The sequence below is a fragment of the Camellia sinensis genome, chromosome 14 (genome assembly GCF_055761805.1).
Source record: "Camellia sinensis isolate YWXY chromosome 14, ASM5576180v1, whole genome shotgun sequence".
Lineage (NCBI taxonomy): Eukaryota > Viridiplantae > Streptophyta > Magnoliopsida > Ericales > Theaceae > Camellia > Camellia sinensis.
In genome coordinates, this window is record NC_138974.1 from 56,962,021 (window position 1) to 57,034,109 (window position 72,089).

The 72,089-nt window shown below is 38.8% G+C and overlaps 3 protein-coding genes across 5 annotated transcripts; all 3 read right to left on the bottom strand.

The window, feature by feature from the left end:
- Window positions 1–22,998: 22,998 nt before the first annotated feature.
- Window positions 22,999–25,052, bottom strand: LOC145807770 (pyruvate decarboxylase 3-like). The gene is made up of 3 exons (XM_082906587.1): window positions 24,754–25,052; window positions 23,417–23,534; window positions 22,999–23,208 (listed from the first exon to the last, which is right to left on the bottom strand). Exons 1-3 carry the CDS (start codon window positions 24,765–24,767, stop codon window positions 23,023–23,025), a joined length of 318 nt encoding a protein of 105 aa, XP_082762713.1. The 5' UTR covers window positions 24,768–25,052; the 3' UTR covers window positions 22,999–23,022.
- Window positions 25,053–27,153: 2,101 nt separating this feature from the next.
- LOC114314196 (pleiotropic drug resistance protein 1-like) lies at window positions 27,154–29,949 on the bottom strand. 3 transcript variants are annotated; one of them, XR_014350798.1, is made up of 6 exons: window positions 29,529–29,586; window positions 29,300–29,367; window positions 28,904–29,132; window positions 28,692–28,812; window positions 28,446–28,534; window positions 27,154–27,709 (listed from the first exon to the last, which is right to left on the bottom strand). XR_014350798.1 is itself a non-coding variant. In XM_082906043.1 (6 exons), the coding sequence occupies exons 3-6, from the start codon at window positions 28,698–28,700 to the stop codon at window positions 27,353–27,355; spliced, it is 366 nt and encodes a 121-aa protein (XP_082762169.1). In that variant the 5' UTR covers window positions 28,701–28,812; window positions 28,904–29,132; window positions 29,300–29,949; the 3' UTR covers window positions 27,154–27,352. The 3 variants fall into 3 exon arrangements, 1 of the variants encoding a protein (XP_082762169.1); XR_003647406.2 differs by having other exon boundaries at window positions 29,501–29,586; XM_082906043.1 differs by having other exon boundaries at window positions 27,154–27,535; window positions 27,625–27,709; window positions 29,300–29,949.
- Window positions 29,950–38,517: 8,568 nt separating this feature from the next.
- On the bottom strand, window positions 38,518–41,624 carry LOC114272270 (phenylalanine N-monooxygenase CYP79D16). Its single transcript, XM_028213935.2, has 2 exons — window positions 40,529–41,624; window positions 38,518–39,313 (listed from the first exon to the last, which is right to left on the bottom strand). The coding sequence occupies exons 1-2, from the start codon at window positions 41,513–41,515 to the stop codon at window positions 38,681–38,683; spliced, it is 1,620 nt and encodes a 539-aa protein (XP_028069736.2). The 5' UTR covers window positions 41,516–41,624; the 3' UTR covers window positions 38,518–38,680.
- Window positions 41,625–72,089: the final 30,465 nt, after the last annotated feature.

The window sequence follows — 72,089 nt, forward strand, 5'->3', positions numbered from 1 at the left end:
CCAGCAACCAAGAATGATGGTCGGCAGCCCAAAGAGGTGGCCGACAGGCCACCAAAGGTTGCAGGCTTGAAGATCTCTAGGTCTGGTCTGAAAATGAGGCAACAGGTGTGCAAGGTTTGAAAGGCTCAAAGCTATGGCATTCTGTTAGGGACTTTGAACACTTGACAAGCATATAGACTCATCATTGGGTGTGCAAACGATGACGTTCAAGTCGTAAGGGCCGTCAAAAATGGGGTGTCTACAACCGTCTTCTCGACGGAATTGTTTTGCCTAACGTTGAATCCACAACGCTAATGTCGAATTCACGACGATGAGCCACTCTAAAATCCACTAAAGTTTCAAACCAAGTTTCTCGAAATCCACCGAAGAACACATCTCTCTTTTGTAAATGAAATAATAAAAACAAATCCCTTTATGATGTCAATACAAAACTCGTAGATCTATTAATGACTCTCAAATTATCAAGCAAACCAATATATAAACACCCTCCAATATGAAAAACCTTGGTAGCTCTCCTCTATGAGAATTTGGCCGGGTTAAACCCTAAAAATCACAAACAATGTGCTGTATACTAAATAGAGCCGCGATGACCGCTTGAGTGCACACTTTACTTCTTAAGTGGTGTGAGTAAAAGCGGTGCAAACATATAGGCCAACTGCTCAAGTGCAACATCTACCGTTAAAGCGGTAAAATATGTTTCCAAAAGTTCAGAATGTAGATAAAGATACTGAATGAACCACTTCATCGCTCGACCACACATAGTTAATGAAGTGGAAAACAAAAAATGTTTAAGGTACGGAATGTGAACACGAAGTCCTCTGCATAGGCATAATTCAAATTGGATTCTCATCTATATGTTATTTCCGAGTGGTTATGTGTGTGTGTAAACTAAATGTACAAATAAAATAAACAACAAAATAAAAATAAATAATTCAGAAAATAATTAAATAAATTAATTTCTAAATTAATTAATTACAGAAATTATAAGTCGATGCTTGTGTTAGACACAATTTCCTTAAAGTAGATTTTGCCCTAGCTCCGGTGCTTTGAGATTTACCGGCATCTACTTCCTAGGATGCAATGACTACTACTTGGTTTGCAACACTACAAACTCAAGTCTGGCGAACCAAAACTATGTTGTGACTCTCTTTTTTTCCTCTTAAAATTAAATGGTAGACAGATGTAGAAAACATGAAGATGGAAAAGGAAGAAGTAAGACGAAATGCTGAGGAAAAATTGGATAGATTGAATGCTGGAATGGCAAGCTATTTATAGGAGAACATGTGGCTTTTCAGAACAGGTTTCAATATATAAAAACCTAATTGGAATAGAGACAGATCTATTCGGGTGAAATTCAATAGGAATGAACCTGCTCGGGTGGAGTTTAACAGGTATGAACCTGTTCTGGTAGAGGAAAAAATCTAGACATATTTATTTTGAATTTTGAAACAAAAATTCAAATAAATAAATTACAAATGTTTTTGGCCCAAAAAGATAAGTATTGGGTCGGACAAGCCCAACCCAGCCCGCCTGACCCATTAGACGGCGGCAGCGATACGCGCGTTTGTTTTGTTTTGGATCCAATGGGTGTAGCCTACTTTACCCATAACCTCACACTTCCACAAAACTTGGGTACCCCTTTGGGCCCATCCAAAGTATGACAAGTTAGAGTTTATATACCCATATAAATCCTTAAACTTTTCCAATGTAGGACAAGCACATTTCACAAATGTGTAGGAAACCCACCTAAAGCGATTTCCACGAATCCAAAAATGCACGTTGAATTCTCATTCATCCGGAAATAATTTGAGCAACCAAATACACGATGTTATTCACTATGCAACATTAAACATGTACCCAATTAGAAACGTTAAAAATAACGCTTGGGTCCTATCTTAATTAATGTTCAAAGTTAGCAAAAAATAAGGTTTTTTCAAAGCCATTTTCCAATAATCCCCCACATGAATGGAATTCACGATAACGGACATGCAATAAAACGCAGACAAAGAAAGAGTACATTAAGAAGATACACCACATCGAGATAGGTAGTTTTTGGCTTTGAACCTCCTCTAGTGAAAGACAATCAGACTTACTGGCTAACTAGTAGACGCGATACCTTGAACTATTCAGCTGTTTGTGTAAGCCAAGACAATGGACTATACATAGTGTGTCCGCAGACACAGTTTGGTTCTTACGATTGTGTTCATTTTGGCCCTGAACAACACCTAGTAATTCATGAGTGTTATAGAGAATTTAGCCTTCTCAATTCTCACAGACCCGGTCCAGTTCAGACTCATATAAATGACTTTTTATTAAAAGTATCCTACTATACCCCATTTGGATGTCCAAACTATAAGAATCATTAAAAGGAAAGCTTATCCTACTAACACTGCATGTATCACTCTTCTTATGATAGAAATTGGTAGGAGAAAACCTTCTTAGTGACACGTGAAGTCATCTATAATTCGGTTGTCTCTTTGAACCTAGATCTTGGGATCTCCAGTTAACTAGGTTGGGTTGCTATTATGACGACTTTTAAGAAATAGGCTTTAATCCCATTCTCCTGGATAAATGGTACACTTACTCTCTGGCTAGCCCTTTAGTCAATAAATCCCTATATTCTATGGAAATTATTCCATGTGAGAGCAAATGTCGAACGGTATTATGTCTTCGATGAGTGTGTCGAGACTTACCGTTATATATATGATTCTATGCTCATCCTATTGTTGTTTCACTATCACAGTGAATGTATATAGTAGGCACAAGTTTAGGCCACATTGGAATGTCTTTCAAGAAATTACAAAGCCATTCTACTTATTCTCCTATTTTATTTAATGTGATAAACTTAGGTTCCATTGTCGACCTTGTTATGCAATTCTGCTTGGAGGATTTCCAAGAGACTGCAGCGCCTCCCAGGGTAAAGATGTGTCTACTAGAGGAGTTTGAGTCTTTAGTATTCAATATCCAATTTACATCGCTGTACCCTTCAAGTATTGCTGGATATTTGGTATAATGTAAGCCATAATTCTGGGTATGTCTTACATACCTCAGTACCCTAATTATTGTTTTCCGGTTGTGTACCTGCTCTATTTGCTTACAACATAGGCTATATTTGGCCTAGTGCAATTCATTAAGTACATCAAGCTTCTGATTATATGAGAGTACTCTAATTGTAATATGCCTGTACCTGTATTTTTTGACAAATGAAGACTAATGTCAACATGTGTTTTAGCAGGACGGTCGTCATACTTTCCAAATTTCTCCAAAATCTTCTCAACATAATAAGACTAAGATAAAGCATATCCTTCAGATGTTCTAGTAATTTTTATTCTTAGAATTACATCTGCTACTCCCAGATTTTTCATGTCAAACTTTTTGTTCAACATTTTCTTGGTGAATTTAATCATGTCATTATTGCTTCCAATAATGAGCATGTCATTCATATAAAGACAGTCTATGACATAGCCTTTGTCTGTGTGTTTAACATAGATGTATTTGTTACATTCGTTTTTCATGCCATTATTTCGGAGCTTGCTTTAATCCATAAAGGGATTTGACAAGCTTACAAACATTTTTCTCTTAGTTGGGAACTTGAACCCTTCCAGTTGTTCCATATAGATTTCCTCATCTAACTTGCCATTCAAAAAGGCTGTTTGAACATCCATTTGATGTATCTCCATATTATACAAAGTTGTAATCGCAATTACCATGCGGATAGATGTTATTCTTGTCACTGGTGAATAGGTGTCAAAATAATCAAGGCCTTACTTCAGTCTGTATCCCTTAACAACAAACCTAGCCTTGTATTTATCAATTGAACCATTTGCTTTTATTTTTCTCTTGAATATTGTCATGACCCAAACCCGCCCCTATAGGTTTAGCGTTGTAACCGACCAGTAATCCTCAAATTATCCAAGGCCTTTTAACAGAATATAATATATTTAGGGGCTACGGAAGCAAATATAAAAACATACATAGTCCATTGAGCTGTGGAGACATATATGGAACAGAAATTTTAAACCTTTACGCAAAAATACATGACGTCATATTGCAGTAGTCTTATGTCACATTCATTACGGATATAGCCAAATATACAGATAACAGAAAACTTGTTCATAATTCAAAAGAAAATGAAGTCCTTTATGTTCAAAAGCATTGCGACAGACATATGGAACCTCCTTGGGAGGCACAAAGGATGGCTGACAAAAACTCTCCAGGCGGTCATCATTAGGCCTGGACACGCACCTGATCACCTACATATATATATATATATATATAAATGGTGAGTGAAGCCCAGTGAATAATAACAAAGTAAAGAATTTAATGAATGATGTCCCATATCAGATTTCAAATCAGAAATAGATTCTTATTCACATACTCCCAAAAATCATCAGCACCTTGTGGTACATCCATTTAGCTATCAGGACATTTCAAATTTGCATAGTCGGTACCGACAATCACAAAGGTCCATATCTTGCGCATAAGTGGCCATGGTATTGTTACCCCCAGACGAGGGCCACGTGAATATAAACCTCAGTATTATTACCTCCGGGCAAGGGCATGTGAATATAAGCCATGGTATTGTTACCCCCGTGTGAGGGCCATGTGCATATCGGCCACAGTATTGTTACCCCCGGGCGAGGGCTACGTGAACTAAGGATGCCACAAATACATTTCAAAAAAATAGACATTCATTCATGACATAAAATAGCATTTTAGAAAATAGATCGTATCATATCAGTCAGAAAATATTTATAGTTAAACATAGTTTTACAGAGTTATTACTTACAAATGACTCCAAGTAAACAGACAAAGTAGATAGATCAGGTAACTTGCGGCGTGTGACCTACACAGATATAAAATGAATACATACAAAATTACATACCTAGAATCAATAATTTAGTTCCCTTTTGTTTTTGTGTGTTCTACTTCTATTCCTTATTATTCTGACTTAATTAGGGCTTAGAAATGCTTAGGATACAATGAGGATGCCAAAATGTAATTCAGAACACTTAGTCAAATTTGCTAAAAACAAGGGTCTCACTCGAGCGTACCTTTCTTCACTCGAGCGGACATGCAAAATATGAGTGGTCGCTTGAGCACACCTTCTCTCGCTTGAGTGGTCTGTAAAAGTACTGGTTTTGTAATTTTCACGCTCGACGGTCGCTTGAGCATGAGACTCAGGTCTTCATTCAAGCATAACTCTTGTCGCTCGAGTGGTCTGCAAAACATGTGAACTTCTGGGAGCATGCATTTTACACTCGAGCCAACTATTGGTTGCTCAAGCAGAGGTGCAAAACACAAAGTGATCACTCGAGCACAGGATATGTCGATCGAGTAGAGAAGCAGAATCTAGAATTTCTAGATTGCTCTGTCCAGTGCAAAACTCAATTTCAAAGATGCAAATCATGGTCTTTTGGGCCAAAAACTTGAGGAAACTTATATAAACTTGGAAAACATGGTGAATTAAAGATCATTTCACAAAATTAAGGCCCAAAAGGTTGCCAATTGTGCAAAATAATTCTTCATTTCTTTGAAAACATAACATGCATAACATGCAAGCTTTATCTTGACTTCAAAGTTTCCAAACCATGATCATTTGCTATAAAATGGTATCAAACAAAATGAATTCTCAAAATAATGGTAGGATGAACACATACATAAGGGAATTTCTTGAAATCAAACTCAAATTATGCTCAAATGGGCATGTATGCATGATATGATCTTCCTACCAACTCAATAGCTTAATTCTAGATTAACTCAACTTAACTCTTTTGAATTCATGGCTTAGGCATCAAAATTGTACATTCAAATGGTAGAATTCTTACCTAAACTTTCCAAGGTGAGAGCTAGAGGTTAAATTCCTGAGTCTCCAAGTCCAATCATTCTCCTTCCTAGCAATTCCCTTAGCTTGAAGTTAATTCCTCTCCAAAAATGGCTCTAAGCTCACTCTTCTCACTCTTCCTCACGTTTGAAGTTCAAGGAGGATGAAATGAAGGTGTAAAAATGATCTCAAGGAGTTAAATTAGCCTTATATAGGCTTGATTAGGGAATTTAATCAATTAAGCTTACCACTAATTAAATGGACACCATTCTATTCTAATTTAATCATTCCGAACTGGATTTTAATTAGACCTACCATAATTTTCTAAAAATCCTAAATAACACATAATTCAAGCCAATTTCGCAATCGGTTCCCGATAAGGCCTTCAAGTAGTAAATCGGAATAAAAACACAAACAGATATTTCTACATTAAACAGATATAAACACAAATAATGCAATGCACAATAAATTAACTCAGGATTTCATCTTAATTACTTATTAGGCTTATTTAATCATGGTTTAACATTAATCAGAGGTCGAGGTTGTTATATTCCACTTATATCCAAGAGGTTTACACCCTGGTGGAAGATCCATCAGTTCTCAAGTATGATTTTGCAAAATAGATTCAATCTCACTATTCACAGCCTCTTTCCATAATGGGGCTTCAGGACTTGACATTGCTTCCTTGAAGTTTTGAGGCTTATTTTCTAATAGGTATGTCAGAAAAGCTAAACCAAATGATTTAAAGATCCTAGCCCTCTTGCTACGTCTAGGTTCATCTGTTTTATTATCATTTTAGTCTTCACTACCACCTATAGCAATATCAAAAGTTCTTTTATTTGAACTTGTCTCTTCAGTTTCCTTGCAAGGAAAAATGTGTTCAAAAAACGATGCATTCCTTGACTCAATAATAGTGTTTACATACATATCAAGATTTTCAGATCTATGAACTAAAAAGCTGTATGCACTACTATTATTTGCATAACCATTGGACACACAATCAATGATTTTTGGTCATATCTTAGTGGTTTTAGGACTAGGGATTGACACTTTGGCCAAACACCCCCACACTTTGAGGTAATTGTAGGTAGGTCGTCGACTTTTCCATACTTCATAAGGTATTTGATTGATTTTCTTGTGGGGTACCCTATTAAGGATAAAGTTAGCAGACAAAATTGCCTCCCCCCCACAAGTTCTAGGATAACCCTAAACTAATCAACATGGCATTCATCATCTCTTTAAGAGTTCGATTCTTTCTCTCAATAACTCCATTAGACTGAGGAGAATAAGGTGCAGTGGCATGGTGAATAACACTATGTTCAGAACAAAATTCCTCAAATGGTACATCATACTGACCACCTCTGTCACTCCTCACTATTTTAATAGTTTTGCCAAGTTGATTTTTAACCTCAAGTTTATATTGCTTAAAAGCTTTTAAGGCTTCATCTTCACTTCTCAATAAGTAAACATAGTACTATCGAATGCAATCATCAATAAAAGTAATAAAATACTTTTTACCTGCTCTAGTTTGAACAAATTTTAAATCACAAATATCTGTGTGAATTAAACTTAAAGGTTCAGTACTTCTTTCAACTTTATTAAATGATGCCTTAGTGAGTTTTGCCTCAATACAAATCTCACATTTGTGATTAAGATCAAACTCTAAGTTTGGCAAACATTCTAAAGAAACAAGTATATACAAAGAATTAAAATTAACATATCCCAATCTACCATGCCATAGAAAAGGAGACTCAATAACATAAACAAAATATGTGTTCTTATTATTAAAAGCCAAATTTGGTACAACAGTTTAAACATTGAGCTTAAAAATTTCATCACTTATGTAACCTCGCCCCACATACATTCCACTCTTTGAGAGTACAACCTTGCCAGATTCAAAGACTAGTTTAAACCCATTTTTGATCAACAATAACCCAGAAATCAAATTCTTGCGAATCTCTAACACATGGAGTACATTGTTAAGAGTGAATTCTTATCCTGAGGTCATTTTCAACACGATCTTTCCTTGTCCTTCTACAGTTGATGTGGAAGAGTTTCCCATAAAGAGTTATTCTTCACTTTCCACCACTTTGTAGATTATGAACATCTTCTTATCTGCACAGATATGGCTGGTTGCTCCAGTATTCACCCACCACTCCTTGGGATTGCCCACCAAATTTGCCTCAGAGACTACTACAGTAAGATTAATGTCTGTCACTCCATCGGAAAGATAAAAATCCATGACTGTGTTAGCTTGTGTTAGCTTTTTGCTTGATCTCCCTCCGTCCTTGTGAATGTGACAATCCTTAGCACGATGTTCATCTTTGCCGCACACAGAGCAGTTGCCTTCGAACCTCTTGTTGAACCCGTTGTTGATCCCTTTGTTGATCTTACTAGTAGATCCTTGTTTGGGACCATTGCCACCGTATTTCCGTTTCTTGTTGTTAAATTTTGACCCTTGTCCATGTTCCACCACATTTGCTTTAGCTTGCATGACATGGTTTCCTGACTTCTTGTCGGAACCATGGTTGTCCTCCTCAATTCTGAGCTGCACTATCAGTTCCTCCAATTTCATTTCATTGCACTTATACTTCAGATAATTCTTGAATTTTTTCTAAGATGGTGGCAAATTTTCAATGATTGCCGATACTTGGAAAGATTCACTGAGAATCATCCCTTCTGCATATACGTCAGGGAGAATTAATTAGAGATCTTGAACTTGGCTAATAACCATTTTGGAATCCATCATTTTAAAATTTAGAAAACGGCCGACAACAAATTTTTTTGTACCGGCATCCTCTGTTTTATATTTCAGATCTAGAGATTCCCATAGTTCTTTTGCGGTGCTTTTGACACTATACACATTGTAAAGTGTATTGTCCAACCCATTAAGGATATAATTCTGACACAAAAAATCACCATGCTTCTATGCATCAACTGCAGTAACTACTTGCCGATCAGTTTTCTCCTCGTTCAGTGCTAGAGCTTTTTCATTAGTGAAGCTGACCAAATTCAATGTTGTAAGATAAAACATCATCTTTTGTTGCCATCTTTTAAAATCATTTCTATTGAATTTTTCTGACTTCTCCCCACGATTTACCAGTACTGCCGGAGTCATCACTGGCACAACGGGTGTGGGGGTCAAAGTACGAACAATATCAGTACTGTTTGTTTCAGTAATCATATTTCTGACGAAATAATTAATGCACCAATTACAAATTTATACATAATATAATATACATACAAAATATACAGAAAATTTTTTGTAACAAAATTCTATTGATAAACAGTATATGACTATTATGTTATCAAAGAAATCATTACATAGTATATTACTACTATTTAATTTCTCGAAACAAAATATTCATCTATCTAACACACAAATTTAAAAAAAAAAAACAGAAATTTACTTTAAGAATGTTATTTCCCAGTGGCTGTGTGTGTGTAAACTAAATATACAAATAAAATAAATAACAAAATAAAAATAAATAATCCAGAAAATAATTAAATAAATTAAATTATGAATTATTGCTTACAGAAATTATAATTCGAGACTTGTATTGGACACAATCTCCTTAAAGTAGATTTCGCCCTCATTTCGGTGCTTCGAAATTTACCGGCGTCTACTTCCTAGGATGCAACGACTACTACTTAGTTTGCAGCACTACAAACTCAAGTCTGGCAAACCAAAACTATCCTGTGACTCTCTATTTTTCCTCCTAAAATTAAATGGTAAACAGATGCAGAAAACATGAAGATGGAAAGAGAAAAAGTAAGACAAAATGCTGAGGAAAAATTGAATGGATTGAATGCTGGAATGGTAGGCTATTTATAGGAGAACATGTGGCTTTTTAGAACAGGGTTCAACAAATAGAAACTTGTTCGGAATAGAGACAGATCTGTTCAAGTGGAATTCAATAAAAAATCTAGACAGATTTATTTTGAATTTTGAAACCGAAATTTAAATAAATAAATTACAAACGTTTTTAGCACAAAAAGATAAGTATTGGGTCGGACAAGCCTAACCCAATCTCACTCTACTCGCATGCGTCCAAGCCCAGCCCGACCAAGGACGGAACGCGTATGTTTTGTTTTGAGTCCAATGGGTCTAACCCATTTTACCTGTAACCTCACTCTTCCACAAAACTTGGGTACCCTTTAGGGCTCATCCCAAGTATGGCAAACTAGAATTTATATACCCATATAAATCCTTAAGTTTTTTTAATGTAGGACAAGCACATTTCACAAATATGTAGGAAACCTACCTAAAACCATTTCCACAAATTCAAACATGCGCGTTTAATTCTTATTCATCCGAAAATAGTTTTGACCAACCAAATACATGATATTATTCACTAAGCGATATTAAACATGAACCCAATTAAAAACATTAAAAATAACGCTTAGATTCTACCTTAATTAATATTTAAAGTTAGCAAAATATAAGTTTTTTTTTTCAAAGCCATTTTCAAATACTATATACTCACATTCTCACTAAAACAAAAAATAAATAAAATTATAACTAAAAATTGTTTTATCAAATAAAATTATTAATTATAAAAACTTAACATGTATACTAAAATTTTCTTTTTTAGACGTCCAATCCAACCCATCATGTTTGTGTTGATGATGACTACTAGTGGTACATCTACCGTCCCGCGAATGAAAATTTAGGAAAAGATGCGGTTCTGCAAATGATGTGTCTATGATATTCAACATTCACTAGTGTTCATGTCTCATTTCTTTGACTATTTTCTCATTTCTTTTGACTATTTTTTTTTTTGGTACACATCCAACACGTCAAATGCATGAAGATTCTCTAAAACGTGGGCAAATTATACTTACCGTAATTGAGATTTGAATTTAATACATATTATCTTTTGATATTTAAAAAGTTGTATTAATCATTTTATTATTGTAATTATTTAGACAAAATAAAAATATTAAACTTATATACTCTTTTATTTTTAATGTAATTTCTTCTATTTTTTTACTAGGAATTGTTACTTTTTATATAAGTAAGAGAGTTTGTGAAATGAAACTACTAACCATACGGGTGGAAATATAATTTCCAAAACGTCAAGGGATGAATAGTAATTGGACCAAATCTCACGGGGTGTCAATGTAATGTACCCTTAAAAAAATATGGTAAATTACAAATAGAGAAGTTTGTAAGATATAAATTTTTTTTTTTATAGTTTGAAAAATTATAAATATTCTTTTATTAAAAAATTTTATTTAACAAAATTAATTAAAAAATTAAAATTTATAATTGCTCTCTTATATAATAATAAAATTACCTAAATTATTAATTGAAATATAGTTTTAACATCATTAAAAATAATTTATTGACTTCATAATTTATTAATAAAGAGTGATTTGTTATGAAATTAGAAATTTCAATGGGTGGAATCTAATTTTCAAAACCACAAACCACGATTCATATTTTAATCAAATCTTAATAAGTGTATTCGTGATTTACTAAAAAAAATATGTTGAGGGAGAGAATTGAACATGAAATCAATTGTATAAAAAAAAAAAAAAAGTCCTTTAATCACTAAATTATCAACATAATTATTGATAATATATTTTTTTTTGAAACAAACAAAAAGATCACTTTATCGATAACAATCAATCAAAATTGACATAGTGGGGCCTATAGGAGCTTTTGGCCCACCACTTAGAGTCCAATACATCATTCAAACACTAAAACCTAACATTGCTGGAGCCTAACGTTGCATTAAGGACCAATGACATCTAAACATGTCAAGAGAGGAACCAGCCACATAAGCAGACAAAGATCCTACAGAGTTATTGCACCACAAATCAGCCATTAATGAGGTCCCCTGCAGCATTTATTACGATAACCCCTTCACGTCGAAACAGGACAACCTCACCATGAACAAGGCAAGCTAGAGTATAGACTTTCGGCCAACATGACAGGTCGGAGTGGACAAGGAAATGATGAGTAAAGGATATAAGCAGGTTTCTAAGATAGAGAGAAGGTTAAGTTCTTGATCACAATCCTATCCCAATATTTCATTCATATTATTTCTCTAACTTGCTCGTTGGAGGGTTCACTGGGGGACTCTTGTTCCTTGCTGAACTCTTGTGCAGGTTTCTCAGTGGGCCCAACGATCGGATAACCGTGTGGGAGGCTTGGATCAGTCCAACCCGTTCTTCAGAGACAAGTAGTATCATCAGTTGGCGCTGTCTGTGGGAACCTTTCACTCCGTGTGGCAATTGTGCTCATTGTCGCTGGAGACCCATTCCCGATAATCCCTACCTACCACCCACCAAGGTGGATGGTCACAACTAGATCCATGGCTTCTCAACACAACGCTGCCGACCCCCAAGCTGACCCTCCTAACCCAAACGACCTACCGCCGTATTTCACAGAACTCACCAACAGCATTAACCGCCTAGCTGAGCAAAACCAAGCCCTGATTAATGCTTTGCTTCAGCGAGATCTCCTTGTGCCTCCTCCACCACCACAAGATATCCCACATAACCGAGAACGAACCCTGAGCCATCCCTTTCAACAAGCCCACCCTTCCAACTTGGAGGGTTTGTGACCCCCTCCTCAAGATATGAACTCGCCACCTCGGGGTCCACCTTCATCAGTCCAAGCGTCTGCTCCTAAGGGAGAGGCCAATAGTGTCCAGCCTCCATTGCATTCCAGTGGTGACAACGTTCCTATCTGGGATGTGGAGCTCCGAGCCATGAAACTTCAGCTTCAAGGAGTCATGCAGAACATACAAAACAAATCCTCCACAACAGCCAATTCGCCGTTTGTTGCCTTCATCAAGGACAAGCCCCTACCTCCTAAGTTCAAAATGCCCTCGATCGACTCCTTCAACTGTACAACAGACCCAGTCGACCACTTGGAGACCTATAGGACCCTGATGGTCCTCCATGCATTCCCCGATGAGATCATGTGTCAGGCTTTCCCTATGACGCTTAAGGGGTCGGCCCGACTGTGGTTTAGTCAGCTGCCGACGGACTTCGTCTCTACTTTCCAGCACCTAAGTGACTCCTTTCTTAGCCACTTCATTGGTGCTCAGCGCCAATGGCGTCCGGCGACCCAGCTCCTCAACATTTGCCTCTCGGAGGGGGAGTCACTGTGTAGTTTCGTCACCTGTTTCAACACCGAAGCCTTGCAGGTGGCGGAAAACGACGACAAGGTCATTCTCAAGGCTTTCATGGCTAGTTTATGATTATCCGATTTCCTTTTCTCCCTCTCTAAAAACCCATCAACCTCTATGGCAACTCTCTTTTCCAAAGCCCAAAAATACATGAATGCCAAAGATTCTCTGGCCGCCCGACAAGATTCCACTACCAAAAACCCAACGCTTAGAGAGAAGAGAAAGGAATCGTAAACCAGAACCATCCAAACACCCCAGTATACTGATCGAGCCGCTCGAGCCGACCGATCGACACCTACCCAACCGCTCGGGCGGTTCGAACGGTACACACCCCTCAACTCCCCCATGGAACAAGTCTTAAACCAGATCCAGCGAGATTACAACTTGAAATGGCCACAACCCTCACGATCTCCTTCCAACCGGCGAGACCAGTCCAAATACTGTCGTTTTCATTAGGACCACGATCACAACACCGAGGAATGTGTTAACCTTAGAGACCAGGTAGAAAGCTTGATATGCCAGGGGTGCCTCAGTCGGTTCACGGCAGCCCGCCCTCAGCAACGACCAAGGACCGAACCTGCTAGGGGTAATTGCCGACACACTCATTCCCGACAACCCGCATAACCTAACCAAGGCAATGATTGGCCCCCGCCATAACCCCGAGCACAAGGAAACCCTGCTCCCCCGGTTGGAGAGATTAGAGTCATTACTGGCAGACTTGTATGCGGAGGATCATCCCGTTCGGCCTAACGAGTCAAACTCAGAAAAATTAGACAGGGCTCTGACAAAGAAGTCGCGACTTTGGATCGCCCCCTCAAACACCCCAAGAAATGGATGAAGCCCATCACCTTTATGGAGGCCAATTGCATAGGCATCTGTTACCCTCACGACGACCCCCTCGTCATCTCTACTCTCCTATCCAACTACAAAGTCAGACGAGTGCTTGTCGACAACGACAGTTTTTCAGACATCATCTTCCTAAACACCTATCGCCAGCTCAAGGTCGGGGAAGAAAGTTTGTCCCCTCTCCAAACCCCACTGGTCGGCTTCACTGGGGATCAGGTAACCACTATAGGCTCCATCGATCTTCCCATCACTATCGGAGAGTATCCACAGCAGACCACCAAGTTGATCACTTTCCTCGTCGTCGACTGTCCCTCCGCTTATAACATCATCCTCGGCCGCACAACCCTTAACGCTTTTCAAGCTGTCACATCCACATACCATCTAGCCATGAAATTTCTTACCAACCTCAAGGTCGGCACCGTGAGGGGAGAGCAGATTGTGACTAGAGAATGCTACGTCACTTCACTCAAAGAGGTTAAGCTAAAGAAGGATATGATCATTGAAGGACTCGACGTCAGAGACGAAGACGAGTTAGTCAGAGGGGAACCAGTGGAAGAACTTGTTGAGGTCCCCATCGACCCCACCAACCCAACAAAAACAGCCAAGATCGGCAGCCAATTATCCTCCCAAACCAAGTCCGACCTTACAACCCTCCTAATCGAACACAATGATGTGTTTTCCTAGACCCATTCCGACATGCCAAGTATGGATCCCTTCTTCATCACTCATCGTCTCAGTATCGAGCCCCATTTTCGACCCTTTCGCCAGAAGTAGCGTATCTTTTACCCGGAACGCAATGCTTTTATTGCTTCTGAGGTCGATAAACTACTAGAGGCACGGTTTGTCAAGAACGTAGACTACCCCAGATGGCTGTCAATGTGGTCCTAGTCCGTAAAAACAACGGTAAATTGTGACTTTGCGTCGATTCCTCCGACCTTAATCGGGCTTGCCCCAAAGATAGTTATCCCCTCTCCCGTAAAGATCTTCTTGTCGACGCCACGACCGGACATCAGATGCTCAGTTTCATGGATGCCTTCTCTGGCTACAATCAAATTCTGATGCACCCGGCTGACCAGGAACACACCTTCTTCATCATAGACAGAGGAACTTACCACTATCGCGTTATGTCATTCAGATTGAAAAATGCCGGAGCCACTTACCAACAGTTGGTCAATGCCGTTTTTCACCATCAGATAGGTCGGAACATGGAAGTCTATGTTGATGACTTGCTTGTCAAAAGCAAACTCTTCTCTGATCATTTGGCAGACCTACGAGAGACTTTTGACACCTTACGTAAGTATCAAATGAAGCTGAATCCGGAGAAATGTGTATTCGGCGTAGGATCTGGGAAGTTCTTGGGTTTTATGGTCAATCAGTGGGATATCGAGGCCAACCCCGAAAAGATCAAGGCCCTGATAGAAATGCAGTCACCCAGAATGGTTAAAAAGGTTCAAAGGCTTACCAGCAGAGTCGCCGCCCTCAACCATTTTATTTCCCGCACAACAGACAAGTGTCTCCCCTTTTTCAAAGTCCTTCAGCAGGCCTTTGAGTGGACCATCGAATCTGAAGAGGTTTTTCAACAACTGAAACAGTGCATGGCCAATCCCCCCTACTCTCTCAGGCACTCTGTGGCGAGACCCTCTTTCTCTGCTTAGCCGTATCGAACACCGCAGTTAACGCGACCCTCATCAGAGAGGACAGTTCAGTACAGCGTCCGGTTTATTACATTAGCCGAGCTCTCAAGGAGGCAGAACAGAACTACCCTCTGCTGGAAAAAAATGGCACTTGCCTTGGTCATAGCCTCAAGACGACTCCGATCTTATTTCCAAGCTCACTCCATAGTGGTCCTCAATGACCAACCCTTGAAGAAGGTAATGCAACAACCAAAGTCATCTAGCAGGCTTATGCAGTGGTCTGTTAAGCTCAGCCAATTTGAAATCTCTTACCGACCACGAACGGCAATCAAAGGACAGGCTGTCGCCGATTTTATCTTGGAATTCACCAATCGCACTCCAACCACACCTCTTCAACCGAGGCAATTCAGCACTGAGATAGAAGATCCCTACTTCTGGACCCTCAATGTCGATGGATCATCCCATAAAGAAGGCAGTGGGGCTGGTCTCATCCTCAGCGCCCCCGAGGGCGGTTATTTCAAATGTGCTCTCCGCTTCCTGTTCGACGCAAGCAATAATGAAGCCGAGTATGAGGCCTTGATAGCAGGTCTTCGCCTAGCCAGAGACATTGGTGTGAGCCATATCCAAGTGTTCAGTGATTCCCAACTGATCGTCGGATAGATTACGGGGGAATTAGATGCCAAGGAAGACACAATGCGAGCCTACAGGGATATTGCACTCCTCCTTGTTCGCCTTTTCAACACTTTCCACATCAAACACATCCCTCGGTCAGAAAACTCCAAGGCAGATGAAATGGCTCAATTAGCGTTGGCTGACCAGTCAGACCTCAGCCACGGCGTCTGTCTTGAATACTTGGCCTACTCGGCCACTTCGCCAACCCAGCAGGAGGTCCACTTCCTCCAAAATGAACCTATCCCATGGGCGGCGGACATCATCATGTTTTTGACAAGTGAGGAGTTGCCAAACGACAAACAACAGCAAGCCGCCAAATTCAGAGCCCGGTCGTCCAATTACATCCTCATCAGTAGCCTACTATACAAACGCAGATTTTCACGCCCATACCTCAGGTGCCTCAGTCTTGCTCAAGCGACTTATGTGATGAAGGAAGTCCACGAGGGTGTATGTGGCAATCATTCGGGTGCCAGGTCGCTGGCCTATAAAATACTTCGCACTGGCTACTTCTGGCCTACTCTCAACCAAGATGCCACTAAATTGGTGCTTAAGTGTGATAAATGCCAGCGCTTCGCCAACATCCCCCATGCTTCACCTACAGAACTGATTACACTTAGCAGTCCTTACCCATTCGCCAAGTGGGGCATCGACTTAGTTGCTCCATTGCCCACCGGTAGGGTCCAAACCAAGTTCGTTGTGGTCACCATTGATTACTTCACCAAATGGGTGGAAACGGAACCCCTCGCCACAATCACTGAACTGAACACAACCAAATTTATCTAGCAGTCGATTGTATGCCGATTCGGAATCCCTTAAGCCATCGTCTCAGACAACGGCAAGCAATTCGACAATGCCAAGTTTAGGAAATTATGTACCGAGCTCCACATTCAATCATGTTTCTCTTCCCTAAGTCATCCCCAAGCCAATGGGTAAGTCGAGGTCACCAACCGCTCTCTCTTGAAGATCATCAAAACTAAGTTAGAAGTCGCTAAGGGACTCTGGGCTGAGGAATTACCAAACGTACTCTGGGCCTATCACACTACAACCCGAACCCCTACTAGAGAGACCCCATTTCACTTAACATATGGCGTTGAGGCAGTCATCCCAGTGGAAATTGGCCTGCCGTCCCCGAGAGTTCTGCATCCGGATCCAGAACTAACTGAAGAATTGCGTCGAGCTGACTTAGACCTGATTGAAGAGCTCCGAGAGACCACTACTGTCAGACAGGCCTCATATCAATAGAAAATGAGAACACACTACAACTGCAAAGTCCGACCGAGAGAGTTCGCAGTGGGGAACCTCGTCTTACGCGAAACGACTATTGCTACCAAAAATCCCGCCGAGGGAAAGCTAGCAGTCAAATAGGAAGGACCTTACGTCGTTAAAGCCAGACCTCGCCCAGGCACTTACCGACTCCAAGACATGAAGGGCAAAGACCTCCCCCATCCATGAGACACTAAGCACTTGAAGCGTTATTTCCAATAAAATGGCAACTCCTATTTTTGTATTGGTCAATTGTTGTATGTTCTTTTTGGTGATTTACACACTTGTTCATTTTTGTCCTTTTCATACATGGTGTAAACTTGTGATCAATAGGCTACGCCTTAAATGACAATGACTTTATATCGCCATCTACGTTGTGTTTCAATAACGACTTGTTAATTAGAGCTCAGCCATACTGAGTTAGTTAAAGCCTCAGCCAGACTGAGCACGATGAGCTCAGCCAGATTGAGTTAATTAAAGCCTCAGCCAGACTGAGCACGAAGAGCTTAACCAGACTGAGTTAATTAAAGTCTCAGCCAGCCTGAACATGAAGAGCTCAGCCAGATTGAGTCAGCTAAAGTCTCAGCCAGACTGAGTTAATTAAAGCCTCAGCCAGACTGAGCACGAAGAGCTCAGCCAGACTGAGTTAATTAAAGCCTCAGCTAGACTGAGTATGAAGAGCTTAGCCAGACTGAGTTAATTAAAGCCTCAGCGAGACTGAGCACGACGAGCTCAGCCAAATTGAGTCAGCTAAAGCCTCAACCAGACTGAGTTAGTTAAAACCTCAGCCAGACTGAGCACAAAGAGCTCAGCCAGACTGAGTCAGCTAAAGCCTCAGCTAGACTGAGTTAATTAAAGCCTCTGCCAGACTGAGCACGAAGAGCTCAGCCAGACTGAGTTAGTTAAAGCCTCAGCCAGACTGAGCACGACGAGCTTAGCCAGACTGAGTCAGCTAAAGCCTCAGCCAGACTGAGTTAGTTAAAGCCTCAGCCAGACTGAGCACGAAAAACTCAGCCAGACTGAGTTAGTTAAAACCTTAGCCACGCGGAGCTCAGCCAGACCAAGATAACTTAACCCTCAGTGCGGCAGAGTCCTCCAAGTCTTAGTTAGAACTCGAATGAAACATTCGGCTGGTCCATTTTCACAATTCAATATTACGACGTGGTTGCCATACTTAGTCAAAATCCAAGTTCATGACCATCCATTTTCATTAGTCATACAAGTTAGCCTATTTGCCGATTTTTAACATTTTTCCCATCACGGTTTCCTTACAAAATTTCATATTACTTAGCTGTTACAAACTTTTATATTACAACATGGTTTGCCTATTTTTAACATTTTTACTGATCATCCACATTTAACATGGTTTCACATTTTCACTTTTCACTGATTACCCATTTTGACCATTTTACATCATAATTTACTTATAAGTTTCACAATTTACGCACAAGTCTCATTTTTTACACCTATTTTTTGGTACATTCCGCTCAATCATTTTTACCATCTCAAATTTACAACTCAGAATAACGACAACAATAATATACAAGAAATTCGTTGTTTTATTCATAACCTTGCGCTTTCATACAAATCGTTGCACCAAATTACATACAAACAAAAACAAAAACAAAAAAACAAAACAAAACAAAACACACAAACAGGAAATTTTTACACAAAAGCACTCTTCCTCATTAGAGGCAAGATCTTCCTCTTCAATCCCCTCGTCCAAGGGGTTCTAGACGATGTCGTCTTCGCCTACTTTCACGAGGCTGAAGTCCACGTCTGGGAATAGCTCTTGCGCCTTATGTTTGAAGGTCATCCAGCCGCTATCCCAAAACCCGCGCATTTCCTGCTTGTAGAAGTCAGACCACTGGAAGCTCTAGATCACTTCCTCTTCACTCCTGCCTCCAGCGGCCACTCCCGACGGCCCAGCCCCCATATCCCCCTCCTTCGCCAAACTACTAGTGACAGCGGCATCAATGGCTATCTGGAATTCGGCAGACCCCTTGAACTGCTCCACGGCCACCGTACACAAGTCGGGGTACGCCGCCCTCTCATATGCTAATTTTTCCCTCTCCTCCGCCAGGGCCTTCTCCAACTCCGCAATCCGACCATCTGCATCTTCTCTGTCTTTGATCGCCTAGTCGCGCAGTTCTTTGTTGTTGGTCATGGCCTTCTCCCATCTCTTATTGGCGGTGGTGCAGGCTTGCTGGACCAACTCTAACTGTCTCTTCTCACCCACCAACTCGAACTCTAACAATACTGCCTTGCGGCGTTCCGCTTCCAACTCTGACTTGGTCGCGAGGAGCTCAACACCAGCACGCTCTACTACATAGCTCAGCACCACCGCCAATACCTCCATATTCTTCACTCACTGCGCATACTCCAGTCCCTTGGCACAGGCACTTCGAGCGGCTTTCTTTCAACCCGCCATCTCCACCTTTAGTTTCTGCAGTTGTGCCTTCACCCCTTCTAGCTGGGTCCTCAATGGCTCTACCTCCATCTTCGCCTGCACTGCTTTATTCATCAGGGCAGCCGCCAAGGTCGCCGCCTCCATCTGGGCCGAGTAGACCCCTCTCAGAAGGTCGGCCTCCGTCAACTGTGCCATTAACCGCACAGCCGCATCCTCTAGCGTTTCAACGAGTCGATCGACCGCTACCCTGGCCTCCCACCCTTATTCTGTCAACCAACCTACAACCGCGCACGCGTAGTACATGGTGGTCTTCAGCGCGGTGTTTGTCTCTGGTCCGCTACTCCCAGTCCTCTCTTTGCCAGAATTGGGAGATACATTTACCATAGCCCCAAACGTCGCCTCCGCCTGGGCATGTGGGCCCACGACTTCTCTCAGCACTTGGGTGCTTGGACCCATATCTTTTTTTGGCACTTGGGCGCTCGGACCCATATCTCTTTTTGGCACTTGGGCTTTTGGGCTCACGCCTTCCTTTGTTGTTTGGGCAATTTCCCTTCCTAGCGCCTCCTCTGCGCTCCCCTCCTTCATCTTCTTTAGAGCAGGGGCGTCCTTACTCCCCTCTACACTCTCTGCCGCCGCCCTTGACGAGGGGAACCCGCCTACTAACCCCCTGACCACCACCGCCTACAAAGTCACCCACGTCTCTTGTTGACCGGACGCTTTGTAGCAAGAAAAGAATTCTTCCACTGTCATCACCGCTCCATCGGTCGCCAATGACCATGCGATCGCGCAGGCCATTATAATTTTCCATGCGTTGGGCATCAGCTGCCCCGACGCAACCTCCAGTCAGTTCAGTATGTCTACCACTACTCGAAGGATCGGCAACCTTAGGCCTCATCGCAATTCTTCCTCGTACAACGAGAATTCTGCCGGTCGTGCATCCGACGCCCTCTCTTTAGATGTGGGCACCCTCAACTCTATCTCTGCTGGAATTTGGTACTTCCTTCGTACCTCCTCCAACTCCTTCATCGTAAATGTCGACCTGTTGGCGTTGGTGTGCCAATGGTCCAGCTCCACTTGGCTAATTGGCCTAGCGGCGGCGATCATCGTCGTCGGACGAGCCCGCACCACTTGCCCCGCTCCCCTCTCCTCCCTCCGTTTCGCCCGATACTGTTCCGCTAACTCCACTGCGTCGTCGTCCCCCAAAGAGTCTAGTGTCATGGTTGGCACTTCATCTCGAGCCATCTCTCCTATGTGTCTACGTATAGCTTCAGACGCTGGCACAAGGAAGTTCACAAAGTGTTGTAGAGGTGTATCAGACGAAACAAATGAGTTCAATTCTTGGACGTGTTGGTTTTTTGCAAAAAAGTAGGTAAAGCGAATAACTCCAAACACCCACGATTTGCCTATATTCCAAGGGTCAAGATTAAATTTCGCCAGTTTGAAAATTTTTGAAAATTTCTACCCCCGCCTCTTCAACACCCTATATTAGCCTATCCCTTCATTTCTTACTAACGCATCACTTTCCTAGTTACGAGATTTTTCCACGTGTACGTCCATGATCCACTACTCTCTTCCCCTTCCCTATCTATCCACTTCACATCATCATGTGCTACGCTGCGCCACAAGCCCCGCGCGCCGCCATTTCCCCTTCTCACTCGGTTACCCTTCGCGGTTGGCCCTCCTCGCAGTCGGCCTTCTCACTCGGTTACCCTTCGCGATTGGTCCTCCTCGCAGTTGGCCTTCTCACTTGATCACCCTTCGCGGGTGGCCCTCCTCGCAGTCGGCCTTCTTACTCGGTCAACCCTTCGTGGTCAGCCCAAATCCCAGTCGGTCCTTTCTCCGTCGACCTTCTACAACCCTTGTCTTCTTCCTTATTCCCTTCATTGGACTGAAGCTGCACTTGGGAATGAGGGACTACTGACATAAGTAGGCCTATAGGAGCTTTTGGCCCATCACTTAGAGCCCAATACATAATTCAAACACTAAAGCCCAACATTGCTAGAGCCTAACGTTGCATCAAGGACCAATGACATCTAAACACGTGTCAAGAGAGGAACCAGCCACATAAGCAGACAAAGATCCCGTAGAGTTATTGCACCACACATCAGCCATTAATGAGGTCCCCTGTAGTAGTTATTATGATAACCCATTCACGTCGAACAGGACAGCCTCACCATGAACAAGGCAAGCTAGAGTATAGACTTTCGGCCAACATGACAGGTTGGAGTAGACAAGGAAATGATGAGCAAATGATATAAGCAGGTTTCTAAGATAGAGAGAAGGTTAAGTTCTTGATCACAATCCTATCCCAATATTTCGTTCATATTATTTCTCTAATTTGCTCGTCGAAGGGTTCGCCAGGGGACTCCCGTTCCCCGCTGAACTCTTGTGCAGGTTTCTCAGTGGGCCCAACGATCGGACAACCGTGTGGGAGGTCTGGATCAGTCCGACCCGTTCTTTAGAGACAAGTAGTATCATCAAAAATAATAACAACAATCATTAATAAAGAAGATGTAAAATGTATCATAATACAATAATCTGATGCCAACTAAGTTTAATATCACAAAACATACATATTCATCTACTAGCACCGTACACTTGGTGAACAAACTTACCAAAGAAACAAACTCCCCCACCAAACCAGCATTCATAGTTACCAAAATAGAAAAACAAACACAGAAAAATCCCCTGCAGCGGCAATAGGTAAATCATAGTTGTCTCCGTTATCACTGCTGGAAATTGAGCTTTTAGTGGCGTTTAAAAAACGCCGCTATAGTTATAAAAAACGCCGCTAATTTTTTTTGTGACGTTTAGTACCAAACGCCGAAGATGCGGCCGTCGCTGTAACTTTATGACACTTTAAAAGCGTCACTATACCAGTGTAGGCGGCGTTTTGTAAAACGCCGCTAAATGTGCTGCATTATGGTACAATGACGTCACTGCACATTTAGCGACGTTTTAAAAACGCTGTGATAGGTTACTTTTATTTTAAAAATATAATTGTTGGTATTCTATAGTGGCGTTTAAAAACACCGTTATAACTTTATTTTTAAAATAAATAAATAAATAAATTGTGCTAATTCTGTGAGATTTAACCAAAAAAAATACCTTTTATAAAGATGAAAAATATACAATATATTGATTAAATTTAGGTAAACATAATACTAAATCAATTCATGCTTCTCAATACGCAAAAATATTTCAATTCCAAGATGAAATAAAGTTAAACTAGTACCTAGTGGTAAGTTGAAAGTTATTACAAAACAAATCGGCACAAAAGATGCAATTCAAACTAATTATACATACAAGTACTATGAAAGCATCTACTAAGAAACAAAAATTCCCAGGTTCTATAAGGAAGATGATGGTCCTCTGTTCACATCTCAGCATTGTTGACACATCTTGTGCTGTCACCTGCCAAGCATTCACCAAAATAGGTGTTAACAAGGACAAATTCAGAGCAGTGAATCCCATTACAGCAATCCCTCAAGTTTATAATCCTTCATATTGTGCATGCTAGGTGACATAAGATGAAGATATACAATATTCATAAGATTAGGAGAATTTACAAAAATCAAAACTATATTATATACAATGAAGATTGAAATGTATGCATAATTACCTGGAAGCTACCATCACCAATGGAAGCAATCACTCGCTTATTTCGTGCAGCCTGTGCATATCCAAGAGTCGCACCTACAACCCAGCCAATTGATCCATATTGCATCTGGAACTCATACCTGCAAACCCCAATTTCATATTATTTTTTGTATCTTAAAGCATAATAAAACCAAAAAAAAAAATGCAACATTCTCTCCACAACTTATCCGCATCCCTCAGCCAACTTTTGAATCACATAAACTTAGCATTATTTCATTTGTGATTAATAAATGACTTTTGGATCTAACACTAAATTTTGGATTCTATACTTTCCCTTATGTCAATGAATATATAAATCTCAACAATGCTCAATCAATCAATTACTGCGTTAGGTTTAGTTTACATTTCCCAACCATTTTCATGTATATCTAAATTCTTTTTGTTGTTCTTGTTTCCCTTATCTTTATTAAATGTTTCTGGTACATTTAAGAAATGTTTCCACAACCCTAATCCAAACAATAAACAGCCTTTCAGAAACTAGTTTGATGAAATGATATGATTGTGTAGAAGAAGATTTGTCGATAATGCTATGAAAGACAAATAGTCATTTCAAGGATCACTACGCCAAAACAGGGCATTAACGGCGATTTTTTTAACGGCGGTAACGAAAATCGTTGTTAAAGGTACTACTAACAGCGGTAACGAAAACCGTCGTTAAAGGTATCATTAACGGCGGTTTTGTTACCGCCATTAAAAAAACCGCCGTTAATGCCCACTTTTAACGGCGGTAACAAAACCGCCGTCATTACCGCCGTTAATGACGGCGGTCTTTGCCGGCGAAGCTCCGACGAAACTCCGTCGTGCTCCGGCGAAACTCCGGCGTGCTCCGGCGAAACTATCTACAATAAAGTAAAAGTAATGTTTAAATATTTATTTAGGGAATATATTTCATGAAGAGTGGCTATGGTAGAGTGGTTAGTGTGGATGGATGAGAGGTTGAGGGTTCAAGACTTGGGGAGTGCAAGAAGAAAGAATTATTTTTTGAAAAATTTGAACCTATTTACGGCAGTAAAAAACCGCCGTTTTTGGTCCTATGTTACCGCCGTTTTTGGTCAACTTTTAACGACGGTAATTTACCTTTTTACGACAGTTGTACTTTTTCCGACACGCGCATAAACGGCGGTAACAAAACCGCCGTTAATACCGCCGTTAAAGGCTTTAACGGCGGTTTTACAGCCTTTAACGGCGGTAAAAAACCGCCGCTAAAGCCCAATTTTGGCGTAGTGGATATTTCTCAGTGCTTGAATGCTTATCAAGAATGCCCAATAGTCAAGTAAATGGCATTAATAGCTATCTTACCTCAAGTATTCCATGTCCAAAACTACTCTCCCTAAATGCACTCCACTCTGGTTGTCTGTCCCAACAAAATTTGCCTTTTGCAGGGCCAGGGGAGAAATTCAAATGGCATACCCCTCCCATTTCTGGTAAGTATTCTGTGGTGGACATTTGTCATCTGCATGATCAACATCAGCTGTTTCTATGTTTTCACCATCTCCAACTGTTACGTAAATAGGACCACATGGGTCAAGTGTATAATTGTAGACTCTATTCATCTGCTCATAGGCATACACCTGAAATGAAGATAATATGTCACTTTGTCTGATAAAGAAAGAAAAGAGTTTTGGAAATGGAAAGCGAAGGATTATTCCATGTTCAATCTTCATCTGCTTAATGGCATTTTGGATGTGTGTGCATATATACATCTTGACCCAAAACCCAAAAATTCCTCCTTACAACAAGACAATCAATATCACACAATTAACAAAACCCACCAACTTCCCCCCTCCACCCCCCCAAAAAAAAAAAAAAAAAAAAAACACAAAATGTTAAGATTTCATTGAAGACAAAGTCGAAAGAAAAACAACAAAATATTTGTGAACAGAGTAGAAGTGAAAGTTGTTCAAGATAGAAATCAATTAAGATAACAGTACCACCCGAGATGACGACACTATTTGAGAAGATAACGTTACCTGAGGTAGTAGTGCTATTCGAGATACCAATGCAAGATGACGTCCAGATCAGGGATATTACACTTAGAAAAATATTTGTCAAATATGAAGGCATAAAGTTAAAGAAAATATGCAACAATAGAAGTAAAGCATAAACAAAATGTTAAGATTTCATTGAAGACAAAGTCGAAAGAAAAGCAAAGTTAAGTTACACTAATGGGCACAAGGGCCACACTCCTAAGCATCGTTTGGTATGAAAAAAAAGTACTGAAAAGTAAAGACATAAAATTAAAAAATAAAAAATCCTACGGTTATGCTTTTGGAGTATCCTTGAGAAGTTTAGTTTTAGCAACTTCAATGATCGTGGTAGCAATAGCTGTATCGGCCACATCACCATCAGCTTCGGTGTTGTCAGCAGTCTCCTTATCAATGTCAACAAATAAAATGTCTTAAAATGGTGGTCTAATCAATTATATACTGAGATCTAATTAATAGTCCAAAACTTTAGAAAATAGTGAAAATAATGACTTGTTAGATTTATTTATTTTTCTTTGCTTAAATTGATTTTTTTGCAACCCTCACTTGAGAAATTATCTTCTGTTAGTGATGTACCAAAACCAACTTAATTTTTTTTATGCATACACCTTGGCCCCCTTAGACATAATTTCTGGTTCTACCCCGGTTCTACCCCTGTCAAGAATAACCATCGTATGAACTTCATAATTTACACCACCACAAATATGAAACACCATAATTTACACCCACCCCACTAAAGCACAAATGGTAGTCCGACACATACAGTGAACAAGCATGTGTGGATGCAAGAGAGAGAGAGAGAGAGAGAGATACCTAGCAACTAGTCGGACACATACAGTGGAAACATCAGGTCTTATATGCCTCATGGTGTCAAATATGGCCATACCTAATGGGATTAAAAATAATCAAATCAAGAAAATCCACAGGCAGTATGTGTTAGAAAAATCAAATCGTAATTATGTCTTTGTGTGGAAGCAAGTATGTGTGCATGAGAGAGAGAGAGAGAGAGAAAGAGAGATTAAATGAGAACTAAGAAACATGTGAATATTATGTAAGAAGCTCAAAGCTAAACAAAGGTAGTTTATATATGCATGCGTGAGATTGTAACAAATTGAAAACATTAGACCATGAAAAGGCGTTTAGTTTAAAACCTTTCTACAGAATGCATGAATCATGGCATCAGACACAGCAGAAAGGATTTCTTTATTGCTTCAGTATGCCTTTTGTATTGTTTAATGCTTAGTTGCAAGTAGTCCCTGTAATTAAAATTTAAGTTCTACCACAGGGAGTGCAAGCTAGTCCAGGTGTGGTTCACTTCGAGGTCTCCTAAAAATTGACTAGCTCTATTATGCTTTATAAAGAATTTGAAGGCACAACATTATCATCCAAAAAAGGGGCCTCTGAGCAATAACCAAAGTTGGCAATTTGTATTAAAGTATTTGATGACATGAGAAGACTGCGATATACAATATTTTTTTTTTTTGATCGGCAAATAAATCTTTATTGATGACGCATACAAAGTATGATTGGATACATCAATAAAGAGGAGCTTAGAGCTAACACGAAGCTCTAAGCGCCAGTTGGTGAGGAACCAACAAAAGAAAAACAAAAGGTGCTACTTCAAAGACAAAAAATGCTGCCACCAAAAGCCAGGTAGGATCCTAATAGGCTTTCAACCCATTACCAATATGATATGATATGACGTAGTGAACTTCCCTGAGACTCCCAGATGAGACCATAGTGAACTGACTAGCATCTTGATTTACAAACTGAGTTTGAAAGATACATTCACATTGAAATTAAATTCCTATGACCTGGTTCCTTGCTACTTTAATTGATTCAATAATTATCAGACATCGTCCTTTCACATCCAAACCTCTCTTTTTATTCTGAACACAATATAAGTTACTATGTTATAAGTTTAAATCTAACTCACCACAATAAGGTCCAACCCCTTGACATCTAGCCGAGAATGCTAATGTTTCTCTAACAGTCAATTCTCCTAAATGAAGATCATACTGACTGATATAAGCCGATGTTCTCTGTGGAACAAACTCATCCATTCCATGGCCATTGTAAGTTTCTTTTCCTGAAACCTAGTAGTTATATAAGATTTATGTAACATCAAAAGATGAAACAAATTCCTCAGAACTTGGTTGAAAAATAGTAGTGTTTTTTCTTTTACTTTTAGATCTGAATTGAGCTTTCCAGCCAAACCGAGCAACAATGTGGTTTTCCCAGAACTTGGAGGACCTAAAAGCAATGTCATTCTGCCCAAAAAAAAAAAAAAAAACAAAGAAATGATAATTGGGATATTAGGAGAGTTGACAATTTTAATTTTTGTAATTTTCAAATTACTAAATAATACTGCTAACTATCAAACACAAAATTTAAAAATGAATTTTCTTAAAACTTGGAACGTTCAACAACATACTTGAACCTGTAAGGGCATTTTCAATACTTTTTCTCAAATCGTGATTCAAATTTAAATTTGAATAAAAAGCACTCGATGTCGATCTCTTTTCACTCTTGGACAAAAACTGGTATCAAATTGAGTTTTACTCAATTGAAAGGGACCATTTTACAAACTCAAAATTGCCTACGGCTACATTTACTGATATGAAAATCCTTACCCAAATGAAAGGAGACCTAAAGTTTTTTTCTTCTCGCTATTTTGGTTTTTCATGTTTCAAGTTAAAATTAGATAAAAAATGTCATATGACATGAAATATTTTATTATTTTAACCTCTCTTACTCAAAACTTAAATCGAAATATAATAATATATTTTTTAATGTCACATGGCAACCAACTTGATATTTTCTATCTAATTTTGGACAGAAGTTAGCTTTATGAGTAATTTAAGAAAAACTTGAAACATGAAGGACCAAAAAAGAAGAAAAAAAACCTTACGGGTCAAACTAAAAAAATATTTAAACATAAGGGGTAAAGTGTAATTTACCCTTTTATAATCTATTGCTAAAACTCAAACAAATTGCCTTTCTCACCTTCCAGGGTTGATGATTCCATTGACATCATGAAGGATTGGTAATGGTTTCTTTCTACTTGGAAGAATATGAAGGCAATTTAAGAACCCCTGAAGAGAGAGAGAGAGATTGCAGGGTCAGTTGAATTTAGAGATGAAATATGGAAGCAAAATTGAAGTTGATGCATGTGAAATTGTTCAATGTAGACATGAAAACAAGACAATATTATATTATGAAATTAAAAAAAAAAGAAAAGAAAATTTGTGCCTCAAGCATATTGACAGAGAAGTTGAATATGGTAGGCAATGCTCTACTGCCAACATAAGCTTCTGCATCAACTGTTAAATGCTCAAACCTGACTTCAATTGTTGGAAGTTCTAGCCCAACTCTGCATCATCATTTTGAAAAACAAAAACAAAACATATTTAGAAACATACTTCAACCAAAAAAAGACAGTAAAGAATAGAAATTTCAAATACCAAGTTCAGCATCCTCTGTTGGAGGGCTTGCAGTAACAATGGCATGCTGCCCTCATTTATACCATACTCCAGCACTGTCCAAATGCGAACTCCGCATTGTCTTTGTGGAATATGATGGTAAGGATGGAAAACTTATACAAGTTTTCTTCATTTTGGATGCCTCCATATTGTTTCCCATGTTGAAAACAACATTGTAGCCCACCTTGGACAGAAACGCCATGATGTGCCCCTGTAATGAGGTTTGTGCAACCTGTTAGTTACAACTCATTTAACCAAAACTAGTCAAAATCAGTTCACCACAACTCATTTAACCAAAACACAGGGATCTATATATATATATATACACAAATTGAAAGAAATTAAATCCGCCAACCGGCTTTCCCGCTTGCAAACCACCTTTCGTAGCAGCATCCATGAGACCTGGACCAGCCCGTCCATGAAGTACAGTTTAAGAGAATTGCAATCTGCAGAAAATAATAAGTAGGCTCATACAATCCATATAAATTTTGGGCTGAAAAAATTGAATTCTATGATGTATCTTGTGTTGTTCACTTGCAGTTCCATACTCCATATACATCTACATGAATAAGTACATACATGGAAGGTTAAATATGGAGTGACTTGCCTCTTTCCCCAATTCCAGTGCTCGAAGAACCCAAATACATGACTCTCCTTCCCAACCTGTGAATGAGTTCATAGCACCGTTCTATCTCTTTTTTGACCTTTTGTCAATGAGTTCATATTAGTGAACGAGTTTTTGACAGATTTCATTAAATTGTAGAGTATGTTCCGTGTTTACAAAAAAAAAAAAAAAGGTTAATATAGCCAGATGAAGTAGCACCACGATGCCATGTATGAGCAAATTCAAGCAATTATTTTTTAGGGATTCAAGAAGTTATGATAATATGAAAGTGCTTCTGTACTAAAGAATGATGTAGAAAAACAACTGAACTGCTATATATGCTTGAGATGATAAGTCCTAATATGGCAATAAGAATGTATATAACATATGACTCTCTTATTCATCCACTCGTCCGTCAAGTCTGTCTCATACCACACACACAGCCACGCAGAGAGAGACAGAGTGCACAGAGCTTCACACACACTTATTTTTGAATTAATGGTTTCTGTTAATTTTGAAAACTTACAATTTTTCTGCTCTTTGTTTTCAATTTTGTATATTAAAATAAGCCTAATCATTTTCAGCCTCTTCTCTTTGCATTTTGACTACCAACTATAACTAGATTAGTGGATCATCGAACATTAGCAAATACATGATAAACCAAGTCAACTAGCAGCATCAGGAACATGAAAATATTAACTGTTTACCTTAAAATAAGTTGTTATTTTGCTATTCAAATAGCAAACTTCCTCAAATTCGCTATTAAAATAAGTTAAAAATAGTAAAACAAATCCATTGGCATAAACTATTTGAAGGTAAACTCATAACATTCAAGGATAGATTGTCAGTAATTTATTACACTTTTTCAATAAATATAGCATGAATTGATAACACACAGAACATAGCAGCAAACCTCATCAATGATGTCATTCATATATGCAAAAGCTTGAGTAATCAAATTCCCTCAAAAATCAACAACAATCAAAAAGAAAACTATACCCAAAAAAAATTCCCAGCGAGTCTTCAAATCTCAAACAAATAAAAACTCTCAAATCTGAAACATGTAGTTTAGAATGAAAATCTCATATCTAAAAGGATATGGTTTCGAATGAAAATTTTTAATGAGGAAAGACTATATATTTTCGAATGAGAAATCTCAAATCTGAAACATGTATTTTTGAATAAGAAATTTTAAATTTCAAACTTATTTTTGAATGAGAAATCTCAGATCTAAAACATATGTTTTTGAATACGAAATCTCAAATCTCAAACATACTTTTTGAATGAGAAATCTCAGATCTGAAACATATATTTTTTAATGAGAAATCTCAGATCTGATATCTTAAACATATGTAAACCCTAGGAGAAGAATCGACGGAAGGAAGAGCTTGAGAGAGAGAGAGAATACGAAATTAAGATTGTAGACAGTGGTGCTCACCTTAGTCAACAATGCAGATGGTGGTGGCGGTGGAGCTTCGAAATCGAGAGAGAGAGACAGACAGAGAGAACTTCAAAATCGAAATCACTCTAAGATTGGATCTGAGATGAAACCGAGCTGAAGAAGGTTGAATCGTAATCTCTGAGACTGAAGGGTTGAAAGAGAGAGCGAGCGATCGGGTGAGTGAGAGATTTCAGGGATTGGTTTCTCTGAGACTAAAGGTTTCCCAGATTCAAAATGAGGGCTTGAAGAGAGAGAGAAGGGTTCTGATTCTCAGAGAGCTAAGAGAGAGACGGAGGAATAGCATTATTATAACATGTAAACGCGTTTAAAAAACGACTTCTATTCCTTAAACGGTACCGTTTTATTCAAAACAAAACGCGACGTTTATAAAACGTCGTTAAATGTTAGAAACAGTGACGTTTAAAAAAACGCCGTTAAATGCTATATTTCCTGTAGTGTATGCTCATTAGAAGCTCTCCACTCAACCACCTACTCCAAGAACACTTCTGCCTCCAAAGCAACATTTGATTTACCTCAAATTTATCTTAATTATTTTTACTAAAAATTAATAAATATAAAATATAAAATAAATTTTAAGAATTATTTTTTTGGTAATTGTTTATTATTATTATTATTATTGTAATTTTAATATCTATAATTTCTATATTTATAAATTTTAATATATCTATGACATAATTACAACATTACGTTTCAATTCTAATTCACTGTCGATTGAATCAGTGACCAATCCGCCAAGTCATTTTTTCAATTCACTCACTGATCCGATTTTCAAAAGATAGTTACTAAAGACTACTGATGGTGCATGTGTCGTCCTAAGATTGAAAATTATTCACTCTTCCGAGTCATTCCTATGCATCAATCAATGATTATATTTTTTTAAATATTTTTTTTCTTCTAAACATTAATATTAAAATTACATAAATTAGTTATATTTAAATTAAAGCACTACAATGACAAGGCCCAAAACTACCCAATATTTTCTCCCTAAGATTGGATGTGTATAAAGAAAATTGTGCCAATGACAAGTCATCCACAATGATTTTTATAACTAATATAGCAGACAAATAAAATTTTTAAACAAATATACATAAACATCTACTTATCATTATTTTTTTATAGCTAAGAAAACAATTTATTAATGTAAACAATATATTACAAGATTGACTTCATCAATATAAAGGCTTTGGCTAAAGTTGCAGCAAGATTAAAACAAGCCTGACAACTTTTCATTACCTGATGATCACTTACAACATTTTTATTTCATATTTTATAAAAAGAACACTTCACCCAAGTGGGAACTTAAAAGTGAAGTAGGATAAAATAATATGCCTATACAGACGGAAAAAACATCTCTCTAGAAAATGACCGTTGACGAAGCTCTGAGGCTGGTAGACCGACGGGATGAACATGGCTACTCAATGGAGGAGAAGGACCATCTCATCCGAAGTAAAAAAAAAAAAAAATCAAGAGTACCACTGTCCCAGAGGATATATCTATGAGTGAATCCTAGTTGGGAATTACAGAATCGGGGGCAAACAGCGCTGAAACAGAACCATCGCAAGCTATAAACCCTAATGGGAGGGAGGAAGCTGCAGACAAAGATCAGATGGAAACCACAGAGGGCAACCATAATATTTCTCACTCCTTTAAACAAGCCCTCCTTCGATCGCGTTTTAATGAAAGCCGAAATGAGAAGAACTTCGATTGCGATGTGGAAGAGATTTCATCGGACGAGGAGGATGACTCCACTGCAAAGAGTTCTGAAGAAGACGACGAACCAATGGATGAGGAAAGAGATGGGGTTCCGAAAGTTAAAATCCCCAAAGCTCTCCTACAGAAAATCAGAGAACCATGGAAAAAATGTTTAATCGTTAGATTGCTGGGGAAGAGCATAGGCTACAAATTGTTCATGGTAAAAATGACAAAAATTTGGGGATTGCAGGCTGATTTTGAAGCACTTGATATAGGTAATGGATTTTTCATTGTCAAGTTTGACATGGTAGATGATTACATGAAAGTTTTTACTGGTGGACCTTGGATTGTGATGGATCATTACGTGATGGTAAGGAAGTGGCAGCAAGACTTCAAGTCTGATGAACCAGAAGAGGCTATCACTGCAATCTGGGTGCGGTTCCCAACTTTACCCATTGAGTATTACAATGAGAAGGCACTATATCACATTGCAAAGTTCTGGGCATTCCTCTGAAAATAGACATCAATACAGCAATGGCAGCAAGAGGGAAATATGCACGAGTTTGTGTGGAGATGGATCTTCGGAAACCTCTGATCTCACACTTCTCGATAGGTAAGCACACATATCGCATTGAGTATGAGCATATACACTCACTATGTTTTTCTTGTGGCAGGATTGGACACCGGAGGGAAGCTTGCCAAGAGATCCCCAGACAGATGCTGGAGAAGACATAAGGAACAAATGGAGAAGACAACTAGAAGCTGGAAACCAGCACTAGCACTCACACTGGGCCAGAGTCAAAGAATGCAACACAAAAGTTGGAGGCCAACCCAGAAACTTTTGGGCCGTGGATGACAGTGTCCAAAAGAAAAAAGAATCCAAAGAACTCATCTATGCAAAAGGAGCAACCCATTCCATGTAGCAATAGTTTTGAAGTCTTCAAAGAAGGAGGAGCTCACTCTAAAGGCCACACAGCCCATGCAGAAAAGGACAAAACTCATAGAGGGAAAGCCCACCTAGATACAGGCTTCAAGTATAATGCAAGAGCTAATAGTGAGAAACAGGAAATGAGAAAAAACACTGAAGAGGAAAGAAAAACAAAAATGAGGAGATTAGACTGGGCAAAGCAGCAATAGCTGACATGAAGATACGTGATCCTAAGACAGTCCTGGGAACAAGTGAGATTACGCTTACCCATACCAACCCCATAATCACAACACCCACCCAGATAACCACCAGCATTGATCAACCTCAACCATTCAAAACCCCCTTACTCACCACCATCAACACTTCTGAACCCAACCAAAAGAAAACCAACATTAACAGACCCCAACACAGAGAACCGCCAGACAAAAATGGAGGAGGAATGGGAGAACTTCCCAACACTGAAACATACATTGATTCAGGACAGAGTGATGGTGGCCATTACACCAGGGAAAGAAGTGTTTCACCTTATCGCCTCAGAAGGATAGAACGAGGAAGTAAAAGTGTGAATCCAGCCATGAAGGCAAGTGGAGGCAGGTCAGAATCGGCACTATGTGATGATATCTCCCATGAAATCGATGGCAGACAACCACAAAGCTGTGAGGGGCTATCTGGCTCTTGAAGATCAGTCCCCAATACCAAGCCATACCATACCTTCCATAGATATGCTGATCTGGAATTGTAGGGGGGCAGGAAATCAAAAGTTTAAGAGAACCATAAGAGAACTTGTTCAAATCCATAAACCAGAGTTACTTATTCTTATGGAGACCAAAGTGGAATTTACATCTGTGGAAATGTTCTTTAATTGCATGGGCTTCACTGCTTCTGCTCACGTGGATCCGATTGGCTGCAGTGGAGGCATTTGGATGATTTGGAATCCAAATGTGGTTAATGTTAGAGTAGTTGAGGCTAGTTCCCAATTGATTACAGCACCTATATCCAGGCAAGACTACCTAGATTGGCTGTTTTTAGCTGTTTATGCAAGCCCAAACAACAACAAACGTGAAGAGCTTTGGGAGCACCTATAAGCAATTTCGCAGAATATGACTGATCCTTGGCTAGTTACAGGGGATTTTAACGATTTCTCCATCAGTAATGAAAAAAGAAGCTTCACTGGTAATCAAAATCTGAGCCAGAGTCAAGACCACAGAAAAAGCAGGAAGTTTAATGAGAGGATAAGTAACTGTAAGCTAATGGATTTAGGCTGCTCAGGACCGAGGTTAACTTGGTCTAATAACCGGAAAGAATGGGCTAACACCATGGTTAGGTTGGATAGAGCTATGTGTAATACGAAGTGGAGAACTAGCTTTCCTGATGGAGCTGTTCACAACTTGCCTCGCACATATTCTGACCATTCCCCTATGATGGTGTTCACACAAGGTATGTCTCCTTTTAATCCTACTTGTAAACCGTTTAAATTCCTTGTTGCTTGGATTACTCATGATGATTTTATATCTGTGGTTACTAAGAGCTAGACCAATCCTCATCCATCTCTTTTAAGTAAGCTTGAAACTCTTGCTCATGAAGCCAGTGTTTGGAATAAAGAAGTTTTTGGTAATATTTTTTGCAAAAAAAGGTGGCTTCTTGGGCGAATTGAAGGCTTACAGAAATCCCAAGCCAACATGTATTCCTATAGCCTCCATTCTTTAGAATTGGACCTTGTTGAACAGTATAACAAAATTCTCTATCAGGAAGAACTGCTGTGGTTTCAAAAATCCCGAGCTACCTGGATCACCCAGGCTGAGAGAAATACTAAATTCTTTCACCTTACAACTCTGACCAAAAGGAGAAGAAGAAGAATTGATGTTCTGAAAAATGAGGAAGGCATCTAGATCGACCAACCTATCCTTCTTAAAACCATGATCACTAATTTCTTCATAAATTTGTTTAGTCAATCCACTGCTAGTACTTTTGAACATTGAAGCAATCTAGGGAGTAGTAAATTGACTGAGACTGAGAATGCACTTATTACTTGTAATGTCACTGATGAGGAGGTTTGGAAAACAGTGAAAAATATTAGTGCTTTCAAAGCACCTGGTAGAGATGGATTTCAAGCTATATTTTATCATAACTACTGGTCTATTGTTGGTCCTGCTATTTGTGACTTTGTTAAAACTTGTTTTCATAACAAGCATATTCCTGGAGAAATTAATAGAACTCTTGTTGCCTTAATTCCTAAAGTTGAAAATCCGGAGAGCATCAAACAATTTAGGCTTATTAGTCTTTGTAATGTGACCTATAAGATTATCTCTAAAGTCCTTGTTAGTAGAATTAGACCTTTCCTGAGTAAAATTGTTAGGCCCAATCAATGTAGCTTCATACCTGGAAGAAACACTAGTGATAATATAATCATAACTTAAGAAATCATTCACTCTTTAAACCTTAAAAAAGGAAAGCAAGGGGGCATGATTTTAAAAGATGATTTGGAAAAAGCTTATGACAACATTTCTTGGGATTTCTTAAAACAAACCCTTGAGGAGTTCAATTTTGATAAAAACTTCATTGATATTGTTATGTGTTGTGTTACTACTGTGAGGACTGCTATTATTTGGAATGGGGAACATCTTGAGGAATTTCAACCCCTTAGGGGTTTGAGACAAGGTGACCCTTTATCCCCTTACCTCTTTGTCTTATGCATGGAAAGACTATCAAGCATGATAAGTTTCAAGGCTGAGAACAAGAGTTGGAAGGGGATAAAAGTTACTAGAGGAGGTCCTAGCCTCACTCACTTGTTCTTTGCGGACGATCTCATGTTGTTTGGCCAAGCTACCATGAAAACTTGTAACACAATTATGACTGTTATGGAGGAATTTTGCAATATCTCTGGATTAAGGGTTAATCCCCATAAATCCAAGATATTTGTTTCCTCTAATGTTGACAGAAGGACGGCTAAAGAGCTGAGCACCAAATGTGGTATCTCCCTCACCTCTGAGTTAGGGAAATACCTGGGTGTCCCACTCATTCATGGCAGAATTAATAAAAGACATTTTCATGACATCTTGGAGAAAATGCAGAGAAGATTGGCAGGATGGAAGTCTAACATGTTATCTATGTCTGGCAGAGCTACTCTCATTAAGTCAGTAAGCTCTACCATACCCTTTTACACCATGCAAACCATGCTTATTCCTAAAAGAGTAAGCAATGATATTGACAGACTGAACAGGAACTTCTTATGGGGTGACACTTTGGAAAGAAAAAGAATCCACCTTGTTAATTGGGATGATGTGTGTAGAATGAAAAGTCAAGGCGGCCTGGGAATAAAAATGGCCAGAGATCAAAATCTGGCTTTGTTAACTAAACTAGGGTGGAGCCTGCTGAGTAACAAAGGTGATATGTGGTGTGAGTTGCTCAAAACCAAATACTTGAGAGGCACATCTCTGTATGATTGGCATAACAACAAAAGAGCCTCTCATCTATGGAGAGGTATCATGAAAACTTGCTACATCCTCAGAAAATGTGTGAAATGGACTGATGGTAATGGAAACAATGTGAATGTGTGGAAGGATTGGTGGTGTGGAGACAAGGCTTTTATGGACCTTGAATCTAATACTAACCAAAACTTACACAATAATTGTAATATTTATAATAATGTGAGTGAGCTGCTTAATTCTGATGGCAGTTGAAATGAGATCAAAGTTCACAGTTTATGTACTCCAAATATTGCATCTTTGATCTTGAATAATCCTCCTCCTGGTATTTTGGAGGTGGATAGTCCCCTCTGGAAGGGATCACCTGCTGGTTCTTTCACTGTTTCATCTGTGTATAACCTCATCCTTGGTGAGACTGAGAATGAGGAGGATTGGAATTGGTTATCGAGGATGCGAATATCCCAAAAACTCAAAGGCTTCCTTTAGACTGTGTTCCATGGGAAACTGCTTACAAATCAAATGAGATTAAAAAGGGGTTTGACTGATGATCCTAAATGCCCTAATTATTGTGGGTAGAGGATATATCACACCTCTTTAGGGACTGTTTCAAAGCAAAGGAAGTGTGGCTAGCTATTTGTAATCAAAATTGGTATCGGGATATGCTGAAGATGCCTTGGTTGGAATGGCTCAAGAGTAATGCTAAAAACAAAAAACTTTTTAACGACACCATCTCTTGGCAATCTATTTTTACTATTTCCTTATAGAAAATTTGGAAGAATAGGAATTTAATGGTTTTTGAACAAAAATCTACCCCAAGTCAAGAGAGTTTTAAATTTATTTTGGATTACTCAAGAGAGATTAACCAAGCATTCCTTCATTCTATATCCAAAACCAGACCTGCATTCAGAATTATTAATTGGTGTCGTCCACCTGCAGGTAGACTAAAATTAAATACGGATGGCAGCAGAAGAGTTGGTGGCGATGGAGGATTTGGAGGCCTAATTAGAGATGAAAGAGGAACTTGGGTGTGTGGCTACTATGGAAAATTGCACAGTGGAACCAATTTAGAAGCTGAATTATGGGCTGTATACAAAAGGGTTGACTATCATACTACAAAAAGGAATGAACCAAGTCATGATCGAGACCGATGCCGAATAGGTAGTGCAATTGGTCCAAGAAGAACCAGGGGATAGATGCCCTTTCAAGAACCTGGTGGAAGATGCCCAGATTCTTCTCAGAGGGTGTGATTGCTCTGTGCAACATGTTTGGAAAGAAGGCAATTTGTGTGCTGATTTTTTGGCAAAAATGGGAGCCAATCAACCTGAAGAAATACTGGTGATGCATGATCCACCAGCGGAGTTAAGAGAGTTGCTTGTTGCTGATATGATAGGTTTGGATAGGATGAGGACTTAGTTCCTCATTTCTTGTTTTAATTCCGTTGTACCCAAAAAAAAAAAAAAAAAAAAAGGGGGGTGAAGTAGGAAAACCACTATTTTTTATGTCAAATATCCTTTAAATACTTGTAACATTACAAATTTATTCTTATTAATTCAGAAATTATTTAAAAATTAATTTTTCCCACACCTCGACCTCACATCAACTTCACATGAACTTATTATTATTTCATGAGCACAACCGCTAGTATTGTTCAAAGTGTACGGTACAAGTTCTCATTCAGCCGTGGCTCTGCTAGAGCAACCAGAGGTTTAGCGAGAAAGAGATCATTTGCACATTCTTTGAGCTCAATCTTCGACATGGTGGGTGGCAATTTCCAGCTGAACCCATGGAGGAGCCTAGCCATTAGCATGGTAGCGATTGTAGACCCTAGAGTGACTCCTGCACATCCACGCCTTCCAGTGCTAAACGATATCATGCGCAATTCTGGATCAGTGAGCAACACGTCCGAAACATCATCCTTCAAGTGGCGCTCTGGTTTGAACTTGAGTGCCTCGTCCCAAATCCTAGGGTTGCGGCCAAGTCCAGGGCGGCTTAGCAGCACATGGCTACCTTTTGGGATGAAGTAGCCGGCAACTGTTGTGTCGGAGACCGAAACATGAGGAACATTGAAGGGTGCAAAGGGGTGGAGGCGAAAGGCCTCCTTCACACATGACTTGATGTAATTAAGCTGTGAGAGATCAGATTCTTGGACTAGTCTCTCCTTGCCAACCACTCGGTCGAGTTCCTCTATGGCTCTTTCTAGGATTTCAGGTTGATTTAGCATCTCAGCAAGTGCCCATTCCACAGCATTTGATGGGTTGTCCACTGTTGCTATCATCAACTCCTGGATACATCAAGTGTTGTTTATTAATTTGCTCCATAATTGAAATTAAGATGTCTTGTCTTATTTCATTTTGATAACAAAACGTTTCAGCTTTAATCTTTCCCAGCAATTAATACACCACAAGAAATGATGGGACATAACCTTACCTATTTACGCGACACAAATATATGCTACTATAAATAGGTAAATGGAAAGGAAAAATATTATAGGCTCCAAATTTTTTATTAAATAAATGATTAAATGTTTAATATTATCTAATGGGAAGTAATTATAATCTTTAAATTGAATTCTTAGCTAGAATAATGCGTCTATAGTTAAAAACGATTTAATGGCGTGGCAATTTTGTGATTAAAAATTGTTCTGAAATGATTTTTTTTTTAAAGTGATAGACTAACAATAGTATCACATCATATGGTTTGCATTTTTTAAAGGAAATTGATACATATAAATTTATTTTTTAGATCCATTTTATGGATGTGTAAGTCATATGAGATGTGTAAGTGATATGTTGGAGTAACCTATCTGCATATCCATTCTCCCGAACGAATATGTTGGAGTAGTCTATCTGGGTATCTTTTTTATGAATATGAAATATATATATATATATATATATATATATGTGTGTGTGTGTAAGTGATATAATTGGTTGATAATTAGAGAAGATATGAGAGAAATTATTATCTTTAATATCCTAATTGATTGTCACGTCATTGAGTTTTGAAAATTGGCTCTAATTTTTGTCTTAAATAACACTACTCTTTTTAAATATAAGAGAAGGATTCCCTCCGGTCCCAAATATGGACCAGAGGTGCTATTTGGGCTGATGAGATCCACCATGAGCCTTGTTTTAATCAACCAAACTGTTTATTTTATTAGACATTTCGTGTATTTCATTTATAAAAAAATTAAGTCGATCTAATAATTGTAACTTGTTCAATTTATCATGTTTTTTACTAAAAAAAATGAACGACAATTATGTTTTTAAAAAATGAATCATAAATTTTTTTTTTTGATAACAAAAATAATAAATTAAACAAATTATAATTATCAGATTGATCTAATTTTTATTATAAATGACATAGACAAAATACCAAACAAAATGAACGGTTCAGATTATTGAAACGGAACTCATAATAGATCTCAAGGTCTAATTTTTTATTTTTTTTGGGCTCTTTATTTATTATTATTTACTTATTAAGTCAGGGAAATACTTACTACAATTTGTGCTTTGATCTCCTCTGTTGATAGCAATGGACCACCATTTGCGTCTTTGAGCATAATGAGCACATCAAGCAAGTCCTCTTGCTCTTTCTTGGTAGCAATATTGCCATCCATCCACTGTTTGATCCTCTCGTCAATTTCAGGATCTTGATATTTTGCTACGGTTCCAACAGCCTTCCTCATGACTTTCTCATGACCATCTAAGTCAAGAAGTCCTCGCAAGAATGGTATGTAATCAGAGACACAGAATGAATAAATGTACTCAAGGATAGTGAATAATGCACTCATGTGCTCTTCCTCCTCCACACCTGGACCTCCATCTTCCCTTCCCTCCCCGAAAAACCTCTTGTTGAAGATCAGCTTCTTTATCACATTCCCACAATAGTGTTGCGCAGCGACTCTAATGTTCACCATACCACCACTTGCACCACCTCCTATCATGGAGATTTTGCATTGGTTGTAGACATAACGAACAAGGTGATCGGCTTCTTCGACTCGTTTGTCATGAAGCCAGCGATGTCTTGCCGGTGAGAGAACCTCGGAAGCGAGGACCCTCCTCATCTTCTTCCATTGTTCTCCTAACGGGGTCAAAGCTGTTGTTAGGTAGCCCCGACTGGTGAGATCAGCAGACATGCAAAATGGCCTTGAGGAGAAGATAGAGTCTTGTTTTTTCAAGAACTCTCGTGCAATTTCTGGAGAAGTGATAGGGATGACATGCACGTTCCCAAGGCGGATACACATGATCTCCACGTTCATTGTCTCCATCATTTGGTGTATCCATCGGAATGTGGGCTTGTGTTTGAGCATTTCAGGGAGGTTCCCCACGATAGGCCATGGTTTTGGCCCAGGGGGGAGTGAGACTAGTTTAGTTTTCATAGTACGCTTTAGATGTTGGTACTTAACAATGATGTAGAAGATCAATATTGGGATGAGAACAGAGAAAAACCTTAGGAGAGTTGATGAAAGGCCTAAGCTCTCCATTTCAAGTATGGAATGCAAAGAAAGAGGTGTTGTGGTGATAACAACTCAATGTTATTATGCTTTGAAAAATGACTTCTGATCTAGCACTGGTGTGTCATAGCTATGCATATTGCTTGGGCTTATATAGACTCCGTTTGGGCGGGTTGTTTGGAATGATTTAAAGAAGAGGATCCCTCCAGTCAATATTTTAGGCTGGGCGGTGCTGTTCCAGCCTGTAGGGCTCACACAGACTCCGTCGTGATGATTTAAATATTTTATTTTATTAAATTTTTTATATATTTTATTGATATAAAAAATTAAATTGATTTGATAATTATAATTAGTTTTTTTTTTTTTGTGTGTGTGAAAAATACGATAAAATTGAATTAATTACAATTATCGGATCAATTTAATTTTTTCTATGAATAAAATACACACAAATTTTGACAAAATAAACTATTTAAATTATCAAAACGAGACCCGTCGTAAATCTCACGACCGAAACAGTGCCATCCAATCCAAAACAGTGGCTAATGGGGATTCTACTCCATAATTTGAATACGTAGATTTTTTGTTTTTTTATGAAAAAATATATAAACAAGGAACATTTACACATAAGTCTTAATTTATGAATTTATATTCCATTAAGTCTTAATTAAGATTTTTTTGACTTTCAAGTATGGACTTAAATTTTTAATAGTCGAAATTGCCCTTCAAATAACGATTGTTCATCATTTATAATTATATATAAATGAACATGATGATTTGATATTTATTTTAATTTTCAAAACTTTAAAATATCAACTTTTAAATTGAAAAAACTAAGAAAAAATTATGTGCAAAAAGAAAAAATTGAAATATTTTTTTTGTGCAAAACTGAAAATTTTGTGTCTATAAAGGAGTATGATGATAGAACATTGATGTGCAAAATTGAAAAAGAAAAGATATAATTGAAAAAAATGATAATGTTCTCAGTTTTAGAACTGGAAAAAATTAATCAGTGTATTTGGTTTCAGTTTTTTAAAAATTGAGTTTTTTTATTTTTTGTATTTTTTATTTTTTATTTTTAGTGGATATTTTTAAAATTTTAAGCAATTTTTTTACTTTTTTAGATACATCTTACTTAGATGTATCTAAATAATAAAATATTTGTGAAAAATATTTTTAAAAATTAATAAATACACAAAAATAAGAAAAATAGACTGAATTTTCATATTTTTTTGGTATTTAGTGAATTTTGTAAAGTTTTTTTTTTCACAAATATTATACTTTTTAAATGTATTTATGTTAGGTGTGTCTAAAAATTAAAAAAAAAAAATTGCTTAAAATATTAAAAAAATTAATTGAAAACATTAAAATATGGAAAATAAAAAAATAGAATTTTCTGAAAACTGTTTTTTAAAAACCAAAACCAAAACCAAACAAGTTGAATAATCTTTTCGATTTTTATTGGATAGTTGAATCACACCAATAAGTAAGTAATAACATTTAATCGTATGCTCTATAATTATCTGAAACATTACTATACAAAATTGATAATGTTCTTAGTTTTAAAAATTGAGAAAAACTAATAATATTCTCATTTTTACCTCTTATTAATTCAAAAAAAAAAAATTAGACATGACCTGAATTATCATAACATTTATAAATAAAATTTTTAAATAATTAACCCTATAAACAAATAGAGAAGCTTGGTAAGCCAAATAAATTCAATTATTTAGGGATGTCAAACAACTAGTCCTCTATTCGTAGAATATTTGTCAACCTCGTCTGTCTTCATGTGATACATGTGATGCCGTGTCTGCGTTCATATTGGCTAAAGTTTTGACTCCGGTTTAAACCGCTGGTACATCAAAGAATAAAAATAAAAGCTAAAAAAATTATTTTATTTTTTAAAAAAATTATATGAAAATGATGAATATTTTTTTTCACTAAATTAAGTTTTAATTTTTATTTTTTTTAAAAAACTAAATTTTCACTTTAATCTAAACCATTTGAACTTTGTACCAACAAAAAAAAATGAATATGCCACGCTACAATCACCAAGGATCCTCTGGAGTGATTTTTTCCTAAAATTTCCTAGAGTGCTACATTGTGTGGTTGGAGATTTACTGGCAAGTCACATCTTGACTTGCCAGTAAATCTCCAACCACACAATGTAGCACTCTAGGAAATTTTAAGAAAAAATCACTCTAGAAGATCCTTGCTCCGCTACAATCCCTTAAAATTGTGTATGGTACGGTTTAGTTATGAATACGGCGCTGCTTGAGGGCCCGAGATTTCGGGGCTTGAATGCCCCGAAATTCCATTTCAAGTAAAAAAAAAAAAAAAAAAAAAAAGGAAAAAAGAAAGAAAAAAAAAAACAGTTTCCCAAAATGGAAATTAGGGGTATTATGGGCAATTTTTTTAGGGCCACCAATCATTTTCCGTTATGAATATTCGTGGCCTTGTAATAGATATTCCCAGAGCACTACATGTAATTATTTATGTGGCACTTTGAATTGTTGACTTAGAGAAAATTTTACGTGTAGTGATTGTAATAAATTAAAATTTTAGAGATAAAAATTTAAAGATGAAATTATTTTTTAAAAATGAAATTATTTTTTAAAAATGAAATATTTTAATTGTCAAAAGTATCATTGTTACATTTTTAGTGATAAATTAGATATTTAGTTATAAAAAAAAATGTCTAAAAAAGTAAACATTTTGGTTCGAAATTGTTTTGGTTATAAAAATTCATTTATTAGCGATATTTTTAATATTTTTATTTCTAAAGATTTTTTTACTTTTTTATATTTTTGACTTTTTGAGATGAGCTTTCCGTGATGATTTACACGAGAAATTGGTTTCCTAACAAAATTTTTACTTTTGGGTACAAAAAAAAAAAAAGTTTTTAAAACACTCGTATGTTTTAGTTTTAACTAGCTGAGAGAGAAGAAATGACTCTCAATTAGTTTTTGTTAATTTTCTTAATAATCAAGAGCAACTTTTGGAGAACTTGATAATTTTTTTGTCTTATTTATCAGTAATGTTGGTGCTTATTATGAAATTTTGTGGTAATTTTTTTTTTTTTTTTTTGAAAAAATTCATTTTATCCACTTGTGATTTAAGGCTGGAGCACTTTAGACCCAAATATAATTAGAAAGCTCTATGTGGTTTTGGACTAAGGTACAGCCGTTAGTTTATCCAACCAAATGAAATATGTATCACACACACCATTTTTAAGAGTAACACTAGTTTTCTAAAAAAATAAGGTGAAATTAACTCAAGAAAAAATACCATTTTACCCTTATCTTCTCCAAATCTAAAATTAGATTAAGATCTTAATTAAAAACAAATTAAATTAAGGATTGATCTAAAATATAATTAAATTAAAATACAAAAATAATAATTAAGGATTGATCTAAACTATAATTAAATTAAGATGTACGAATTACAATAAATAATTGAATTTTTAAGATTAATTGTGATTTAAATATAATTAAATTAAAGAGTTAGGAATTACAGTAAATAATTAAGGATTTAGAATTAATTACCATCTAAAATACAATTAAATTAAAATTAGATTAAAAAGTTGAAAATTATAATAAATAATTATGAAATTATGATTTATTGTGATTTAATTAAATTAATTTTAGAAATTATAAATTGTGTATGAAAGAGGAGAGAGAAAGAAAATAATAAAAAAGGCATTGGGCTTTCTGGCTAACCGTTGTATTTTAGTTCAAAATCACATTTAGATGTTTTGACTATAATGAATCATAGGAGGTAAAGTTCTTTAGTCTCAAATCACAAGTGGATGATATGAATTTTGTGGTTTTTTTTAAAATATTTTTTTTGGATAGACAAAATAAATTTTATTACTTCAAAACATAGTAAACAGTTTCAAATTTTGAATTTGTGAGATTTTTATAGTGTTTTTTTTTATGATATAAATTGATTTTAATTATGAAATTTTATGATGCATCGTTATGAATCAAAGTGACTTTGGTTTGAAGTTTTGTGGTAGTTTTGAAGGTATTTTTGTTATGAAATAATTAGATTTTGTTATTACTTATTGTGGGGGAATTATGAATCATAATAGCTGAATATTTTAGTGTCAATGATGTTATATGTATTTATTGATATATCAATTAGTACAAATTAAAAAGATCTAAAACTTCTAAAATTATATCACATTACCTATTAATACATTAATTAATATATTAATTAGTGTGTATAAATTTATCCTAGCGCATAGGATATGAAGGATTTTTTTGAGTGTGTACAGTAGTATTTTTCAAAAAAAAAAAAAAAAAGAAAAAAGGACAAACAAGAAAAGCATGAAACATACGGAAAAAAATTTGTGGGACAAAAATGTTTTAAACCCATCCATCCGACAACAATCAACCTACCACATAACCTAATTGCTGAATGTTTTAGCAAACACGTGTTGCATGGGCATATGTCGTACTGTCAAAGTCGGTCTTAAAAATAATTGCACCATAAAAAAAACGAGAGTTTAAATTTGTAAAAACAGCCTGTTCAAAAATAAAAATTATAAAAACAGAAGGTGCCGTTTGATAACACTTTTCAGTTTTCTGTTTATATTTACAAAAATTTGAAAAACTCAAATAAAAACTTATTTGGTAAATTTTTGATTTATAAATCAGTGGTCTCAGTTTATAAATTTGGCTAAAAAATGTAAACTCAAAAAATGTGTTTTCGTTTTAAGTTTTGAGTTTTTTTTCTTTTTTTTACCACCCAACACTAGCCACCACCCGCCACCATTTTCCACTACCGTCTTCTGCCGCCACCACCCATCCCCCACCACCACCTGCCACCACCACCCACCTGCCACCCACTCGCCACCATCACCATCACCGCCCACCACCCACTTGCATCTACCCGTCGCTACCCACCACTACCATCCACCGCCCGCCACCTACCCGCAACTACCACTCACCACCCACCTGCCACCACCATCCACCATCCGCCACCACCAGCCACCCACCACCACCAGCCACCTGCCACCTACCCGCCGCCGCCACCACCACCACCACCACTCACCCACCCGCCACCCACCTGCCACCACCACCTACTCGCTACCACCCGCCACCATTACACTACCACTATCACCCGCCACCTACCCGCCACCACCCGCTATCTGCCACCCACCTGTCACCACCACCCGTCACCCACCACCGCCGCCACCACCACCACCCACTCGCTACCACCCACCACTCGCCACCGTCACCCACCCACCCACCTACCATCACCACCCGACACCATCACCACCCGCCATCACCCACCATCCGCCACCACACCTGCCACCACCACCCGCCACCACCACCATCACCACCACCACCCACCACCGTCACCCACCCACCATCACCCGCCATCCGCCACCCACCTGCCACCACCCGCTGCCACCACCACCACCACAACCACCAACTCGCTACCACCCGCCACCGTCACCCACCCACCACCACCACCACCCGCTACCTACCACCCACCGTCACCACTTTCCACCACCGTCTTCCGCCGCCACTTGCCACCACTTGTCATTTCTCACTGTTTTTTATATTTTTAAATTTTTTTAAACATTTTGTCAAGTACCAAACGCGTTTGTAGTTTATGTTTTTTTAAAAATAAACAAAAATCAGTTTATAAAATTTTTGTAAATATAAACTGAAAACGTAAACGTTACCAAACAGATAAGTGTTCCTATTAACATGAAATTTTCAATTCAGTAATGGTAGAGACCTCCATCAAATATAATTTTTACAATCTTTAAAATAATTTGAACCATTTATGTCATTATTGTATATAACTCTAAAAAAAAATTCAAACAAATCAATGATTTATGAGAGTCATTTTTTGTGGGGGGTGCCAGACATTTTCCTTTTCAATTGTAAGGTAAACTTTTAAATTATATTTTGAGATGCTTAAATTTGGTTTGATTTATAACAAATTTAATTTGTGGCTAAAAAATCTGGAGAGATTTTCTCATTTACTGTTAATACTCTTTTGACCTTAATTTTAAATCAAAAGATATTTTTAAAAATTTAAAAAATTTGAAATGTGATAATTAAACCATTAAAAAAAATTAAATTCTCTAAAAATGACTAATATTTTAGAATGGAAGGAATATAAATTTCAAATCCATCCATCACGTTATATGATAAATTTTTTTTTTAAAAAAATATTTCATAATTAAATTCAATCACATATTATATTTCTTAAATAAATATATTGACGTCATTATGAATTGAAAGATTTTGTATAAAAATTGAAGGATTTTTAAACAAATTTAATAGCAGGCTGAGCTAAATTAGGCTAGATTGAAAATAAATTCTAAATCTAATTCATTAATATATCAGACTAAAAATATTGATCCAACCTAATTTTATGGATTAAAACAACATTTTCAAACCCTTAAAAAAAATAGAGTTGGATGCCCACCCGTAGCAAGGTGTTGAAAACCAGACCAGACCAGCCGGTTCGACCGGTTGAACCATTGACCGGTCAGGATTCCGAGTCAGACATACCCTCAAAACCGTTTTTTTTTCTTTCTAGTTTTTATTTCTTTTTTTTATTATTTTCTTTCTTTCTTATTTATATATATATATATATAATATAAGAATATAAGAAAATTTTAATTTGAAACTCTCTTTCAAAGATCTCCTCTTGTGAGGAATCACATTAAGAGCTTGATGAAATTATTGTGAAAGTCTTTACCTATTTATAAGAAAAAAATTCTTTCAAAAAGACTCAAGAAATCCATGTGTGATTCAATCAAATGTATTGGAGGGAATATTGAAATTTTGATATCCCTCCAAAATTTTTGCTCTCCTTTCAATCAAATTATTTGAATTAAAATCATATGAAGGGAATATTAAATATTTGATTTCATCTTCTAAAATTGAAATTAATAATATTTTAAAATATATTATTATATTTTTTAGTAAAAAAAATATTAGGACAAATATTTAAGATAATTTAATATTTTTAATTTATAATTTTATTACTTATATTTTTATTGAAATATAATTTTAATATATTTATTACGTCACGGTTCGATTCTGATTCAACCCGACGGTTGAATCGGTGACCCACCCACCCGATCCATTTTTCGATTCGCTCACCAGTCCGATTTTTAAAACATTGACCCGTAGCCGTTCCGGCTTCGGATCCTCTATCCCTCCTCCCCTCCCAATCTTCTGTTTCGTGGTCCTTATTCTGCCACGTGTACATCACCAAAAATTAATCCAAGATTTTTCTTTAACGTCACCATTCGTTTTCGTCGTAGATTAAGATGGCGAAGAACTTGTAGGAAGGATCAACTACTACGTCCTCTTCATAAGTCCTATTTCAAATCCCACTTTTAAAGGATTAATTACATCATAGTTACATTTGATGTCATAGCCCCTTTAACACCCATCAAAACCCCAATGAAATCAATTCGTCATAGCTATGAAGATCAATAATCCATCATAAATGTTTTCTTCCTTCGTCCCTCTACTGGAAAGCATCAATTGCTCACTTTCAGATCTGGCCTAGGGCATCCTTTTCTTGGGTCCACTCTGATCAGATTCAGTACGTTCCTCTCTTTTAGATCTAGATTTGCCTAAATTTTTTCTTGGTGATAAACAGTTGTTTTAGATATGGGTTTCTCTGGTTATCTGAGTTACAAGTCAATTTTTATGGTTGAAGAAAATAAGAATTTCTTACCACAAATACGGTTAAGAATTTATGGCCACAAATATGGTGGCGGCTACTTGCAGGTCTCCCCTGGCCACAATGAACTATGAAAATGAAATCCACGTTTTTTTTTTTTTTTTTTCTTTTCTGATTTTATCAAAAGACAAATTTAAAGCTATGACTAGTGAGAGAAATAGTGAGAGAGAAGGGCAGAAAGGAGAAACAATGTTTTGCCATAATAAGAAAATAACTTCTTGTTTGGGTGCATTTTTTGCCACAATAAGAAAATGCAGCTAAGATAAAATATTTTCATCTAAAAAATACTTAAAATTTTAAAAATATTCACAAAAAATAAAAAAATATAAAAAATAAAAAATTCAATTTTCAAAAAATTGAATTCAGAAAACTAAAATTAAACACACTGAATAATTTCTTGTTTCATGGAGAAAATATCTCTCATTCTAAGGAGAATTTCTAATTTATTTCACGAAGAAAATCTTAAATTATCAACTTTTAACTTTTTTATAATGTAAAAATTTTAAAAATAAGGTACTCCCTGTTTATCATCAGCTTTACAGAGAGTTGAGAGTCTCTAAACACAATAAGCTCGTGGATTCTCATTTGAATTGCCACAACAAAAAAATTGTGAACGAAAATGAAAATATAATATGAATATTCACAGTAAATAATAAATATATAATTAATTGGTGAAAAAACAGAATATATATTAAAATACAATATGAATGTTCATAATAATATACAAGTGACTTTCCAAAAAACAAATCTCATACCAAAATATAATGTAAATGTTTATAGTTTACAGTTTACAGTTTACAATTAACATACAACTAACCTTTAAAAAAAAAACTCATATCAATGTGAACATTTACACTAGAACGTGAAAACATAAACAAAAGTGAAAATTGACTATTTCAATTGTTCAATGGTAACAAAAAAATATCGTTCAACCAACAAACATGGTAACAAAAATAACAAATATACAGCTAATTTTTGAAAAAAGAGCCAAAATACAATATGAATGTTTACAATTTATAATTAACATATAACTAGCTTAAAAAATAAACTCATGCTAATGTAAACATTTGCATTGTAAAGCTAAAATATAAAACAAAATTGAAAAAAAAATTAAAAATCAACTATTTCGATTGTTCAATGGTAACAAAAATAATTGTTCAACAAATAAATATAATAACAAAAACAACAAACATATAACTAATTTCAAAAAAATTCATACCAAAATACAATGTGAATATTCACAATTTACAATAAATATACAACTAGTCTTAAAAAAAAAAACTAAATTCATATCAATGTGAACGTTCACACTTCAACATGAAAATATGAGACAAAATTGAAAGAAAATAAATCGACTATTCCGATTGTTTAGTGACATCATAATATAAAAAGCATAATAACAAATAATATACAAAAAAATTATCAAACAATATATAAAAAATCATCAAATAGTTCACATATATTGACGCAGCTTTTTAGAAAAATCTGTATATAATCAATGCCGATATAATACCGATGAATAAACTACACAATACCAATGGCGAAACAAATTGATAAAGAAACTACGGTTTATGTGTTACAGTGGCAAAAAAATGATTATTTATAACCGGTTTACCATCATCTCTGTTATCAATCTACTACTAAACTTCTCTTCCAAATGTTCTTCCATAACATGACCTTAATGCAAAATAATGGTGAAGGAAGATCGTCGATTAAATGAATTTCTCACATTGAGATAAAGAAAATACTAAAATAATAATCTTCTACATTCTATATACAATGTTTTATATATATCACAAATAAAACATATATAATAATTGATATTCTCTCTTCTAAATATATGATATGACACATATACATATACTATAATAAAAGTCTATAAATATAAAATAGTCTACATAATAATCTACATATTATATAAGTAAAATGAGATTTTTGTAAAAAATATTGTTCAAGCTCCAAAATGTCATAATAAATTTGTGGATTTATTGAATTAAAAAATAAATTTAAAAAGCAGTATTGGCTAATCCATTAAAGTAATAGTTTTAAAATATTAATAATTTTATAATTTATAGTTTTCAAAAAGAAAGATAAAAAAATATATATATTTTATATCTTTCCAACATAATCCTCTCATACTGATTTTTATTTCCTTTAAAAAAAATTAAAACTTGCTTCTTATTATATTATTATATTTTTCATACAATATATAACTACTCTGAAATCTTTAAAATTCATGATGTACGAGAAAGAAATAAACCTTCTCGTATAATCCTGTTGATCAAGTCTGCGCTTCTCCGTACGTCGTCGTTTTACTACCTGAAAACAGAAACGTGAGCTAACCGGCGGGTGTGTGCCGGAAACCCCTCCGATGCCTAAGTCAGCAACTAGACAATAGACAATATGCTTTGTGTATTCTAGAGTAAGAATTGGGATACCTGTCCATAGGTCTAGTCATGAGCTTTTATAGACTTTATTTTGGTACAATCCTAGTAGGATTCCAACTCTCCCTATGAGAGTCCTCCTAGGAATCACACACCCTACTCACTACCAACCAAGTGAGATGGTTTTGCACAATCCTGGTAGGACTATACTCTCCTTAGCAGAGTCCTCCTAGGAGTCATACTCCTACTCACTACCAACCAAGTGAGATGGTTTACACAATCCCAGTAGGACTTTAACTCTCCTTAGCAAAATCCTACTAGGAGTCTCATCACTGCAAGCCAAGTGAGATGGCTGAATCTTTTACCTAGGTTTTACATTCCTGTCCGAACTGATTTATCTCGGTCCCTTGCCCTTCAGACCGTGTGATCGAAAGCCGATATAACGGATGTCACCCTGCCGAGCTATACATAGCTCGGCCCTCGCCATTGATGCTACCTCATTTCAATAAGCTACTGCAACCACACCGAGCTAAGTTACCTCGGTCACACGCTTAAGTAATGATGTAGATGGCGCCTGGCCGAGTTATACCAAGACCGACGGCCGAGCTATACTAAGCCTGACATCCTTTCTCACCAATACCTCGGTTAACCTCCAGGCCCACTTATTTCGGCTGACATCTTTACCTCGGCTAACATTGCGGTTAGCCAAGTTACTTCGGCGCTGTGATACTTTAAGCACTACTATTAGTCTTGACTTCGAGGTGACGCCCTGTAGAGCTATCGTTTAGCTCGGTCCTCTTTCTATCGATACCTCGGTCCATAGTTCGGCCCAAACCCAAAATATGAGATGTCTTCTTGGCCTAAGACCGAGCTACACCAGCCCTTATCTCGGCCCATTACGCAGTCCAACTCCCAAAGAAGACTCTTCCTAGCTCGGCCCAATTTGTTTAGAAATTACCCTCTCAATTGCCCCTTAATTCCATCTACGTAGCATGATTGGAATTATTTTTCCTCCAGCCGAGCTAAGAAGTTGTTCAGTTTCACGGCTTGTTCGGTCCCAATAAGCCTTGTCAGTTGCTTAGCATGTCCTTCCACTAATCTGGTACGACGTTATTCTCAGGATACATGGCGTGCCCCCAATATCCTTGTTCTCCTTGTTACCATCGTCATGCCAAAAATTTGAATAGCCCTGATTTTTTGCCTTTAACGTATGTATCTTTCCAGTTTGTATACGTCGAGTCGTTCTTTCTGTGTCTTGCCGAACAGACTAACTCGGTTTATACGAACCTTGCCAACCTGTTTTGGTCGAGGTAACCATCATCCCGGCCAAAGAGTTTCAGAAATTTTGTTGGACTTACCTGCCAACTTCCTGCAGCCTAGATCCTTATCTCAGCTTAGGAGAAGTAAGTGTTGGTTTTTCCAACCAATCACTCTTTAGCCGATATCCTTACTTCGGCTAAAGAGTATCAAGTGTTGGTTTAATCCAGCCAACCACCCTTTAGCCGATATCCTTACTTCGGCTAAAGAGTACCAAGAGTTGGTTTGATCCAGTCAACCACTCTTTAGCCGATGTCCTTACTTCGGCTGAAGAGTACCAAGAGTTGGTTTAATCCAGCCAACCACTCTTTAGCCCGATGTCCTTACTTCGGCTGAAGAGTACCAAGAGTTGGTTTAATTCAGCCAACCACTCTTTTAGCCGATGTCCTTACTTTGGCTGAAGTGTACGAAGTGTTGGTTTAATCTAGCCAACCACTCTTTAGCCGATGTCCTTACTTCGGCTGAAGAGTACCAAGAGTTGGTTTAATCCAGCCAACCACTCTTTAGCCCGATATCCTTACTTCGGCTGAAGAGTACTAAGAGTTGGTTTAATCCAGCCAACCACTCTTTTAGCCGATATCCTTACTTCGGCTGAGGTGTACGAAGTGTTGGTTTAATCCAGCCAACCACTCTTTAGCCGATATCCTTACTTCGGCTAAAGAGTACCAAGTGTTGGTTTAATCCAGCCAACCACCCTTTAGCCGATATCCTTACTTCGGCTGAGGTGTACGAAGTGTTGGTTTAATCCAGCCAACCACTCTTTAGCCGATATCCTTACTTCGGCTAAAGAGTACCAAGTGTTGGTTTAATCCAGCCAACCACCCTTTAGCCGATATCCTTACTTCGGTTAAAGAGTACCAAGAGTTGGTTTAATCCAGCCAACTACTCTTTAGCCGATGTCCTTACTTCGGCTGAAGTGTACGAAGTGTTGGTTTAATCTAGCCAACCACCCTTTAGCCGATATTCTTATTTCGGCTAAAGAGTACCAAGAGTTGGTTTAATCCAGCCAACCGCTCTTTAGCCGATGTCCTTACTTCGGCTGAAGTGTACGAAATGTTGGTTTAATCCAGCCAACCTCTAGATTGGTTTTTCCAGCCAACCTAAAGTAAAGTGTTTGGTTATTTCGACCAAACGTTCTGCAGCCTGGATCCTTATCCTGGGCTTAGGAAGGGTGTTGGTTTTTCCAACCAACCTCTAAGTTGGTTATTCCGGCCAACCTAGAGTAAAGTGTTTGGTTATTTCGACCAAACGTCCTGCAGCCTGGATCCTTATCCTGGGCTTTAGGAGAGGTGTTGGTTTTTCCAGCCAACCTCTAAGTTGGTTATTCCGGCCAACCTAGAGTAAAGTGTTTGGTTATTGCGACCAAACGTCCTGCAGCCTGGATCCTTATCCTGGGCTTAGGAGAGGTGTTGGTTTTTCTAGCCAACCTCTAAGTTGGTTATTCCGACCAACCTAGAGTAAAGTGTTTGGTTATTCCGACCAAACGTCCTGCAGCTTGGATCCTTATCCTGGGCTTAGGAGAGGTGTTGGTTTTTCCAGCCAACCTCTAAGTTGGTTATTCCGGCCAACCTAGAGTAAAGTGTTTGGTTATTCCTGCCAAACTTCTTGATTGCCCCCTAAGTCGGGCAAAGACTTGTTGCGCTTGGTTAGTCCTTCCTTCCAACCGTGCTAACTTTTGCCAAAGGTGTTCTGTCCGATATCACTGTTTGTATCGAACTCTACCTTGGTGTGCATCCTATCTTCCTCTACCAAGATGTGTTGGTGCACTCACTCCATCAGGGCTTCCATAGTGAGAGGTGGCGTCATTGTTATTGAATCTCTCAATTTATGACCCACTAACAGACCTTGCTTGTACTGTGCAATAGCTAGGTTTGTAGGACAATCTGTTACTTGGTTGAAGGTCTCCCAATACCGATTGTCATAAGACTTCAATGTTTCTTTCTTGCCCATGTTGATGGAGAGAAGCTGGTCAATCTCCACTGGCGTCTTGGTGTTTGTTCTGAATCTGGTTACAAATGCCTCCGTTAGTTGCGCCCATGAGGCTATACTACCTTCTGGTAACCTTTCAAACCATGCTAAACTCATGTCGCCAAGGCGGGACGGAAACATGATACACATTAAGGGCTCGTTTCGTTGATACACGGCCATAACCTAGCGAAAGTGGCTTAAGTGTATGTACGGGTCTGACTCCCCCTCATAAATTATGAATTTAGGCTGATGGAAGCCTAAGGGTAATAGTGCGTCCTCAATTGTCGGGATGAACGGTGAGCTCTGCAACCTTGCTAATGCTTTGTCTACTGGTTCATAGGCGAGGCATGGTTCTGGAATTCCAACCTTGACACTCCTATGTGTTCTAGGAGCCAATCGTTGTAGTGCAGAGACTTTGCGGGGGTCACAAGCCTGAGTGTCTTCTCTTCTTCGAGCCCTTTCAGTCTTCTTTCTCTCAGGTCTAGAGTAGCGTGTCCTGGAAGTCTTTGATTGTGTATTGCTCGACCTGAGGCTTCTACTTTTAGTTTGTGATAGTGTGACTTGTCTGTCATGATCTTCTGAGTGGCAAGAGTGTGTGTTGCCTCTGCTCCCCTTTTTTGTTGCCACTCCTTTGCTTTTTATCTCGCTCTTCATAAACTCTATGTCAGCCGCTATTCTTCTTATTACTTCATCTTGCTCCCTTATGCGATCTTCGAGAACCTAATGATCCATCTTCCGCCTCTGTCTATCAGGGCTCCGAGAGCGGTGTGGACTTGAGCCCTGTCTTCTTCTTGCTTCTCTCCGCGGATTCTTTTGCTGGGGATCTAATTCCGCCATGGGTGGGATAGGAGGTAAACCTTTGTGCCTCCCACCCCCTTCCGGAGTTTGCCCATCTATAGCAGATTGCGACAAGTCTTCATTGTGCGCCATTACTTTCAACTAGAGAGGAAAACTTGATCAAGAGGTTTTGCTCTTTGTGAATTTTCCACAGACGGCGCCAATTGTACGGGAAATAAATAAACCTTCTCGTATAATCCTGTTGATCAAGTCTGCGCTTCTCCGTACGTCGTCGCTTTACTACCTGAAAACAGAAACGTGAGCTAACCGGCGGGTGTGTGCCGGAAACCCCTCCGATGCCTAAGTCAGCAACTAGACAATAGACAATATGCTCTGTGTATTCTTGATTAAGAATTGGGATACCTGTCCATAGGTCTAGTCATGAGCTTTTATAAACTTTATTTTGGCACAATCCTAGTAGGATTTCAACTCTCCCTATGAGAGTCCTCCTAGGAATCACACACCCTACTCACTACCAACTAAGTGAGATGGTTTTGCACAATCCTAGTAGGACTATACTCTCCTTAGCAGAGTCCTCCTAGGAGTCATACTCCTACTCACTACTAACCAAGTGAGATGGTTTACACAATCCCAGTAGGACTTTAACTCTTCTTAGCAAAATCCTACTAGGAGTCTCATCACTGCAAGCCAAGTGAGATGGCTGAACCTTTTACCTCGGTTATACATTCCTGCCCGAATTGATTTATCTCGGTCCCCTGCCCTTTGGACCATGTGATCGAAAGCCGATATAACGGATGTCACCCTGCCGAGCTATACACAGCTCGGCCCTCGCCATTGATGCTACCTCCTTTCAATAAGTTGCTGTAACGACACCGAGCTAAGTTACCTCGGTCACACGCTTAAGTAATGATGTAGATGGCGCCTGGCCGAGTTATACCAAGACCGGCGGCCGAGCTATACCAAGCCTGACATCCTTTCTCACCAATACCTCGGCTAACCTCCAGGCCCACTTATTTCGGCTGACATCTTTACCTCGGCTAACATTGCGGTTAGCCAAGTTACTTCGACGCTGTGATACTTTAAGCACTACTATTAGTCTTGACTTCGAGATGACGTCCTGTAGAGCTATCGTTTAGCTCGGTCCTCTTTCTATCGATATCTTGGTCCATAGTTCGGCCCAAACCCAAAATTTGAGATGTCTTCTTGGCCTAAGACCGAGCTACACCAACCCTTATCTCGGCCCATTACGCAATCCAACTCCCAAAGAAAACTCTTTCTAACTCAGCCCAATTTGTTTACAAATTACCCTCTCACATGATAAAAATTAAGAACCTTTAAAATATTTTGATTTAATTACGTATATTTAATTTCTTTTGTACATTTTTTTTTTCTTTCTTGATTTGTTTGGTACACTCATATGCACTAATATTTATGCTTAAATTATAAATTTTTTAATACATGTAATGGGTGTGAAAAGAAATTAAGTATGCATGATTATAAGCACGCTTCCTATATTAATCACATTCATTGATTTTACTTTCAAAAAATAAAAATAAAAATAAAAATTCGATATCTCATCAATTGAATTCTTTAGTTAATAGATTTTCACACTACTAAAATATAATTTTTAAATTTTTTTTTTTATAATGGTAACTTCATTTCACAAATAATTAATTATTTTTAAAATATTAAAACATTTTATGTGAAAATTTGTATTAAATAGTAATTTAATAAAATTTAAATCTAAATTATGATTTGTTTTGAGATTTCACTTCTTTAATCAAGTTCTATACTAAAAATAAAATTTATGTACTAGCTTAATCTGATTTTAAAAAATTCCCTTAGATGTAAATATAATTTCATATCAGACATATTTTACGAATAAATATATAATTTTTTAATTGAAGTTTTAAAATATTAATAAATATGCCAAATATATATATTCACATATATATATTTTTTTAATTTGGTTATAAAAAATTTTACAATATTTTTACCATTTTAAAAAATAAATAAGTTGACAATGTGATAGTTGGATATGGACCAAAACGATTATCTAAAAATTGAATTGATGTATAGCATAAAAAATCAACCAAATCCAATTTCCATACTACTTCTAGTATTTGATTTAGTATTAGCTCAATACTATCATAACTTAACAAATTATTAAATATAAGTTTAAATTGATTATTATTAAGTGTTTTTACTAATTAACTAATCAATTTCTAAATCAAGGCCAAGGTAAAACTAGAACAAGTTCTATATTTTAAGCTGACCCAGTATTATATAAGTTTTTCATACATAAATATACATAATTATTTGTGTAAGAATTTTTAATATAAATATATAATTTTTTTACAAATATATATATATATATATATATACATTTTCTTATTTTTGTTATAAAAAATAATCATAATATATTTACCGAATTTAAAAATAAAAAAATAAGTGGATTAAGTGATCATGAATTGGGTATGAATGAAGATAATTATCTAAGAATTTAATGGTTGGCTTAAAAATTGATCTTAATCTAACTTCTAAACTATTTTTAATGTTTAATGTCAGTACTATCTCTCAAATTAGTTCATAATATTCAAAACCTAAGAAATTAAAATATAATTTAAATATAAAATTTAAATTCATTATTTCCAACTATTTCTATTAATTGATCGATCAAAACTTTAAATCAGTTCCAAAGTATGGTTAGAACAATATCCATATTTTAGGTTGACCTTAGATAATTTTCACACATAAATACACTTAACTACTCATATAATAATTTTAAATATAAATATAAAGTTCTATCAAATTTTTCATTTTTTTAAAAAAACTATGCATAAACATGTACATATTTATTTTTTATTATAAAAATACTAACATATATTTATTAACCAATTTAATAAACAAATGAGTTAAGCGGTTCTTGTTTAAGTATAGACTAAGACAATTCTCTAATGATTAGGTCACAGCCAAGTTGAAATAAATGTTGAGTCAATTAGATTATGTTACTTTTAGTATCTAGCACAATTATAAATACTCAAGCCAACTCTTATATATTTTATTACAAAAAATATTAATATATATTTATTCACCAATTTAATAAATAAATAAGTGGTTCATGCTTAGGCATAGATTGAGACAATTATCTAATAATTAAGTCATGATCAAGTTGAGACAAATGTTGAATCAATTAAATTATGCCACTTTTAGTGCCTAACACAATTATAAATCCTCAATAATTTAAAATATAAATATAAGTTTTAATCAAAATTTTAATTTTTTTAATAACTATTCATAAACATGTACATATTTATTATAACAAAAAAAATACTAACATATATTTATTCACCAATTTAATGAATAAATGAGTTAAATGGTTCATATTTAGGCATAAATTAAGACAATTCACTAATGATTATGTCATGGTTTAAGTTGACATAAATGTTGAGTCAATTAGATTATATCACTTTTGGTGTTTACACTACAACAAAAAACATTTTTGACGACGTTTTTTAGCAACCAAACTGAAATTAGTCGCCAATTGTATATAATCGACGACAATATACTTGTTGATCGCTAAAAAATAAATTATTGGCAACGAGTTGAGATTTCTAGTCGCCAAAAGGTTTGGCGCCAACTTAAATTTTTGCGCGGGAGCACCAAAAATGTTTTCGCAACCAAATTAATATATAGCGACGAAAAGTTTGGTCTCCAATTGTAATTTTTAGCGACAGAAATAAAGTAGTCACGGAAAAGGTGAACAATACTTATGGCGACCGAAGGATTTTAGTCGCTAATAAATTAACTATCAAAACTACGTCGTTTTGCATTTTTTCCTCCTTTTTTTTTTTTTTCCAGAGACTTGACCGACGCTTTTGGTGAATAAACAAATAAGACCTAAGCAACAACCAGTATAATTTTTTTTCATCTCATTCTCTCCCTCAAGCGGCGCACAGCAAACACAGAGGTATGTCTCTCTCTCTCTCTCTCTCCATCTCCATCTCCATCTCCCTCTCTTTCTCACTCTCTCGTACCGCCTCCTCCTCTTTTTCTTCTTCGTCTCTCTTCCTCTCGCTCAAGGACCGGACAACGATGTAGGAGGCGTGGATCAGCCCGACCCGGCCCTTAGGGACAAGTAGCATCATCAGTTAGCGTCGTTTGTGGGAACCTTTCACTCCGTGTGACAATTGTGTTCATTGTTGCCAGAGACCCGTTCCTGATAATTCCTCCTTATCACCTGCCAAGGTGGATAGTCACAACGAGATCCATAGCTTCGAAACACAATGTTGCCGACCCCCAAGCCGACCCTCCTAACCCAAATAACCTATCTCAGTATTTCACAGAACTCACCAACAACATCCACCGCTTAGCCGAACAAAACCAAGCCTTGATCAATGCTTTGCTTCAGCGAGACCTCCCTGTGCCTCCTCCACCACCATAAGATATCCCACCTAACCGTGAACGAACCCCGAGCAATCCCTTCCAACAAGCCCACCTCTCCAACCTGCAGGGTTTGCGACTCCCACCCCAAGACATGAACCCGCCACCTTAGGGTGTACACCCATCAATCCAAGCACCTGCTCCCGAGGGAGAGGCCAGTCCATTACATTCTAGTGGTGACAATGTTCCTATCTGGGATGCGGAACTCCGAGCCGTGAAACTCCAGCTTCAAGGAGTCATGCAAAACAACAGAATAAATCCTCTACAGCCAATTCACCGTTTGTCGCCTCCATCAAGGACAAACCACTACCTCTTAAGTTCAAAATGACCTCGATTGACTCTTTCGACAGCACAACAGACCCAGTCGACCACTTGGAGACTTAGAGGACCCTAATAAGCCTCCATGCTTTTCCTGATGAGATAATGTGTCGGGTTTTCCCCGTAACGCCTAAGGGGTCAGCTCGACTATGGTTTAGTCAACTGTCGATGGACTCCGTCTCTACTTTCCAACATCTAAGTGATTTCTTTCTTAGCTATTTCATTGGTGCTTAGCGCCAGCGGCGCCCAACAACTCAACTCCTCAACATCCGTCAGACGGAAGGGGAGTCGCTATGTAGTTTCGTTACCCATTTCAACAGCAAAGCCTTACAGGTGGCAGAAAACGACGGCAAGGTCATTCTCACAGCTTTCATGGCTGGTTTACGATCATTCGACTTCCTTTTCTCTCTCTCCAAAAACCCTTCAACCTCCATGGCCACCCTCCTTTCCAAAGCCCAAAAATATATGAACGCCAAAGATTCTCTAGCCGCCCGCCAATATTCTACAACCAAAAAGCCAACCCCTAGAGAGAAGAGAAAGGAATTTGAAACCAGAACCACCCAGTATACACAGCAAACACCTCAGTATACCAACCAAACTGCTCGAACCGACTAATCAGCACCTACCCGACCACCCGGTCAGTTCGAGCAGTACACTCCCCTCAATTCCCCCATGGAACAAGTCTTGAACCAGATCCAACGAGATTACAACTTGAAATGGCTACAACCCTTATGGTCTCCTTCCAGCCGACGAGATCAATCCAAGTACTACCGTTTCCATCAAGACCACGGCCACAACACTGAGGATTGTGTCAACCTCAAAGACTAGGCGGAGAATCTGATATGCCAGGTTCGCCTCAGTCGGTTCACGACAGCCTGCCCCTAATAGCGGCCAAGGATCGAACCCGCTGGAGGCCACCGTTGACAAACCCCTCCCCGACAATCCCCACAACCTAACTGAGATAACGATAGACCCCACTACAACCCCGATCTTAAGGCAACCCTGCTCTCCCAGTCGAAGAGATCAGAGTCATCGCTGGCGGGCTTGCATGCGGAGGACCATCCTGTTCAGCCCAGCGTGCCGAACTCAAAAAAATCAGATATGGCTCTGACAAAGAGGTCGCGACATTGGATCCCTCTTCAAACACCCCAAACAGTGGATAGAACCCATCAACTTTACGGAGGCTGAATGCACAGGTATCTGTTACCCCCACGACGACCCCCTCATCATCTCCACTTGCCTGTCCAATTACAAAGTCAGACGGGTGCTTGTCGACAACGGCAGCTCTTCAGACATCATCTTCCTGAACGCCTATCGCCAGCTCCAGGTTAGAGGAGAAAAATTGTCCCCTCTTTAAACCCCGCTGGACGGCTTTACAGGGATTGGGTGACCTCCATAGGCTCCATCAATCTTCCAATCACCATCGGAGAGTATCCACGGCAGACCACCAGGTTACTTATTTCCTTGTCGTCGATTGTCCTTTTGCTTGTAACATAATCCTCGGCCGCACAGTCTTTAACGTTTTTCAAGCTGTCACATCCACATACCATCTGGCCATGAAATTTTCCACCGACCTCGGGGTCGGCACTGTGAGGGGAGAGCAGACAGTGGCCAGAGAATGCTACGTCGCTTCACTCAAAGAGGTCAAGCTGAAGGAGGCTATGATCATCGAAGGACTCGACGTCAGAGATAAAGACGAGTTAGTTAGAGGGGAACCAGTAGAAGAACTTGTTGAAGTCCCTATCGACCCTACCAACCCAACAAAAACAGCCAAATCGGCAGCCAACTATCCTCCCAGGTCAAGGCCGACCTTACAGCCTTCGTAATCGAGCACAATGATGTATTTGCTTGGACTCATTCAGATATGCCGGGTATCGATCCCTCATTCATCACTCATCGTCTCAGTATCGAGCCCCACTTCCGACCTTTCCGCCAGAAGCAGCGTGTCTTTCACCCGGAAAGCAATGCCCTTATTGCCTCTGAGGTAGACAAACTATTGGAGGCACGGTTCATCAAGAACGTAGACTACCCCAGATGGCTGTCAAATACGGTCCTGGTCCGTAAAAACAACGGTAAATGGCAACTCTGCGTCAATTACTCCAACCTTAATCGAGCTTGCCCCAAAGATAGTTATCCTTTTCCCCCCATAGATTTGCTTGTCGACGCCACTACTGGACATCAGATGCTCAGTTTCATGGACGCTTTCTCCGGCTACAATCAAATTGTAATGCACCTACACTACAAGAAAAAGCATCTTTGGCGACTAAAAGCACCTTTGGTCGCTGAAAGTATAGGTTTTGGCGACTAAAAAAGCATTAGTAGCCAAAAGTAAAGATTTTTGGCGACTAAAAAAATTTAGTAGCCAAAAGTATAAGTTTTGGCGACTAAAAATCTGCTTGGTCACCGATATATGGCTTTTACTGACTAAAAAAATTTTAGTAGCCAAAAGTAAGGCTTTTTGGAGACTAAAAAAAATTTAGTAGCCAAAAGTGAGGCATTAGGCGACTAAAAAGATGTTTGGTCGCCAAAAGTTAGGCTTTTACTGACTGAAAAAATTTTAGTAGCCAAAAGTGAGACATTGGGTGACTAAAAAGATATTTAGTAGCCAAAATTGAGGTTTTTTGGCGACTAAAAAGAAGTTTAGTCGCCAAAAGTGATAATTTTAGCACGAGAATTAAATTTTTTAACGACTAAAAAATAGTTAGTAGCCAAAAGTATAGAATTAGTGACTAAAATTATGTTTAGTCACCAAAAGTGGTCTCTTTTTTTTTTCTTCTAGTAAATAATTTATTTTTACATAAATTATGTTCAATAAAAAATAATTATCTTTATTTATATACTTCTATATTAATACGGGTCTATGTACTATATACATAATATATGTTGCATATATAATCATATGGTGTTATAGAGGTGTAGTGGAAAGAGTGTGTTGTATAAGGTTTACGGTGTGGGAGGTTGATGGTTTGAATCTCCACAAGAGCAGATGATTAGTTAGTGAGTATAGTTTTTTTTTTTACGAATGAGCTTTTAGCGACTAAAAGGTTTGGTCGCCGATTCCTTGAGTATTGTCGACTAAAACATTGGTCGGTAAATGTATGATTTAAAAAAATATAATTCACTATTGGCAACTAAAACATTGGTCGGTAAATGTATAATTTAAAAATGTAATTGACTATTGGCGACCAAAGTTTTGGTTGCTAAAGACTTATTTTTGGCGACTAAAAGTCTTTTAGTCACCAATACCTTTCCCGACCGTCTTCCGGCGACCAAACCGGCGATTAAAAAATTTAGTCAGGAAAACTAAAAAATCGATTTTTGGCGACTAAAAATTGACTTTTGGCAACTAAAAATTTAGTCGCCAAATGTGTTTTTTCTTGTAGTGCCGGCTGACCAGGAACACATCTCCTTCATCACAGATAGAGGAACTTACCACTATCGTGTTATGTCGTTCGAATTGAAAAATGCCAGAGCAACTTACCAATGGTTGGTCAATGCCATCTTTCACCACCAGATAGGCTGGAACATGGAAGTCTACGTCGATGGCATACTTTTCAAGAGCAAACTTTCCTCTGATCATCTGACAGACCTGCGAGAAACCTTCAAAACCCTACACAAGTATCAAATGAAGCTGAATCCGGGAAGTGCACCTTCGGCATAGGATTTGGGAAATTATTGGGCTTTATGGTCAGTCAATAGGGCATTGAGGCCAACCCCGAAAAGATCAAGGCCCTGATAGAAATGCGGTTTCCCAAAACGGTCAAAGAGGTTTAACGGCTTACCGGCAGAGTCACCGCCCTTAACCATTTTATTTCCCGCGCAACAGACAAGTGCCTTCCCTTTTTTAAAGTCCTCCAATAGGCTTTTGAGTGGACCACCGAATCCGAAGAGGCCTTTCAACAATTGAAGTAGTGCATGGCCAACCCCCTTACTCTTTCAGGCGCTCTCAGGCGAAACCCTCTTTCTCTATTTAGTTGTATCAAACACCGCAGTCAGTGTGGCCCTCATTAGGGAAGACAGCTCAGTACAGCGTCCGGTCTACTACATTAGCCACGCTCTTAGGGGTGCAGAACAGAACTACCCCCTGCTGGAAAAAATGGCCCTTGCCTTGGTCATAGCCTCGAGGCGACTCTGACCTTATTTCCAAGCTCACTCTATAGTGGTTCTCACTGATCAATCTTTGAAGAAGGTAATGCAACAGCCAGAGTTGTCCGGCAGACTTATGCAATGGTCCGTCGAGCTCAGCCAATTTGAAATCTCTTACCGACCTCGAACAGCGATCAAAGGACAAGCCATTGCCGATTTTATCATGGAATTCACCAATCCCATTCCAATCGCGCCTCCTCTGCCAAGGCAATTCAACACAGAGGTAGAAGACCCCCATTCCTGGATCCTCAATGTCGATGGATCATCCCGCAAAGAAGGCAGTGGGGCTGGTCTTGTCCTCACCGCTCCCGACGGCAGTTATTTCAAGTGTGCCCTCCGTTTCCTGTTCGATGCAAGCAATAATAAAGCTGAATATAAGACCTTGATAGCAGGTCTTCGCCTAGCCAGAGACATTAGTGTAAGCCATATCCAAGTGTTCAGTGATTCCTAATTGATCGTCGAGCAGTTTACGGGGGAATTCGACGTGAAGGAAGACACGATGCGAGCCTACACGGATATTGCACTCCCTCTTGTTCGCCTTTTCAATACTTTCCATATCAAACACATCCCTCGGTCAGAAAACTCCAAGGCAGATGAAATGGCCCAATTAGCCTCGGCCGACCAGTCAGACTTCAGCTATGGCGTTCGCCTTGAATACCTGGCCCACCCAGCTACTTCGCCAAACCAGCGGGAGGTTCACTTCCTTCAAAACGAACCTATCTCATGGGCTGCAGACATCCTTCTGTTTTTGACAAGTAGGGAGTTGCCAGACAATAAACAGCAAGCTGCCAAAGTCAAAGCTCGGTCGTCCAATTACATCCTCATCAGCGGCCTACTGTACAAACGCGAATTTTCACGCCCATACCTCAGGTGTCTCAGTCCTGCTCAAGCGACTTATGTGATGCAAGAAGTCCACAAGGGCATATGTGGTAATCATTTGGGTGCCAGGTCACTGGCCCATAAAATCCTTCGCACCGGCTACTTCTGGCCTACTCTCGACCAAGATGCCACCGAATTTGTGCTTCAGTGTGATAAATGCCAGTGCTTTGCCAACATCCCCCATGTTCCACGTACAGAACCGATTACACTCTGCAATCCCTACCGCTTCACCAAGTGGGGCATCGACTTAGTTAGTCTATTGCCCACCGGTAGGGACCAAACCAAGTTCTCTGTAGTTGCCATTGACTACTTCACCAAATGGGTGGAAGCGGAACCCCTTGCCACAATCATTGAGCCGAACACGACCAGATTCATCTAGCAGTTGATCGTATGTCAATTTGGAATCCCTCAAGCCATTGTCTCAGACAATGGCAAACAATTTGACAATGCCAAGTGTAGGAAATTCTGTGCAAAGCTCCACATTAAAACATGTTTCTCTTCCCCAGGTCATCCCCAAGCCAATGGGCAAGTCGAAGTCACCAATCGCTCTCTCCTGAAGATCATCAAAACTAAGTTGGAAGCCGCTAAGGGACTTTGGGTTGAGAAACTATCAAACGTACTTTGGGCTTATCGAACTACTGCCTGAACCCCTACTGGGGAGACCCCATTTCGCTTAACATACGACGTTGAGGCGGTCATCCCAGTGGAAATCGGCCTGTCGACCCCAAGGGTTTTGCACCTGGATCCAGAACTAAACGAAAAATTAGGTCAGGCTGACGTGGACCTGATTGAAGAGCTCCGAGAGACCACTGCTGTCAGACGGGCCTCATATCAGCAGAAAATGAGAACACATTACAACCACAAAGTTTGACCGAGAGAGTTCGCAGTGGGGGACCTAGTCTTGCATGAAACAACCCTTGCCACCAAAAATCCCGCTGAGGGCAAGCTAGCAGCCAAATGGGAAGGACCTTATGTTGTTAAGGCCAGACCCCACCCAGGCACTTACCAACTCCAAGACATAGAAGGCAGAGACCTCTCCCATCCATGGAACGCCGAGCACTCGAAGCGTTATTTCCAGTAAAATGGTATCTTCTATTTTCGTATTGATCGATTGTTGTATGTTCCTTTCAACGATCTGCACACTTGTTCATTTTTTGCCCTTTCTATACATGGTGTAAACTTGTGATCAATAGGTTGTGCCTTAAATGACAATGACTTTATATCTCCATTATCTGCGTTGTGTTTCAATAACAACTTGTTAACTAAAAGCCTCAGCCAGACTGAGCATGAAGAGCTCAGCCAGACTGAGTTAACTAAAGCCTCAGCCAGACTGAGCACAAAGAGCTTAGCCAGACTGAGTTAACAAAAGCCTCAGCCAGACCGAGCACGAAGAGCTCAACTAGACTGAGTTAACTTAAACCTCAGCCAGATTAAGCACGAAGAGCTCAGCCAGACTGAATTAACAAAAACCTCACTCGGACTAAGCACGAAGAGATCAGCCAGATTGAATTAACTTAAGCCTCAGCCAGACTGAACACGAAGAGCTCAGCCAGACTGGGTTAACTTAAACCTCAACCAGACTGAACACGAAGAGTTCAACCAGACTGAGTTAATTAAAGCCTCAGCCCAACAGAGCCCTCCAAGTCTTAGTCAGAACTAGCATGAAGAATTCAGCCGATCTGAATCAAAGCTAGTCTCAATTGTTCCCATACTTAGTTAAAATCCAAGTTCATGACCATCATTTTTCACTGATCATACAAGTTAGCCTGTTTGCCCATTTTTGACATTTTTGCATCATGGTTTACTTACGAAATTTCATATTCCCAAATGTGAACATACAAGTTAGCCTGATTGCCCATTTTTACCATTTTTACATCATAATTTACTTACAAGTTTCACAATTTACGCACAAGTTTCATTTCCACATCTATTTATTATTGAATTTTGCTCAGCCATTTTCACCATTCCAAATTTACAAATCAGAGAAATAATAACAACAACAATAAATAAGAGAACTCATCGTTTTATTAACAAACTTACAGTTTCATACAATTCATTACAGAAATTACATATATAAAAAACAAATCAAACAAAAACAAAATTTTCACACTCAGTTACAAAGATCACTCCCCCTCACTGCAGGCAAGATCTTCTTTTTCAATCCCCTCGTCCAAGGGGGTTTGGGCAACGTCGTCCTCTTCTACCTTCACGAGACTGAAGTCCACGCCTGGGAACAACTCTTATGCCTTATACTTGAAGCTCATCCAGCCACTATCCTAGTACTGGCTCATCTCGTGCTTGTAGAAGTCTGACCGCTGAAAGTTTTGGATCACTTCTTCTTCGCTCCTACCTCCAGCGGCCGCTCCAGACGGCCTAGGCTCCCCCTTTCCCTCCTTCGCCAAGCTCCTGGTGACCGCTGCATCAATGGCCATCTAGAATTCGACGGACCCCTTGAATTGCTCTACGGCCGCCATGCATAAGTTGGGGTACGCCACCCTTTCAGATGCCAATTTGGCCCTCTCCTCTACCAGGGCCTTCTCCAACTCCGCGATCCGACCGTCTACCTCTTCTTTGTCTTTGATCGCTTGGTCATGCAGTTCTTTACTGTTGGTAAGGGCCTCTTTCCACCTTTTATTAGCGGTGGTGCATGCTTGTTGGACTTGCTCTAACTTCCTCTTCTCGCCCGCCAACTCGAACTCTAGCGTTACTGCCTTGTGGCGCTCTACTTCCAGCTCTAATTTGGTCGCGAGGAGCTCGACACCAACATGCTCCGCTAAGTAGCTCCGCACCAACGCTAGCACCTTCCATTCTCTTCGCCCTTTGCACATACTCCAGCCCCTTTGCACACGAACTCCGAGCGGCCTTTCTCCAGCCCGTTGTCTCAACCCTTAGGTTCTGCAGCTACGTTTTCGCACCTTCTAGCTGGGCCCTTAGCGACTCTACCTCTACCTTCGCGCACGTTGCTTTATTTATCAAGACAGTCGCTAGGGTCGCTGCCTCTATCTAGGCTGAGCAAAACCCTCTCAAGAGGTCGGCCTCTGTCAACCGGGCCATAGATCGCACGACCGTATCCTCCACCACTCCAACGAGGCAGTCAGCTGCGACCCTGGCTTCCCCCAATTTTTTCTGCCGAGCGGCCTGCCGGCGCGTGCGCATGGTACATAGCAGTCTTCAATGCGGCGCTTGTCTTTGGTTTGCTAACCCTAGTCTTCCCTTCACCAGGACTGGGCGACACTTCTACCACAGGCCCCACTGTCGCCGCTGTCTGGGATCTTGCGCCTATGTCTTCTTTCAGCACTTGGGCACTCGGGCCCATGTCTTTTTTCGCCACTTGGGCAGTCTCCCTTCCTGGAGCCTCCTCTGCCCTCACATCCTTCATCTTCTTCAAAACATGGGCGTCCTTACTCCCCTCTGCCACCACCCTCTTTTTCTTCATTTTCTTTAACACTGCCTCCACCTTCTGTTTGCCCCTCTCCTTCAGCAGGTCCACTGGGGGCAGTAGTGGGGCAAAGTCAGTTAGGTCTTTGTCTCCCAACGGCTTGGGACGAGGTTGGACTCTCTCCCTCATCACCAGCTTAGGAGCAGGCCCCAGCTAAGAATCTTTATACTTTTCTGCCTTGGCAAAGGTCTTCCACTCCTCCGCCTCCTCCGCGTCTCTAGCTTCTCCCTTGCCGGATCCTCCTCTGTCGGCAGCAGCCCCAGGCTCAAGGCAAATAGGGTTAAAGGTAGGATCAGGTTATCCCGCTTCACCCCCTCGTTCTTCCTCCACTCCTTCACCCTCTTCACACTGTTCTCAGCCTCCGCATCTAACCTTGGCTCCATCGACTTTGTGGGGACATTCCACGTTGTGCGAACTCCTCTCCCATCGTTCGTTGATACATAAATCCATCTCGGCCTCCACCCCTTCACCGAAGATGGCAAGCCTGCCACTAGACCCCGACCCACCACCGCCTGCAAGGTCGCCCACGTTTTCTGTTGACCGGAGGCCTTGTAGCAGGAGAAGAATTCCTCCACTATCATAGCCGCCCCCCCGGTCGCCCGTGGCCATGCAACCGCGCAGGCCATTAGTATCTTTCATGCGTTGGGCATCAGCTGCCCTGGCGCCACCTCCGGTCGATTCAGTACGTCCACCACTACTTGGGGGAGCGGCAGCCTCAGCCCTCCCTCGCAAGGCCTCTTCGTATAACGTGAACTCCATTGGTCATGCATCCAACGCCCTCTCCTTAGATGTAGGCTACCTCAGCTCTATCTCCGCTGCAATTTGGTACTTTCTTCGAACCTCCTCAAACTCCTTCGCCGTAAACGTAGACTTGTCGGCCTTGGTGTGCCAGTGGTTCGGCTCCACTTGGCTAATTGGCCTCGTGGCTACGATCATTGTCACTGGGCGAGCCCACGCCGCTTGCCCAGCTCCCCTCTCCTCCCTCTGCTCTGCTCGGTCCTGTTCTGCTAACTCCACTGCGTCGTCTTCTCCCAATAAGTCTAGCCTTACGGCTGGCACTTCATCTCAAGTCGTTCCTCCTACGTGTCTGCATATCGTTTTGGATGCTGGCACAAGGAAGTTCACAAAGTGTTGCAGAGACGTGTCACACGAAACAAATGAGTTCACCTCTAGGATGTGTTGGTTTTTTGCGATAATGTAAGTAAAGCGAATAACTCTAAATGCCCACAGTTTTCCTATATTCCAAGGATCGAGATTCAATTTCGCCAGTTTGAAAATTTTCAAAAACTTCCACCCCTGCCTTTTCAACGCCCTATATTAGCCTATCCCTTCGTTTCCTGCTAACGCTTCACCTCCTTTATTATGGGACTATGTCACGTGCACAACCACGATCCACTACTCTCTTCACCTTCTCTGTCTATTCCACTTCACATCACCATGTGCCTCGCCGCTCCTCGAGCCCCACGCGCCGCCATTTCCTCTTCTCACTCGGTCACCCTTTGCGGTCGGCCCTTCTCCTAGTCGGCCATCTCACTCGGTTACCCTTCGCGGTCGGCCCTCCTCCCAGGCGACCTTCTCACTCAGTCACCTTTCGCAGTTGACCCTCCTCCTAGTCGGCCATCTCACTCGGTCACCCTTCGCGGTCGGCCCTCCTCCCAGTCGGCCATCTCACTTGGTCATCTTCGCGGTCGACCCTCCTCCTAGTCGGTTTTCTCACTCAGTCACCCTTCGCGGTCGGCCCCTCTCCGAGTCGGTCTTCTCACTCGGTCACCCTTCGCGGTCAACCTCCTCCCAATCGGTCTTCCCTCACTTGACCACCCACAACTCCCATCTTCTTCCTTATTCCCTTCATTAGATTGAAGCTGCACTTGGGAATGGGGAACTACTGACATAGGTGGGCCCATAGGGGCCTTTGGCCCACTGCCTAGATCCCAAGGCACAATTCAAACACTAAAGCCCAACATTACTAGAACCCAACGTTATACCAAGAACCAATAACATCTAAACACTTGTCAAGAGAAGAACCAGCCATATACGCAAACAAAGATCCTGCAGAGTTATTGCACCACATATCAGCCATTAATGAGGTCCCCATACAGCATTTAATACGATAATCCTTTCACGTCAGAACAGAACAGCCTCACCATGAACAAGGCAAGCTAGAGTATAGATTTTCGGCCAACAAGATAGGTCGAAGTGGACAAGGAAATGATGACCAAAGGATATAAGCAGGTTTCTAAGACGAAAATAAGGTTAAATTCCTTACCATCACCCTATCTCTACATTCCATTAATTTCTCTTCTAATATGCTCGTCGGAGGGTTCGTTGGGGGACTCCCGTTCCCCGTTGGACTTTTGTGCAGGTATCTCAGTGAGCCCAACGACCGGACAACGGTGTAGGAGGCGTGGATCAGCCCGACCCATCCCTCAAGGACAAGTAGCATCATCATAAGGGAAACTTTTAAATTATATTTTGAGATTCTTGCTTAAATTTGGTTTGATTCATAACAAATTTAATTTGTGGCTAAAAAATTTGGAGAGATTTTATCATTTACTGTTAGTACTCTTTCGACCTTAATTTTAAATCAAATGATATTTTGAAAAATTTAAAAATTTTGAAATGTGATAATTATACCATCAAAAAAATTAAATTCTCTAAAAATGATTAATATTTTAGAATGGAAAGAATATAAATTTCAAATTCATCTATTGCATTAAATGATAAATTTTTTTAAAAAAATATTTCATAATTAAATTCAATCACATATTATATTTCTTAAATAAATATATTGACATTATTATAAATTGAAAGATTTTGTGTAAAAATTGAAGGATTCTTAAATAAATTCAATAGTGGGCCGAGCCAAATTAAGGTAGATTGAAAAAATAAATTCTAAATCTAACTCATTAATATATCAGACTGAAAATATTGATTCAACCTAATTTTATGAACTTAAACAATATTTTTCAAACCCTACAAAAATAGAGTTGGATCAGGCAGCGGATGCCACCCATGGCCGTTCCGGCTTTGGATTCTCTATCCCTCCTCCCCTCCCAATCTTCTGTTCCGTGATTGCTATTTTGCCACGTGTACATCATCCAAAATTAATCCAAAATTTTTCTTCAACGTCACCATTCGTCTTCATCATCGATCAATACGACGAAGAACTTGTAGGAAGGATCAA

What these genes read in the sequence shown, in the direction of transcription:
- LOC114314196 (XM_082906043.1), bottom strand. An exon ending in GGAATCATCAACCCTGGAAG is followed by an intron (nt 27,710 to 28,445) that starts GTGAGAAAGGCA and finishes TTTTTTGGGCAG; the next exon opens with AATGACATTGCTTTTAGGTC. An exon ending in AGCTCAATTCAGATCTAAAA is followed by an intron (nt 27,536 to 27,624) that starts GTAAAAGAAAAA and finishes TATAACTACTAG; the next exon opens with GTTTCAGGAAAAGAAACTTA.
- LOC114272270 (XM_028213935.2), bottom strand. Translation starts at nt 41,515, where the DNA reads ATGGAGAGCTTAGGCCTTTCATCAACTCTCCTAAGGTTTTTCTCTGTT. An exon ending in AGATCAAAGCACAAATTGTA is followed by an intron (nt 39,314 to 40,528) that starts GTAAGTATTTCC and finishes TGATGTATCCAG; the next exon opens with GAGTTGATGATAGCAACAGT.
- LOC145807770 (XM_082906587.1), bottom strand. An exon ending in TTGGTGATGGTAGCTTCCAG is followed by an intron (nt 23,209 to 23,416) that starts GTAATTATGCAT and finishes AATGCTTGGCAG; the next exon opens with GTGACAGCACAAGATGTGTC.